This window comes from Bos grunniens, chromosome 6 (assembly GCF_055505025.1).
Source record: "Bos grunniens cultivar Pamir isolate PY7600 chromosome 6, Bosgru_T2T1.0, whole genome shotgun sequence".
Classification (NCBI taxonomy): Eukaryota; Metazoa; Chordata; class Mammalia; order Artiodactyla; family Bovidae; genus Bos; species Bos grunniens.
The window spans coordinates 38,730,267-38,802,355 of NC_141170.1; positions in this window are offsets into that span (position 1 = coordinate 38,730,267).

Genomic DNA, 72,089 nt, shown 5'->3' on the forward strand with positions numbered 1-72,089 from the left:
AGAAAGTTTTTTATATATTTTAGATAAAAGCATAATATTTGTGAGGAATTGAGGACACAGTGAGGTATGGGTTAAGAGCAGTAAATAGTGAAGAGGTAACTAGGAAGATAAGGACTAGTTTAGCAAGGGTTTATACACATTTCTTGACCTCATGTTATCCTTCTCTGCTAGTAAAAAATGTCATCTTTCCTCTTGTTATGCTAAGGAACTTTTCACATGGAAGTTTTATGACCTGTTTCAGGGAAGGATGATGTGTGTATTTGAAAGTGACCTTCCTGGTTTTGTTTTGTTTTAATTTCTACAGCTTAAGATATTTAATATGACAAGGTATTATGTCCTGGACCCCATCAATATATTGATTTTTTTTCCTGTTTTTATATTAGTTTTTATTGGTTCTTGAAAGGATTTCAGCCTTTCCATTTATGACTTTGAACTTGCTGAACATGAGAAGTCATATCTCTAAAGATAAATTTTGCTTTTACTTTTAACTAAAACCTATTTTAGCTTCTTTAGTTTGATGTCCTAACCAATCATGTTTTAACTACTGTTTCATCCCTCATAATGCTCAACTCAGCCATAGCCTAATGATTAAAAAAGAAAAAAAAAAAATACACTTAACTCCAAGCCCCATACTTAGAAAGACCCACACTAGTTAAATTCTGGAGTCATATCTGGGAACAATGACCACTGTAAACTGAATAGATTAAAAAGTCCAACTGTCCAGAACTGTCATTTTTTATTTCTAACTTTCAAAGTTTCCAAGCCATTCTTTGAAAAAAAAAAAAAAAACTGAATTCAGCAACACTTTATTATTATTATTTTTACTTTACAATATTGTATTGGTTTTGACATTCTCTCATGTGCTGAGGTTACTATATGTCTCTGAACAGTGTGTATAGATTGCATAGGGGAAAAAATGTTGCCAGTTAACCATCCGTCTCTCCTGCATGTGCTGAAATAAATTTATTCTAGGCACAAGGAGACAGATGGAAATCAAACACCATTATTTACTTGATAAAACTAGGTTGGAGATAACAAGTTGGCCCAAAACCTAAAGTGAAGATTCCTTCCCTTCCCTCTGTGAATGGAAACTAAGTACCCAACTTTAGAAGAAGCAATTTGAAAAGTAGGTTTTTTTTGTTTGTTTGTTTGTTTTTATCCACAATACAGAAAAATAAGTCCCATTTCAATGAGAATATCACATCACAGAAAAAAACAAGGAAAAATGTGCAGCCCATATGTGGCAAAAAATGTTCACACTGAAAGAAAGAGAAATCACTTTTGTCAGTATTTAGTAAAATAATTTCTTCACTATTGCATGGAATATGGAAAATCTCCACCACCTGAGAAGCAATAAGAGCAAGGTCTGATAATGAAAAAAATATGTACCACATCATATACCAATACTGAAATTAAAAGGTTATGCAGCTATTTTGCAAAGACATGAGGTTAATTTTCCCATAATAGAGTAATGCAACATGATATGATCAAAATACATGATAATCTGTTAGCTTGTATAGTTTCTGATAGATAAATTTGGATATTATATTTCAATATACTTATACTGCCTACATCCCCCAAAATACTGAAAATAAAATACTTTTAAAAAATCTATTGTTCTTTTAACTTTGGTATGCTCATATGGCTTTACCGCATAACTGCCCATTTTCTGACAGTAGTATCAATTATTTATATGATCACTTTTTATGTTTTCTTGTCTCTGTTCAACTTTGGATCATTTCTCTCTGCTATTTTTTTTTCCTTTGTATTTTCTTCGTATTTTTTGTAAGTGTTCCTTACTGTCTTAAGACACACATTATCATTTATTTCCTTATATTTAAATAGCTCCCTGAAAGTAGCCTTTTAACCTCAATAAATTTAGCTATATTTTCCTAGTAATATACTCAAAACATTATTGTCATATTGCTTCACTAAAGTTTTTGATACATTCCAGTTGCTGATGAGATAAAATTCATACTCCTCATTTTGGCATTCAAGAAACTCTATAATATGGTGTTCCTATTTTTAAAGTCTGACCGTCTAAATCCAACTTGTATTTTATTGTTTCACCAAATTACAAAAGTCATCATTCCTTAAATACAAGGTGTATTCTCCTGCCATTACATATTTGCTCTTGGTACTGTTTATATAATGTGGAATATATTGACCTTCAAAAATATGTCTTTAGAAGCGAGTCCACTCTTTTTTTTTAAAATTTAATTTTATTTTTAAACTTTACATAATTGTATTAGTTTTGCAAATATCAAAATGAATCCATCACAGGTTGCCACTGTTATTCAACATAGTTTTGGAAGTCCTAGCCATGGCAATCAGAGTAGAAAAAGAAACATAAATAAATTTAGATTAGAAAAGAAGTAAAGTTCTCATTGTTTGCAAGCAAAATACTATACACAGAAAACCCTAAAGATACTTTCAGAAAATTACTGGAGCTAATCAGTGAATTTAGTAAAGTCACAGGATACCAAATCAATACACAGAAATCCCCTGCATTCCTATACAATAACAACAACAACAAAAAAAACAGAAAGAGAAATTAAAGAATCAATCTCATTAACGACTAAAACAAAAAGAATAAAATACCTAGGAATAATTCTACCTGAGGAGACTAAAGAACTGTATACAAAAACTATAGGTCACTTATGAAAAAAATCACAAATAACATAAACAGGTAGATGTTCTCAGATTGGAAGAATTAGTACTGTGAAAATGACTATACTACTTAAAGCAACCAACAGATTAAATGCAATCTCTATCAAATTACTAATGGCATTTTTCTAGAACTAGATCAAAACAATTCACAATTCATATGGAAGCATCAGATCAGATCAGTTGCTCAGTCGTTTCCGACTCTTTGCGACCCCATGAATCACAGCACGCCAGGCCTCCCTGTCCATCATCAAATCCCGAAGTTCACTCAGACTCACGTCCATCATCGAGTGAGTGATGCCATTCAGCCATCTCATCCTCTGTCTTCCCCTTCTCCTCCTGCCCCTAATCCCTCCCAGCATCAGAGTCTTTTCCAGTGAGTCAACTCTTCGCATGAGGTGGCCAAAGTACTGGAGTTTTAGCTTTAGCATCATTCCTTCCAAAGAAATCCCAGGGCGAATATCCTTCAGAATGGACTGGTTGGATCTCCTTGCAGTCCAAGGGACTCTCAAGAGTCTTCTCCAACACCACAGTTTAAAAGCATCAATTCTTCGGCGCTCAGCCTTCTTCACAGTCCAGCTTCACATCCATACATGACCACAGGAAAAACCATAGCCTTGACGAGACGAACCTTTGTTGTCAAAGTGATGTCTCTGCTTTTGAATATGCTATCTAGGTTGGTCATAACTTTCCTTCCAAGGAGTAAGCATCTTTTAATTTCATGGCTGCAATCACCGTCTGTAGTGATTTTGGAGCCCAGGAAAATAAAGTCTGACACTGTTTACACTGTTTCCCCATCTATTTCCCTTGAAGTGGTGGGACTGGATGCCATGAAATTCGTTTTCTGAATGTTGAGCTTTAAGCCAACTTTTTCACTCTCCACTTTCACTTTCATCAAGAGGTTTTTTCATTCCTCTTCACTTTCTGCCATAAGGGTGGTGTCATCTGCATATCTGAGGTTATTGATATTTCTCCCGGCAATCTTGATTCCAGCTTTTGTTTCTTCCAGTCCAGCATTTCTCATGATGTACTCTGCATATAAGTTAAATAAGCAGGGTGACAATATACAGTCTTGACATACACCTTTTCCTATTTGGAACAAGTCTGTGTCCCATGTCCAGTTCTAACTGCATACAGATTTCTGAAGAGTCAGGTCAGGTAGTCTGGTATTCCCATCTCCTGAAGAATTTTCCACAATTTATGTGATCCACACAGTCAAAGGCTTTGGCACAGTCAAAGGCTTTGGCACACAACATAAAGCAGAAATAGATGTTTTTCTGGAAGTCTCTTGCTTTTTCCATGATCCAGCAGATGTTGGCAATTTGATCTCTTGTTCCTCTGCCTTTTCTATAACCAGCTTGAACATCAGGAAGTTCACAGTTCACATATTGCTGAAGCCTGGCTTGGAGAATTTTGAGCATTATTTTACCAGAGTGTGAGATGAGTGCATTGTGCGGTAGTTTGAGCACTCCTTGGCATTGCCTTTCTTTGGGATTGGAATGAAAACTGACCTTTTCCAGTCCTGTGGCCACTGCTGAGTTTTCCAAATTTGTTGGCATATTGAGTGCAGCACTTTCACAGCATCATCTTATAAAATTTTAAATAGCTCAGCTGGAATTCCATCACCTCCACTAGCTTTATTCTTAGTGATGCTTCCTAAAGACCACTTATCTTTACACTCCAGGATATCTGGCTCTACATGAATGACAACACCATCATGGTTATTTGAGTCATTAAGACCTTTTTTTTATACAGTTGCTACAGTCATTAAGACAGTATAGTACTAGCACAAAAACAGAAATATAGATCAATGGAATATGATATAAAGCCCAGAGATAAACCCATGCATCTATGGGCACCATATCTTTGACAAAGAAGCCAAGAATATATGCTGGATAAACGACAACTTCTTGAATAAGTAGTACTCGGAAAACTGGACAACTACACGTAAAAGAATGAAATTAGAACATTTCCTAACAACATGTGTGTGTCTGCTCAGTTGCTCAGTCATGTCCAGCTCTTTGAGACCCCATGGACTATAGCCCACCAGGTTCCTCTTTCCATGGAATTTTATAAGCAAGAATACTGGAGCAGAGTCCCATTTTCTTCTTCAGGGAATCTTCCTGACTCAGAGATTGAACCCACATATCTGTGTCTCCTGTAATTGGTCAGTGGATTCTTTACCACTGAGCCACCTTGAAAGCCTTCTAACACCATATACAAAGCTAAACTCAAAATGGATTAAAGACCTAAATGTAAGACCAGAAACTATAAAACTCTTAGAGGAAAATATAAGCAGAACACTCTTTGACATAAATCATAGCAAGATCCTTTATGACTCACCTTCTAGAAATATGACTCACCTTCTAAAAATAAGCAAATGGAACCTAACTAAACTTAAAATCTTTTGCATAGCAAAGGAAGCCATAAACAAGATGAAAAGACAACACTCAGAATGGGAGAAATAATTGCAAATTAAGCAACTGACAAACTAATCTCCAAAATATATAAGCAGGTCATGCAGTTCAATATCAGAAAAGCAAACAATCCAGTCAAAAAATAGGTAGAAGTCCTAAGCACACATTTCTCCAAAGACATATGGATGGCTAATTAACACTGAAAAAAATGTTCAACATTGCTTATTATTAGAAATGAAAATCAAAATAAAATGAGGTATCACCTCACACCCACCAGAATGGCCATGATTAAAACATCTACAAACAATAACAGCTGAAAAAGAATGTGGAGAAAAGGGAATTCTCTTGCACAGTTGATGGAAATGTACCTTGATACAGTCACTATGGAGAACAGTATGGAGATTTCTATTAAAAAAAAAAAAAAGTTGGGAATAAAACCATATGACCCAGCAATCAAACTGCTGCTGCTGCTGCTAAGTTGCTTCAGTCGTGTCCGACTCTGTGCCACCCCAGAGACGGCAGCCCACCAGGCTCCCCCATCCCTGGGATTCTCCAGGCAAGAATACTGAAGTGGGTTGCCATTTCCTTCTCCAATGCATGAAAGTGAAAAGTCAAAGTGAAGTCGCTCAATCATGTCCGACTCTTCGCAACCCCATGGACTGCAGCCTACCAGGCTGCTCTGAGCATGGGATTTTCCAGGCAAGAGTACTGGAGTGGGGTTCCATTGCTTTCTCCAAGCAATCAAACTACTGGGCATATACCCTAAGAAAACAACAATTCTAAAAGACACATGTACTCCAGAGTTCACTGCAGCACTATTTACAATAGCTAGGACATGGAAGCAATCTAGATGTCCATCAACACATGAATGGATAAAGAAGTTGTAGTACATATATAGAATAGAATATGACTCAGCCATGAAAATGAATGAATTTGAGTCAGTTCTGGTGACATGGATGAACCTAGAGCCTGTTCTACAGAGTGAAGTCAGTCAGAAAGAGAAAAACAAGTATCATTTATTAATACATATATATAGAAACGAGAAAAATGGTACTGATGAACATATTTGTAGGGCAGGAATAGAGACACAGATGTAGAGAACAGATTTGTGGACACAGGGGAGGAAAGGGAGGGTAGGACAAGTTGAGGGAGTAATATTGAAGTATATACATTATCATGTATAAAATAGATAGCTAGTGGGAAGTTGCTGTATAAAACAGAGAGCTTAGCCTGGTTCTTTATGATAACCTATAGGGGTAAGATGAGGGGGTGGGAAGCTCAAGAGGGATGAGATATATGTATACTTATAGCTAATTCACATTTTTGTACAGAAGAAACCAGCACAGCAATTATTGTAAAGCAATTATCCTTCAATTAAAATTTTTAAAAAATATCCAAAAATGTATGTCCTTATTCTTGCCTGGAAAATTCCATGGACAGAGGTGTCTGGTGAACTACAGTCCAGGGGGTCACAAAAAATTGGACACAACTGAGCAACTGAGCATACACACACACACACACACACACAATGTCTTCCTAACATTAAATAAATCTGCTTTGGTTTCTATCTCCTTCATGAACTCTTCTCTAAACTTTCTCAAACCCTAAATCTAATCCAAGTTTCTCTGTGGATTAAAAATTACTCACAAGCCATGTATCCACTGACTACTGAATTTCTTGACATAAATAATTCAATATGTTTAAAGCAGAATGTATTTTTTTCCTTCTTATGGCAGAGATTATATAATTGTTCATGAAACATTTCCATTTCTTCCTGGAAACTAAAATTAATTGTATTTTCCAGCCTTCTTTGAAAGTAGATGGGGCCAACTGACTAAGGTCTAGTCAGTGCAAAGTGCTGCTGCTAAGTCACTTCAGTTGTGTCCAACTCCGTGCGACCCCATAGATAGTAGCCCACCAGGCTCCCCGGTCCCTGGGATTCTCCAGGCAAGAACACTGGATTCGGTTGCCATTTCCTTCTCCAATGCATGAAAGTGAAAAGTGAAACTGAAGGTGCTCAGTCATGTCCGACTCTTCGAGACCCCATGGGCTGTAGCCTATCAGGTGCCTCCATCCATGGGATTTTCCAGGCAAGAGTACTGGAATGGGGTGCCATTGCCTTTTTCAAGTGCAAAGTGAGCATAGATGAAAATAAACTACTTCCCAGCAAGATCCATTAATAACAATAATAAAAAGATAGTTTCAGTGAGATTCTGCTCATATTTTCTTTCTTCAGGATCTATTTCACCAAGGACAAGATATGAAAAATCATGGTGTTCCATTTAAGACAGAAGTTAAAGAAATTCCCTGATGGTCCAGTGGTTAGGACTGCATTTTCACTGTTGAACTAAGGTCGCACAAACCAAACAGTACAACCAAAGGGAAAAGTTCAGTCTTTTAGTCACTATGTGCTAAGATTGATGTCTATTGCAGTATAATGTGAAAAATAAATATTAAGCCATTTATTTAACTTTTGTTAAGCCAGTGATATTATGGAATTGTGATTAAACTAGTGAGTTGAATTAGTCTGAAATATACATGAAATATTGCTTTCTATATTCACTTTTAACACTGGAGTCCAAGCCATATTATATCATACTTACATTACCTACTGCAAGGTTCTTAATAGTTCTCCCTGCTTCTCCACTTAACATTCAAAATTATTTTCTTCTTTATAGCCAGAAACACCTTTAAATTGTAATCTCAGTTATATAATATACTTGATTAAAACTATACAATAAGTTTAGCTAAAGAATTTTTTTTTTTAGAAAAATAAATAATCACAGTTGTTCTCAGAGGACTTTCTCTTCCCATTTTACCTTTGAGTTTGTAATTGTGGTGATTGTGTTCTCTCTTGGAACCTTCTATAGTGAATGTGTTGGGAACAGATAAACCTTCCTGTACATTTTATGGGACACTGAAGTATAAGGATTCAAACCTAGGCATAGGATGGAGAAGTCTAGGCAGAATTTTGGTATTCTGGTATGTGACTGAGTTTTAATTTATAGATGGGACTCTGAGAAAGAGGAAAGTGTGGGAAGAGTTGGCATGTTTATATTTGAGTGACCAAGTGGCAAATGGATAGATGGTACTATCTGAAACATGATCAGATCTCTTTTTTCTTACCTCCATATTAGGACACTCCAGTGTTAACTGGGCTAACTTCTTTCTAGAACAAAAATTAAATTCCTCAGGATCTTTGCAAATTTGGCAGGGTAACAAAATAGGAGGTTATATTCCTACAACTGTGCAGCCCCATACCAATTCTGAGAGCCTATTTGTATATTTACATAAAATAAACATAAAACCGCTGTATTTTTAAGCTACTGCTACTTGGGGCTTTTCTGTTGTTTTCATGCTCACCTATGAATCTAATCTAATAACGTGATAACTAATTACAAAATAATTTAAAAATTTACTAAAATGAACAATATATATTTAAAATTTAGAAGAAAAAAATTTTTTAAATCTCAGAAAAAACTAAATTCAGGGGTAATAATTAAAAATGTACTCTTGCTAGCTTTGTGACTGGAATTAGATTCTAAAACTTCTAAGAGTCTGCTTTAAAATTATGATTTCAAATTTTTATTAAAATTTGCCTTCTTCATCTGACATAGTAGAATACTTCTCATTAAGGAACACTTAAAACAAGATCATAAAATTAAAAGTGAAAAATTGACCTATAAAAGCCTTCTTAATGTCCACAATGCATAGACAGGATCATTTTTTACAAGAAAAGTAACACTGTCTTTTGTACTCATCTCACATTAGAATTTTTCCCTTGATGCATATAAAGATTATGTTACATATATAAACAATGTCTTAAAAAGTAACATCCTAATAAGTAAATCACTTTAATAGGAGATTTTCTTATAGGAGTAATTACAGATGTAGGATTTAATTTTAATTAGATATATGTAATCATATCTAATCAAAATTTAATGACAATAATTTTATGCAATATAAAATGTCTGAACCATGTTAGTGTGCATTTTCTCTTGTGTGCTGTATTTTTCTATTACAGTCTTTATTTAGTAACTTAAAATTCCTGGGAACTAAATTAAGTACTAGTGTTGTGTTCTTTCTCAAAAGTCATATGCCTATAAGGGATGAGTGAAGAAAAAAATCCCAGGAGATAGCCCAAGAGCTATGTCTTCTAACAAAGACATGACTCTAGATGATATGTGATTACAGCAATCAAAAGTCATCCTTTTTCTAAATAGTATTAGAAAAAAAAATCCATTTGTAATTTTCTTGTTTCTAGTTGTAGACTCTTCTTTTCTACTCTTCTTCTAGAGATTCCCTTTAGCATTTGTTGTAAAGCTAGTCTGGTGGTATTGAACTCTATTAGCTTTTGCTTGTTGGTAAAGCTTTTGATTCTCCAGTGAATATGAATGAGAGCCTTGCTGGATACAGTATTCTTGGTTATAGGTTCTTCCCTTTCAACACTTTAAATGTACCATGCCATTCCCTTCTGGACCACAGGGTTTGTGCTGAGAAATCAGCAAGTAACCTTACAGGAGTTTCTTTGTATGTTATTTGTTGATTTTTCCTTATTGCTTTTAATAATTTTCTTTGTATTTTACTTTTGTCAATTTTATTACTATATGTCTCAACCTGTTCCTCCAGTTTAACCTGCCTGGAACTCCTCTGTGCTTTCTGAATGTGGGAACGTGGGTGACTGTTTCTTTCCCTATGTTACTGAAGTTTTCAGCTATTATCCCTTTGAATATTTCCTTAGGTCTTTCTCCTGTCTTCTCCTTCTGGAATGTAATGTGAATACTGGTGCATCTAAAGTTGTCCCAGAGGTCATTAGACTGTCTCATTTTTTTTTTTTTTTTTTTAATTCTATTCTATGGCTGTGATTTTTACCATTCAGTCTTTCAGGTCACTTATGCATTCTTCTGCTTCAGTTATTCTGATATTGATTCCTTCTAGTGTATTTTTCATTTCAGTTATTGTACTTTTTAATTTTTTTTTTTACAGTTCTTCTAGGTCTTTGTTAAATATTTCCTGTATCTTTCTGATCTATGCCTCCATTATTTTTCTGAGCACTTGGATCATCTTTACCACTATTTCTCTGAATTTTTTTTAATATAAATTTATTTATTTTAATTGGAGGTTAATTACTTTACAATATTAGGTAATTTGCCTATCTCTACTTCAGTTAGTTGTTCTTCTGAGGTTTTATGTTGTTCCTTCATCTGAGACATATTCCTCTATTGTCTCATTTTGTCTCACTTTCTGTGATTGCATTTTCTGTTCCACAGGCTGCAAAGTATTGTAGTTCTTGCTTCTGTTCTTTTACCACTGGTAGATGAGACTGTCTAAAAGGTTTGTGAAAGCTTCCTTATGAGAAGGATTCATACCTGCCCACTGGTGGGTACAACTGAGTCTTGTCCCTCTGGTGGGCAAGACTAGGTCAGAGGATGTGCTTACTGGGCAGCTGTGTACTCAGGAAGATTTTAAGCAACCTGTCTTCTTATATATGAGGCTGTTTTCCCATCCTGTTAGTTGTTTGACTTGAGGCATCCCAGCACTAGAGCCTACATGTTGTTGGGTGGGCCAGGTCTTCAGGAGAAAATGGCAGCCTCCACGAGGTCTTATGTCAATGAGTACACCCCAGTTCCATTGCTGCCAGTGTCCTTGTCTCTGCAGTGAACCACAGTTGTCTCCCTGCTTCTTCAGGAGATCCTCCAATACTAGCAGGTAAGTCTGGCCGTCTCTTATGATGTCACTGCTTTTTTCCTTGGGTCCTAGTACACAGAAGACCTACTCTGGACCATCCAAGAGTGGAGTTTCTGTTTCTCCCAGTTCTGGGGAATTCTGGTGATCAAACCCCAAAGCTCTTCAAAGCCAGATTTTCCAGGGGCTTATCCTCCCCTTGCCAGACATCGAGATGGGGAAGCTTGAAGTAAAGCTCAGAACTTGCACTCATATGGGAGAATTTCTGTGGTATAGTTATTTTCCAGTTTGGGTCATCTACCTGTTATGTACAGTATTAGATTTTATTGTGATTGCACCCAACCTGCCATCTTATTTTAGTGCCTCTTTTGGTTTGTAGGTTGGGTATCTTTTTTGGTAGGTTCCACTGTTTCTTTTTTGTTGATGTTTGTTCTGCAGTTTTTTTTTTTGTTGTTGTTGTTGTTGTTTTGTTTGTTTGTTTGTTTTGGCCTTGGAAATGAATAGAGATCATTTTGGTGTTTTTGACTTTGCATCCAAATACTGCATTTTGGACTCTTTTGTTGACTATGATGGCTACTCCATTTTTCTAAGGGATTCTTGCCCACAGTAGTAGACATAATAGTCATCTGAGTTAAATTCACCCATTCCAGTCCATTGTAGTTCGCTGATTCCCAAAATGTTGACGTTTACTCTTGTCATGTCCTATTTGACCACTTCCAATCTGCTTTGATTCATGTACCTAACATTCTGGGTTCCTATGCAATATTGCTCTTTACAGCATTGGACTTTGCTTCTATTACCAGTCACATCCACAACTGGGTGCTGTTTTTTCTTTGGCTCCATCTCTCCATTCTTTCTGGAGTTATTTCTCCACTGATCTCCAGTAGCATATCGGGCACCTATCAACCTGGGGAGTTCATCTTTCAGTGTCCTATCTTTTTGCCTTTTCATACTGTTCATGGGGTCTCAAGGCAAAAATAGTGAAGTGGTTCAACGGAATAGATCTGATAGAATGCCTGATGAACTATGGATGGAGGTTCTTGACATTGTACAGGAGACAGGGGTCAAGACCATCCCCAAGGAAAAGAAATGCAATAAAGCAAAATGGCAGTCTAAGGAGACCTTACAAATAGCTGTGAAAAGAAGAGAAGTGAAAGGCAAATGAGAAAAGGAAATATATATCTATTTGAATGCAGAGTTCCAAAGAATAGCAAGGAGAGATAAGAAAGCCTTCCTCAGTGATCAGTGCAAAGTAATGGAGGAAAACAATAGAATGGGAAAGACTATAGATCTCTTCAAGAAAATTAGAGATACCAAGGGAACATTGCATGCAAATATGGGCTCAATAAAGGACAGAAATGGTATGGATCTAATAGAAGCAGAATATATTAAGAAGAGATGGCAAGAATACACAGAACTATACAAAAAAGATCTTCATGACCCAGATAATCAGGATGGTATGATCACTCACCTAGAGCCAGACATCCTGGAATGCAAATTCAAGTGAGCTTTAGGAAGCATCATTATGAACAAAGCTAGTGAAGGTGATGGAATTCCAGTTGAGCTATTTCAAATCCTAAAAGATGGTGCTCTGTAAGTGCTGCATTCAATATGTCAGCATATTTGGAAACTCAGCAGTGGCCACCAGAGTGGAAATGCTCAGTTTTCATTCCAATTCCAAAGAAAGGCAATGCAAAAGAATGCTCAAACTACAAAACAATTGCATTCATCTCACAGGATATTACAGTAATGATCAAAATTCTCCAAACCAGGCTTCAAGAGTACATGAACCACGAACTTCTAGATGTTCAAGCTGGTTTTAGAAAAGACAGAGGAACCAGAGATCAAATTGCCAACATCTGTTGGATTATCAAAAAAGCAAGAGAGTTCCAAAAAAAAAAAAATCTACTTATGGTTTATTGACTATGCCAGAGCCTTTGACTGTGTGCATCATAACAAACTGGGAAATTCTGAAAGAGATGGGAATACCAGACCAGCTGACCTGCCTCTTAAGAAACCTGTATGCAGGTCAGGAAGCAATACTTAGAACTGGGCATGGAACAACAGACTGGTTCCAAACAGAAAAAGGAGTATGTCAAGGCTGTATATTGTAACCCTGCTTATTTAACTTATATGCAGAGTACATCATGAGAAACGCTGGGCTGGAAGAAGCACAAGCTGGAATCAAGATTGCCGGAAGAAATATCAATAACCTCAGGTGTGCAGATGACACCACCCTTATGGCAGAAAGAGAAGAATAACTAAAGAGCTTCTTGATGAAAGTGAAAGAGGAGAGTGAAAAAGTTGGCTTAAGCTCAACATTCAGAAAATTAAGATCATGGCCTCTGGTCCCATCACTTCATGGCAAATAGATGGGAAACAGTGACAGAGTTCATTTTGGGGGCCTCCAAAATCACTGAAGATGGCGATTGCAGCCATGACATTAAAGGACACTTACTGCTTGGAAGAAAATTTGTGACCAACCTAGATAGCATACTAAAAAGCAGAGATATTACTTTGCCGACAAAGGTCCATCTAGTCAAGGCTATGGTTTTTCCAATAGTCATGCATGAATGTGAGAGTTGGACTATAAAGAAAGCTGAGCAACAAATAATTGATGCTTTTGAACTGTGGTGTTGAAGAAGACTCTTATGTGTCCCTTGACCTGCAAGGACATCCAACCAGTCCACCCTAAAGGAAATCAGTCCTGAATATTCATTGGAAGGAATGATGTTGCAGCTGAAACTCCAATATTCTGTCCACATGATATGAAGAGCTGATTCATTGGAAAAGACCCTAATGCTGGGAAAGATTGAAGGAGGTAGGAGAAGGGGACTACAGAGGATGAGATGGTTTGATGGCATCACCGACTCGATGGACATGAGCTTGAGTAAGCTCCAGGGGTTGGTGAAGGACAGGGATTCCTGGCATGCTGTAGTCCATGGGGTTGCACAGAGCCAGGCACGACTGAGCGACTGAACTGAACTGAACTGTTCTGCCATTAGATACGATTCTTGTTTTTCTGTAAGAAGAAGTGAGCTTATGTTCTTCTACTCCACCAGCTTGTCTCTTCTGCCTAGAAATCCTTGGATTTGAATGGTTTGTTTATCTCTATTTACATTTCCCATCAATAACTATTTTTTCAATATTCGAGTGATAATGAGTCATCTAAATTGCAGCAAAACTATTTTATTTAAAGTTACTGAAAGAAAAATATATAAAGCAAATTTCTCAGGATGCCTTTCTCAAACCAGTGAATAAGAAAATCTGGTTGCGTGGTTCATTAGCATAAACTCTCATGACAAAAATAATTTTGTCTTGTTCTCTGAAGTATGCCCAACAGCTGGAATAGTTAATGACATTAGTGAATGACTAGCTCCTGTCATGTCTGAGACCTATTGAACTAAGACTTCAAAAGTTTAAAGTGTAGGAAGTGCCTGCTCATAAAATTTGACTTTGTATAGTGTTGTTTTATAATGTTCTGACTCATTTACTTTGCATCTTCCTATTTATCTACTTGCAGAGAAGCTGTTTGGACATACCAAAGTTAAATAGGTCACTTCTAGTTTACTTAATCCTATTTCCGGAAGAACACTTTCCAAGATTCAGTCAGATAAGAGGAAGTAAAAACATACATGTACACACTAACATACTCAAAGATAAAAATTTGAATGAAGGAAAAAATTTATATTTTAGAGATTGATTAATGCAGTATGTAAAGACTATGAAGAAAGCATGGAGAATTATATAAAATTAAATGTTTCTTTTACAGTCTTGTTTAGATATATTTTTAGTTTTGTTAATTAAATAACTTCATAAATTCTTGTCACATGTAGTTTTATTCTTTTTTAATAGAGAAAGATAATGAGGTTAACAAGTACTGATCCAAATCTTAATAACTTTATTTAAAGAGAGAGAAGGACTAGCAGCATGACAAAATGACTACTATGCCATTACATGTCATGAAAAGCCTTGAGAAAACCACTAATAATGTGAAACTAGTCATTATAATCTTTCATTCTCTTTCTTTTTGTTGTTGCTGCTGATTATGTACCTCAGCTCTCTCAGTTGCTCGTGACTTTTGGTCAAATTTTTAAGGGAATTTCCTTGACTTGCTCCTAGGCTGAGATGTTTTCTATATGCAGAGAAGACAATACTGAGTCTAGTTTGCCTATGGAATATGCTGCAATAGATAAGGCATCAGTCTTGGAAAACAGCAGGTGGCATAAGCAGGCATTGTGCCAACTCATAATTAAATCCTGGTGGGCCTAGGGGAACAGACTGTGCACCTTACAGATGAAACTAAATGGGTTTATGTTTTTCCCTATTATTCTCTTTCTTCCCATTGATGTGGCTGCTAATATTGTTATAAGAGCATAATGGAGTTGTGTGTAAGTGTGTGTGTGTGGTTGTATGCATTTTAAGCTTTCAAGGGATCAATGAATTAAATAGCAACCAGAGTCAAAGAAATAGTTTGATAGGCAAGTTCAGTTCAGTTCAGTTACTCAGTCATGTCCGACTCTTTGCAACCCCATGAATTGCAGCATGCCAGGCCTCCCTCTCCATCACCAACTCCCGGAGTTCAGCCAAACCCACGTCCATCAAGTCGGTGATGCCATCCAGCTATCTCATCCTCTGTCATCCCCTTCTCCTCCTGCCCCCAATCCCTCCCAGCATCAGAGTCTTTTCCAATGAGTCAAATCTTCGCATGAGGTGGCCAAAGTACTGGAGTTTCAGCTTTATCATCATTCCTTCCAAAGTACACCCAGGACTGATCTCCTTTAGAATGGACTGGTTGGATCTCCTTGCAGTGCAAGGGACACTCAAGAGTCTTCTCCAACACCATAGTTCAAAATAATCAATTCTTCAGTGCTCAGCTTTCTTTACAGTCCAAACCTCACATCCATACATAACCACTGGAAAAACCATAGCCTTGACTAGACGGACCTTTGTTGGCAAAGTAATGTCTCTGTTTTTCAATATGCTATCTAGGTTAGTCATAACTTTCCTTCCAAGGAGTAAATGTATTTTAATTTCATGGCTGCATTCACCATCTGCGGTGATTTTGGAGCCCAGAAAAATAAAGTCTGACACTGTTTCCCCATCTACTTGCCATGAAGTGATGGGACCGGATGCCATGATCTTCGTTTTCTGAATGTTGAGCTTTAAGCCAATTTTTTTTACTCTTCTCTTTCACTTTCATCAAAAGGCTTTGTACTTCCTCTTCACTTTCTACCATAAGGGTGGTGTCATCTGCATATCTGAGGTTATTGATATTTCTCCCAGCAATCTTGATTTCAGCTTGTGCTTCTTCCAGCCCAGCGTTTCTCATGATGTACTCTGCATATAAGTTAAATAAGCGGGGTGACAATATACAGCCTTGACATACTCCTTTTCCTATTTGGAACCAGTCTGTTGTTCCATGTCCAGTTCTAACTGTTGCTTCCTGACCTGCATATAGGTTTCTCAAGAGGCAGGTCAGGTGGTCTAGTATTCCCATCTCTTTCAGAATTTTCCACACTTTATTATAATCCAACAGTCAAAGGCTCTGGCATAGTCAATAAAGCAGAAATAGTTGTAAAAATGGACCATTTTGTGCATACAGATTTTGTATTTGCTGTATTTGATGAGATTTCTTCTTATTCAGGCAGAGGCTGCATTTGTGTTTGTTAACCACCAGCTATGTGGTTAACGTATGAAATGGAAAGTTGTAATGTTCATTTTATTTTCATAATATTTTTTCACACATTAAAACTGATAACAAGTAGCTCTAAGGAAGCACAACTGGCCTTTGATAGGACTGTGTAAGCAACTGAATCTCCATTCAGAGAGCAGTACAGCAGTTGTTGCTGAGTATCTGTAAATAGATGTGAAGGTAATGAGAAAGACAACATGAACACTTAAACTTGTACCAGATTCTACCCTTAGGACCATATCCATGGATTCCACAGCATAAATATGAGATAAACAGTGACTTTAGGTGTTGTGAATATAATGAGGCAACTTAGCTTTCCCTTAACTTTCTAAGCAACAAAGCCTTTTTTTAGAGTTTGCAAAGAGGGGTTGGATACAAAAATATTTTTTTCTACCCATTTAACTATTTAACTGAATAATAGATTTAATTTTGTTTTTATCTCTTATGGTATTTTCCTGTTAGATTATATATGATTAGTGCCCAATTATTTCATGCCTCCCTGAATCCATACCTCACTGTTTCCCCCCAAAACTGAATTCAGCCAAAGCCTATAGAGTAATAGCTTGCATGATAAAAAATGGAGACTTGAATATATTTTGCACATTGAGAACTGCCCTCTCCTGTTACATTTGGGAACCCTGTAATTATCATCATGAGAAGAAGCCTGGATAGTATGCTGGTAGATGAGAAACTGTATGGAAAAAGGCTTAGTCATCTTGGCTATATAAATAAGACCACCACTAGTGTAATAGCTTCTGGTTCAAGATGGCAGAGTAGAAGGACTTGATTCATCTCCTCCGGGGAGAGCACCAAAATCAAAACTAGCTGTTGAACAACCATCAACACGAGGACACTGGAACCTACCAAAAAAGATACTCCACGCCCAAAGACAAAGAAGAAGCTGCAGTGAAACAGTAGGAGGGGCACAATCATGATAAAATCACATCCCAAACCCACTTGGTGGGTGACTGAAAAATTGGAGAACAATAATACCAAATAAGTACCTCAACTGTTGTGAAGATTCTGAACCCCACCGCAGGCTTCTCAGCCTTGAACCCAACAAAGGGACTGGAGTTTCCCAGGGAATCTGACCGTGAAGGCCAGTGGGATTTGATTACAAGGCTTTCACAGGACTGGGGTAAATAGAGCCTCCAGTCTTGGAGGGCACAAACATAACCTTGCATTCATGAAATCTCAGAGGAAAGGATCAGTGACACCAAAGGAGGTTGAACCAAAACTACTTGCTAGGCTTCAACAGTACATGAACTGAGAACTTCCAAATGTACAAGCTGGATTTAGAAAAGGCAAAGGAATCAGAGATCAAATTGTCAACACCCATTGCATCATAGAAAATGTGTCACTCAGTCATGCCCAACTCTGTGTGAGCCCCATGGACTGTAGCCAGGTTCCTCTGTCCATGGAATTATCCAGGTAAGAGTACTGGAGTGGGTGGCCGTTCCCTTCTCCAGGGGGTGTTCCCTTCTCCAGGGGATCTTCCAAACCCAGGGATTGAACCTGGGTCTCCTGCATTGCAGGCAGATTCTTTACCATCTGAGCCACAAAAGAAGTCCATAGAAAATACAGGGGAATCTCCCCCCAAAAATCTGCTTCATTGACTACACTAAAGCCTTTGACTGTGTGGATCACAACAAACTGTGGAAGATTCTTAAAGAGATGAGAATACCAGACCACCTAACCTTTCTCCTGAGAAACCTGTATGCAGAACAAGAAGCAAGTTAGAACCAGACTTGGAACAATTGGATTGGTTGCAAATTGGGAAAGGAGTACGTCAAGGCTGTAATTTGTCACCCTGCTTATTTAATTTATATGCATAGTATATTATGCAAAATGCTGGACTGGATGAGTCACAAGATTAAATCAAGATTGTTGGAAGAAATACCAACAAGCTAAAATAAGAAGATGATGACACTGTAATGGCTGAAAGAGAAGAGGGACTAAAGAGCCTCTAGATGAGGGTGAAAGAGGAGAGTGAAAAAGTTGGATTAAAGCTCAGCATTCAAAACACCAAGATCAATGTGATTCCTGATTTTGTGAGTGCCTTGGATTGCAAGGTGTGAATCCCTTGAACTTCAACGTGATCAAGCCAGTCAATCTTAAAAGTAATCAACCCTGAATATTCATTGGAAGGACTGACACTGAAGCTGAAGCTCTGATACTTTGGTCACCTGATGAGAAGAAGTGATTCACTGGGAAAGACCCTGATGCTAGAAAAGATTGAGAGCAGGAGGAGAAGGAGACAACAGAAGATGGGATGGTTGGATGGCATCCCCAACTCAATGTCATGAGTGTGAGCAAACTCTGGGAGATATGGAAAGATAAGGAAGCATGGCCCACTGTAGTTCATATGGTCACAAAGAATCAGAGATGACAGCAACTGAACAGCAAAGTGTGTGTGTGTGTGTGTGTGTGTGTCTGTGTGTGTGTGGTTTTTCTTGTTTTGCTTTACTATAGAAAATAGACAACGTCATAGAAAAAATAATCTAAATATCTAGTCAGGTTTAACACTTAACTTTTAAATTGTTGAAATCTGCCATAAATGGCAAACAATTGCCATTTTTTGAATAAAGAATTAGAGTGAAGTATCTATTTAACTATGTTGTTGTTAAAATTACCAGAAGCAACCATTAAGTTGTTAGTTTAGAATTAAAAGGTGCAAGTGATTTCTGAGTCTCTATGTGCAAAGTAAAGTATGAATACGTTAAATGTTTTCCCCTGGTTTTAAATCTTTATTTTTACAGCTCACAAATGATTTATTATGATGTGGTTTTTACATTCAATTATATTATAAAATAAAGACTTGAAAAATGAGATGAAATGTAATTATTAAAATAAAATCTATACAACAGAGTCTCTAATATTAGTCTGCAGAGAACTGAAGCAACATTAGTGAGAGAGAAGGCCCAGTTAAAGAATTCTAGATAACATAGAATAAGAAAAGAAATGGAAAGAAAGAGAAATAAGATATGTGGATTATGGATCCAGAATTTCTCACTTTTTTTCTAATTGGAGTACCAAGGGAAACATGGAGAAAATTAAGAAAAACATTTGATTAAAAAAAACACTGAATATTTTCAACAACCAAAGAAATAGGTTTTCCTCAGTTAAAAAAGTAAAGAAGTGCAGATCATGAATTTTAAAAGAGTGTGTGTGTGGGGGGGGGGGGGGGAGGGAGGGGCGGGGACTATAGCAATAAATTGCTTTACATTTGAATCTGTTAGTGAACCATCAGTTCATTTTAGGAGAGAAATGACTGAAATGCATCAGAATATGGAAAAAAAATCACCTACTAAAGAAGGATTAGGGAGAGGGTGGGATCATTTGGGAGAATGGCATTGAAAGATGTATAATATCATATATGAAATGAGTCAACAATCCAGGTTTGGTGCACGATACTGGATGCTTGGGGCTGTTGCACTGGGAAGACCCAGAGGGATGGTATGGGGAGGGAGCAGGGAGGAGAGTTCAGGATGGGGAACACGTGTATACCTGCGGTGCAGTCATGTTGATATATGACAAAACCAATACAATATTGTAAAGTTAAAAAATAAAATAAAGAAGGATTAGATTGTTATCCATCTACTATTCAATAATGCTATGTACAAGATACAGTGTTTTTAAAATGTTCGACTTATTATGAAAGATTACTGCCTTTACCTTTCTCAAGAGATTTCATTACATACACCTTGATCTTGTCAGGTAGCCAGATGACCATACCTCTTTTCTGGGTGCATTTTCTTCAGCTGAAAGAAATCAATCACAGTTACCGGGTTATTTCTTACATCTTAAAAAACTCTTCTTTGACCTGAATCTAGGTCTTAATAATTACATCTACGGATTCTTGACAAAGCATTTCATTTTCCAAATCCAGGAATTTCTGAGTTATTTTAATTCTCAGTTTCTTAATTCCCTTGTAATCTAATCAATTATTTTGTGAGCTCCTTCTCCCCTTCTTCTCTTTTTTTTTTTTTTTTTTAAATCTGGAGACAACAAATTTCAACAATCAATATGTGCCTTTGAAATCATTTCACCCAAAGTCATGAATCACTTGAACACATTTTCTACTCCTCATGTTAAAAGAGAAGATAATTGAGCTAATATTTGTGTCACCATCCTCTGGCTTTCTCTACCAGTTTCTTCACCATCTACCATCCAAACTCAAAATCAGTGTTACATAATAGCAGCCTTCCCCTTTTAACTTCTCTCATTAATTGGGTTTTGAATGACTATTCTTGGCTTTGGATGAATAGAAATGAAGACAACTGTAAATCTAATCTAAGTCATCATTCTTGGTCAGTAAATAAATTTGGATTATCCTTATTTAGTCTGACTGAGCTCAGTAGCTAAATAAATTTGGAATAATATGGTTAAACAATATAAAATAATTGTAATAATAAACAAAGAAGGATATTATATAATACTCCAGTTGTTTTATATTATTTGGAGCTGTTAAAATGGAAAGATCTATTAGGAGTTTGAAAATAAAGACATATTATATATAATTTTCAAATTATTTAAAAATAAAACTTCTCTCCCTCTTCACTGTCTCATTCTCTATCTCCCTTCCTCTCCCTCTTCCAGTCCCTCTCCCTCACTCACTTTTTTTAGAACATTTTTAGAGTGCAGAATTTCACAAAGTACATTTTTATCTACACAGTCTTACAGCAAAATAGAGATCTGATACAATTAGAATACTTACTTAGAAATTATTTTTTCTGTTCTACTTTTACCAAAATAGATATAATAATGTTGTTTGTTAGATATTTTTGATGTCATTTTTACCATTTCAAATTTAATAGGTTGTGTCAAGACAATGAAACACAAATTCTTAACTTCAAGAATAAATATTCTTCTTAAAGGAAAAACATAACAATTACAAAATGATAACAAAAAGTATAATATGTTCTCATTTTTTTTCATGTAGATATTTTTGAAGAAAAAATAATGTCGGCTGCTGCTGCTGCTGCTGTCACTTCGGTCGTGTCCGACTCTGTGTGACCCCACAAACGGCAGCCCACCAGGCTCCCCCGTCCCTGGGATTCTCCAGGCAAGAACAGTGGAGTGGGTTGCCACTTCCTTCTCCAATGCATGAAAGTGAAAAGTGAAAGTGAAGTCACTCAGTAGTGTTCGACTCTTCACGATCCCATGGACTGCAGCCTACCAGACTCCTCCATCCATGGGATTTTCCAAGCAAGGGTATTGGAGTGGCGTGCGATTGCCTTCTCCAATAATGTAGGCTATAGGTGTTCAGAATGTGGTCCACTTGAGAAGGGAATGGCAAACCACTTCAGTATTCTTGCCTTGAGAACCCCATGAACAATATAAAAAGGCAAAGTGATAGGATACTGAAAGAGGAACTCCCCAGGTCAGTAGGTGTCCAATATGCTACTGGAGATCAGTGGAGAAATAACTCCAGAAAGAATGAAGGGATGGAGCCAAAGCAAAAACAATACCCAGTTGTGGATGTGACTGGTGATAGAAGCAAGGTCCGATGCTGTAAATAGCAATATTGCATAGGAACCTGGAATGTTAGGTCCATGAATCAAGGCAAATTGGAAGTGGTCAAACAGGCGATGGCAAGAGTGAATGTCGACATTCTAGGAATCAGCGAACTAAAATGGACTGGAATGGGTGAATTTAACTCAAATGACCATTATATCTACTACTGTGGGCAGGGATCCCTTGGGAGAAATGGAGTAGCCATCATGGTTAACAAAAGAGTCCAACAGGCAGTACTTGGATGCAATCTCAAAAATGACAGAATGATCTCTGTTCGTTTCCAGGGCAAACCATTCAATATCACAGTAATCCAAGTCTATGCCCCAACCAATAAAGCTGAAGAAGCTGAAGTTGAAAGGTTCTATGAAGACCTAGAAGACCTTTTAGAACTAACACCCAGGAAAGATATCCTTTTCATTATCGGGGACTGGAATGCAAAAGAAGGAAGTCAAGAAACATCTGAAGTAACAGGCAAATTTGGCCTTGGAAATGAAGGCAGGAATGAAGTCAGCCAAAGGCTAATAGAGTTTTGCCAAGAGAACAAACTGGTCATAGCAGACACCCTCTTCCAACAACACAAGAGAAGACTCTACACATGGACATCACCAGGTGGTCAACACCGAAATCAGATTGATTATATTCTTTGCAGGTGAAGATGGAGAAGCTCTAGAGAGTCAACAAAAACAAGACTGGGAGCTGACTGGCTCAGATCATGAACTCCGTATTGCCAAATTCAGAAAGAACTTGAAGAAAGTAGATAAAACCACTAGACCATTCAGGTATGGCCTAAATCAAATCCCTTATGTTTATACAGTGGAAGTGAGAAAAAGATTTAAGGGACTAGATCCGATAGACAGAGTACCTGATGAACTATGGATGGAGGTTCATGACACTATGCAGGAGACAGGGATCAAGACCATCTCTATGGAAAAGAAATGCAAAAAAGCAAAACGGCTGTCTGAGAAGGCCTTACAAATAACTGTGAAAAGAAGAGAAGCAAAAAGCAAAGGAAAAAAGGAAAGATATAAGCATCTGAATGCAGAGTTCCAAAGAATAGCAAGGAGAGAAAATAAAGTCTTCCTCAGTTATCAATGCAAAGAAATAGAGGAAAACAACAGAATGGAAAGACTAGAGATCTCTTCAAGAATATTACAGATACCAAGGCAAGATTTCATGCAAAGATCGGCTCGAAAAAGGACAGAAATGGTATGGACCTAACAGAAGCATAAGATATTATGAAGACGTAGCAAGAATACACAGAGAAACTGTACAAAAAAGATCTTCATGACCCAGATAATCACGATGGTGTGATCACTGACCTAGAGCCAGACATCCTGGAATGTGAAGTCAAGTGGGCCTTAGAAAGCATCACTATGAACAAAGCTAGTGGAGATGAGGGAATTCCAGTTCAGCTACTTCAAATCGTGGAAGATGATGCCGTGAAAGTGCTGCACTCAATATGCCAGCAAATTTGGAAAACTCAGCAGTGGCCACAGGGCTGGAAAAGGTCAGTTTTCATTACAATCCCAAAGAAAGGCAATGCCAAAGAGTGCTCAAACTACCACACAATTGCGCTCATCTCACATGCTAGTAAAGTAATGCTCAAAATTCTCTGAGTAGTCTTCAGCAATACATGAACCATGAACATCCATGTGTTCATGCTGGTTTTAGAAAAGGCAGAGGAATTAGAGATCAAATTGCCAATTTCTGCTGGACCACTGAAAAAGCAAGATAGTTCCAGAAAATCATCGATTTCTGCTTTATTGATTATACCAAAGTCTTTGACTGTGGATTATAATAAACTGTGGAAAATTCTGAAAGAGATGGACATACCAGACCACTGACCTGCCTCTTGAGAAACCTATATGCAGGTCAGGAAGCAACAGTTAGAAGTGGACATGGAACAACAGACTGGTTCCAAATAGGAAAAGGAGTACGTCAAGTTGTATATTGTAACCCTGTAACTTCTATGCAGAGTACATCATGAGAAACGCTGGGCTGGAAGAAGCACAAGCTGGAATCAAGATTGCTGGGAGAAATATCAATAACCTCAGATATGAAGATGACACTACCCTTATGGCAGAAAGTGAAGAGGAAGTAAAAAGACTCTTGATGAAAGTGAAAGTGGAGAGTGAAAAAGTTGGCTTAAAGCTGAACATTCAGAAAACTAAGATCATGGCATCTGGTCCCATCATGGGAAATACATGGGGTAACAGTGGAAACTGGCAGACGTTATTTTTTTGGGCTCAAAAATCACTGCAGATGATAATTGCAGCCATGAAATTAAAAGACCTTTACTCCTTGGAAGGAAAATTATGACCAACCTAGATAGCACATTCAAAAGCAGAGACATTACTTTGCCAACAAAGGTCCGTCTAGTCAAGGCTATGGTTTTTCCTGTGGTCATGTATGGATGTGAGAATTGGACTGTGAAGAAGTCTGAGCACCAAAGAATGATGCTTTTGAACTGTGCTGTTGGAGAAGACTCTAGAGAGTTCCTTGGACTGCACGGAGATCCAACCAGTCCATTCTGAAGGAGATCAGCCCTGGGATTTCTTTGGAAGGAATGATGCTAAAGCTGAAACTCCAGTACTTTGGCCACCTCATGCGAAGAGTTGACTCATTGGAAAAGACTCTGATGCTGGGAGGTTTGGGGGCAAGAGGAGAAGGGGACGACAGAGGATGAGATGGCTGGATGGCATCACTGACTTGATGGACATGAGTCTGAGTGAACTCCAGGAGTTGGTGATGGACAGGGAGGCCTGGTGTGCTGTGATTCATGGGGTCTCAAAGAGTCGGACATGACTGAGCAACTGATCTGATCTGATCTGATTAATAAAATAGTATAAATTGCCATCAGAGCAATGGAGTCAATAAATAAATTCCAAATTATTGATACATAGTTCGTTCAATGGAAAAAATTCAAGCGTATCATAAATACATAATGACTTTTAAAACAAGTGAACAGACTCTGGTGACTTCAGAGACCTTTTACTTGGGAGACAAGTCAGAGATTTACTCCGGGAAACTACTGAGTATGAGATTTTGCTCCATGGAGTTGGTGTAACATCCCTAGAAAATGTTGTTTTCCTTCATAGTTCTAGAGTAATCTAAAATTTTAAGGTCAGTTCAGTTCAGTTGCTCAGTCGTGTCCGATTTTTTGTGACCCCATGAATCGCAGCACGCCAGGCCTCCCTGTCCATCACCAACTCCCGGAGTTCACTCAGACTCACATCCATCAAGTCAGTAATGCCATCCAGCCATCTCATCCTCCGTCGTCCCCTTCTCCTCTTGCAGCCAATCCCTCCCAGCATCAGAGTCTTTTCCAATGAGTCAGCTCTTCACATGAGGTGGCCAAAGTACTGGAGTTTCAGCTTTAGCATCATCCTTCGAAAGAAATCCCAGGACTGAGCTCCTTCAAAATGGACTGCTTGGATCTCCTTGCAGCCCAAGGGACTCTCTTGAGTCTTCTCCAACACTGCAGTTCAAAAGCATCAATTCTTCGGTGCTCAGCCTTCTTCATGGTCCAACTCTCACATCCATACATAACCACTGGAAAAACCATAGCCTTGACTAGATGAACCTTTGTTGGCAAAGTAATGTCTCTGCTTTTGAATATGCTATCTAGGTTGGTCATAACTTTCCTTCCTAGGAGTAAGCATTTTTTTTTTTTAAACTTTACATAATTGTATTAGTTTTGCCAAATATCAAAATGAATCCATCACAGGTATGCATGTGCTCCCCATCCTGAACCCTCCTCCCTCCTCCCTCCCCATACCATCCCTCTGGGTCGTCCCAGTGCACTAGCCCCAAGCATTCAGTATCCTACATTGAACCTGGACTGGCATCTCGTTTCATACATGATATTTTACATGTTTCAATGCCATTCTCCCAAATCTTCCCACCCTCTCCCTCTCCCACAGAGTCCAAAAGACTGTTCTATACATCAGTGTCTCTTTTGCTGTCTCGTATACAGGGTTATCATTACCATCTTCCTAAATTCCATATATATGCGTTAGTATATTGTATTGGTGTTTTTCTTTCTGGCTTACTTCACTCTGTATAATAGGCTCCAGTTTCATCCACCTCATTAGAACTGATTCAAATGTATCCTTTTTAATGGCTGAGTAATACTCCATTGTGTATATGTACCACTGCTTTCTTATCCATTCATCTGCTGATGGACATCTAGGTTGCTTCCATGTCCTGGCTATTATAAACAGTGCTGGGATGAACATTGGGGTAATGTGTCTCTTTCCCTTCTGGTTTCCTCAGTGTGTATGCCCAGCAGTGGGATTGCTGGATCATAAGGCAGTTCTATTTCCAGTTTTTTAAGGAATCTCCACACTGTTCTCCATAGTGGCTGTACTAGTTTGCATTCCCACCAACAGTGTAAGAGGGTTCCCTTTTCTCCACACCCTCTCCAGCATTTATTATTTGTAGACTTTTGGATCGCAGCCATTCTGACTGGTGTAAAATCGTACCTCATAGTGGATTTGATTTGCATTTCTCTGATAATGAGTGATGTTGAGCATCTTTTCATGTGTTTGTTAGCCATCTGTACGTCTTCTTTGGAGAAATGTCTATTTAGTTCTTTGGCCCATTTTTTGATTGGGTCATTTATTTTTCTGGAGTTGAGCTGTAGGAGTTGCTTGTATATTTTTGACATTAGTTGTTTGTCAGTTGCTTCATTTGCTATTATTTTCTCCCATTCTGAAGGCTGTCTTTTCACCTTGCTGATAGTTTCCTTTGATGTGCAGAAGCTTTTAAGGTTAATTAGGTCCCATTTGTTTATTTTTGCTTGTATTTCCAATATTCTGGGAGGTGGGTCATAGAGGATCTTGCTGTGATGTTTGGCGACAGCAATCAGAGCAGAAAAAGAAATAAAAGGAATCCAAATTGGAAAAGAAGAAGTAAAACTCTCACTATTTGCAGATGACATGATCCTCTACATAGAAAACCCTAAAGACTCCACCAGAAAATTACTAGAACTAATCAATGACTATAGTAAAGTTGCAGGATATAAAATCAACACACAAAAATCCCTTGCATTCCTATACACTAATAATGAGAAAACTGAAAGAGAAATTAAGGAAACAATTCCATTCACCATTGCAACGGAAAGAATAAAATACTTAGGAATATATCTACCTAAAGAAACTAAAGACCTATATATAGAAAACTATAAAACACTGGTGAAAGAAATCAAAGAGGACACTAATAGATGGAGAAATATACCATGTTCATGGATTGGAAGAATCAATATAGTGAAAATGAGTATACTACCCAAAGCAATTTATAGATTCAATGCAATCCCTATTAAGCTACCAACAGTATTCTTCACAGAGCTAGAACAAATAATTTCATAATTTGTATGGAAATACAAAAAACCTCGAATAGCCAAAGCGATCTTGAGAAAGAAGAATGGAACTGGAGGAATCAACCTACCTGACTCCAGGCTCTACTACAAAGCCACAGATATCAAGACAGTATGGTACTGGCACAAAGACAGAAATATAGATCAATGGAACAAAATAGAAAGCCCAGAGATAAATCCACCCACATATGGACACCTTATCTTTGACAAAGGAGGCAAGAATATACAATGGATTAAAGACAATCTCTTTAACAAGTGGTGCTGGGAAAACTGGTCAACCATTGTAAAAGGATGAAACTAGAACACTTGCTAACACCATACACAAAAATAAACTCAAAATGGATTAAAGATCTAAACATAAGACCAGAAGCTATAAAACTCCTAGAGGAGAACATAGGCAAAACACTCTCTGACATACATCACAGGAGTAAGCATCTTTTAATTTCATGGCTGCAATCACCATCTGCACTGATTTTGGAGCACCAAAAAAATAAAGTCTGACACTGTTTCCACTGTTTCCCCATCTATTTCCCATGAAGTGATGGGACTGGATGACATGATCTTCGTTTTCTGAATGTTGAGCTTTAAGCCAAATTTTTCACTCTCCACTTTCACTTTCGTCAAGAGGCTTTTGAGTTCCTCTTCACTTTCTGCCATAAGGGTGGTGTCATCTGCATATCTGAGGTTATTGACATTTCTCCTGCCAATCTTGATTCCAGCTTGTTTTTTTTTCCAGTCCAGCGTTTCTCATGATGTACTCTGCATAGAAGTTAAATAAGCAGGGTGACAATATACAGCCTTGACGTACTCCTTTTCCTATTTGGAACCAGTCTGTTGTTCCATGTCCAGTTCTAACTGTTGCTTCCTGACCTGCATACAGATTTCTCAAGAGGCAGGTCAGGTGGTCTGGTATTCCCATCTCTTTCTGAATTTTCCACAGTTTATTGTAATCCACACATTCAAAGGCTTTGGCATAATCAATAAAGCAGAAATCGATGATTTTCTGGAACTATCTTGCTTTTTTGATGATCCAGCAGATGTTGGCAATTTGATCTCTGGCTCCTCTGCCTTTTCTAAAACCAGCTTAAACATCAGGAATTTCACGGTTCACGTATTGCTGAAGCCTGGTTGGAGAATTTTAGCATTACTTTATTAGCATGTGAGATGAGTGCAATTGTGTGGTAGTTTGAGCGTTCTTTGGCTTTGCCTTTTTTGGGTTTGGAATGACAACTGACCTTTTCCAGTCCTGTAGCCACTGCTGAGTTTTCCAAATTTGCTGGAATATTGAGTGCATCACTTTCACAGCATCATTTTTCAGGATTTGAAATAGCTCAACTGAAATTCCATTACCTCCACTAGCTTAGTTTGTAGTGATGCTTTCTAAGGCCCACTTGACTTCACATCCCAGGATGTCTGGCCCTAGATGAGTGATCACACCATCGTGATTATCTGGGCGTGAAGATCTTTTTTGTACAGTTTCTCTGTGTATTCTTGCCACCTCTTCTTAATATCTTCTGCTTCTGTTAGGTCCATACCATTTCTGTCCTTTATCAAGCCCATCTTTGCATGAAATGTTCCGTTCGTAACCTCAGATAATTCCAATGTGTGGGAAAAATTTATGAGTCATAGGTCGGACATATGATACTTAACAGGGAACAGTTTTTCCATCATTAACTCCTCTTTGAAAGTGAAAGTGTTAATCACTCATTCCTGTCCAACTGCTTGGGACCCCATGGATTGTAGCCCACCAGGCTCCTCTGTCCATGGAATTCTCTAGGCAAGAATACTGAAGTGGGTTTTCATTCCCTTCTCCAGTGGATCTTTCTGACCCTGGGATTGAACCTAGGTCTCCTGCATTGCAGGCAGATTTTTTACTGTTGAGTAACCAGTGAAACCCTAACTCCTCTTTAAGTAGTTTTAAATGAACTCTCCTGAAACATCTACATAACTTGGTAAGTGTTCCTTGAGGAACAAACTCATATATAATCTTTTGCTCCTTTCAATGGATCCAGTGTCTTACACAGGAAATGTTGGAAGAGCTATGGCAAGTTTTAAATCTATACCACACTGGACCTTGTACCTCAAGGAAGGAGAGTACAGCATAGTGAAAAGTAAAACAAAGATGCAGTGTTCTAAAATCAAATAGTTTCATTCTTTAGCTTTTCAGTTTTGGACAGCACACAAGGTAGTTTTTTCTTTAAATCCCAGTTTCTTCATTTTTAATATAGAGGTAGCAACTATAATTTCACAAAATTATTTTTGGAATTAAATGAGATAATCACTCAGTAACAAATATTTTCTGACTATCTGGAACTACATTATACATTGAAGCTACACATAATATAATACTGTTAGTAAACAAATGCTATGACTTTGAGAGACACAGTGTGGATTTAATGCTATACCTCAGGGTTGGCCTACAGAACACAGCAGTTGTACTGAGTTACTTTTGCTGTTACTTAGTTATGCTATGGGCTAAAAAAAGATTAGTTATATTTGCCTCCTTATATTTGTTTTCTCTTTTTCAGGTCACTGCCAAATAGTCCTCTAACCAAATTAAAATTTCTTCTTCTTCTTCTTTTTTTTTTTTTTTAATCTCCTAGTTAGTTTTTTTCCCCCACATTTCTTCCAGTTAAGTTCAGTTCCTCAGTCATTTCTCACTCTTTGCAACCCCATATATTGCAACACTCCAGGCTTCCCTGTCCTTCACCAACTCCTGGAGCTTGTTCAAACTCATGTCCATTGATTGGTGATGCCATCCACCCATCTCGTCCTCTGTCATCCCCTTCTCCTCCTGCCTTCAATCTTTCCCAACATCAGAGTCTTTTCTAATGACTTGGTTCTTCTCATAAGGTGACCAAAGTATTTGAGCTTCAGCTTTAGCATTAGTCCTTCCAATAAATATTCAGGACTGACTGCCCTTAGGATTGACTGGTTTGATCTCCTTGCAGTCCAAGGGACTCTCAAGAGTCTTCCCAACACCACAATACAAAAACATCAATTCTTTGGCACTCAGCTTTCTTTGTGGTCCGAATCTCACAGCCATACATGACTACTGAAAAAACCATAATTTGACTAGATGGAACTGGTCGGCAAAGTAATGTCTTTGCTTTTTAATATAGTTAAAAAGCTAGGTTGGTCATAGCTTGTCTTCCAAAGAGCAAGTATTTTTTAATTTCATGGCTGCAGTGACCATCTGCAGTGATACAGGAGCCCAAGAAAATAAACTCTGTCACTGTTTCCATTGGTTCCCATTTTTGCCATGAAGTGATGGAACCCGATGACATGATCTTCATTTTTGAATGTTGAGTTTTAAGCCAGCTTTTTCACTCTGCTCTTTCACTTTCATCAAGAGTGATGAGGCTCTTTAGTTCCTCTTTGCTTTCTGCCATAAGGGTGATGCCATCTGCATATCTGACTTTATTGATAGTTTTCCTGGAAATCTTGATTCCAGCTTGTGCTTCATCCAGACCAGCATTTTGTATGATATATTCTGCATATAAGTTAAATAAGCAGGTTGACAGTGAACAGCCTTGATGTACTCCTTTCCCAATTCGGAACCAGTCCATTGTTCCATGTCCAGTTCCAGCTCTTGCTTCTTGACCTCCATACAGGTTTCTCTGGAGACAGATAAGGAGGTCTGGTAGCCCATTTCTTTTCCCTTTTCTTCTATCTGTTTCCTAATTCAGTGGGAAAATGTGAATGACCTTGAAAACAAAGAATAACACTGTTCATTAGGATGAGAAATAACCAAGAAGCAATACTCAGTCTAAATAGCTAAGCAGAATATACATGCAAAAATAATTCATTTTGAACTCAATTGACTAACCCTAAATCACTTATTTTCTATTAGATGTGAACTTTGTTGAATTACTTTCATGAACCTATTGACTGTAAAATCTGGTTCAGTAGATTCTATGTATTTTGCTGAATTGTAAATCCGTTAATTTTACTTTAGCTCTGCAAGAATTAGGGAAAAGAAAAAATCTGACAGCTGAAAGAGCTTAAATCTCTAACAGCTTGATTTACAAATGTTAGATGTTACTTTTCTGGAAGGTTTTAAGATATTCACACCACAAATGAAAACATGATGTGCTAAAAAATATTTGTGAGTGATTGAATTTTAATACATCCAAAATAAGAAGCAGTTATCCTTGAACACAAAATAATAAGGTTCTTCATACAAATTGATCTTGCTTTTACAGAGAAAGGGAAAAAGAATGAAAGGTATTAGAAACACCTACAAATAAAGTAAACAGGAATACTTGAAAAATCCTAAATCATTGATTTACAAAGAACAAGGAGAATCTTTAAACAAAAAAGCCCATATTGTTTCAGTTTAGTTCAGTTGCTCAGTCGTGCCCCACTATTTGTGACCCCATGAACCGCAGCACACCAGGCCTCCCTGTCCATCACCAGCTCCCAGAGTCCACCCAAACCCATGTCCATTGAGTCTGTGATGCCATCCAACCATCTCATCCTCTGCTGTCCCCTTCTCCTCCTGCCCTCAATCTTTCCCAGCATCAGGGTCTTTTAAAACAAGTCAGCTCTTCGCATCAGTTGGCCAAAGTATTGGAGTTTCAGCTTCAACATCAGTCCTACCAAGGAACACCCAGGACTGATCTCCATATTTTGTTTACTTTGTCAAATTCTTGTTTAACTGTGACTATGTCTACTAGGATAATAGGAAATTGTTGCATTCTTGTTCAATAGTATTTGTTCTTATAAGTACCAGGGGATTAAAAAAAAAAATGAATGAAACAGATTGCCTTAAATTCCAGAAACTTATAACCTGACTAAGAATACAAAAATATACATTGTTCACAAAGCATACTATCATATATTTCTTAAAGAAATATCCAGTGGAACATATAATAACAATTAATAGGAATTGTTTAGTCTTTGTTTAAAGTTGCAATAAATAAGACATAGAAAAATGATTCAAGTAACAGATTATACAGTAACTAAAGAAAATGAACTACATATTCTGTAACTACCTGTATGCATGCACCACTTTTTCTATTTAGAAAGTGTTAGATGCTCAGTTATGTCCAGCTCTTTGTGACCCCATGGACTATTGCCTGCCAGGCTCCTTTGTCCATGGGTTTTCCAGGCAAGAATACTGCAGTGAGTAGCCATTCCCTTCTCCAGGGAATCTTCCTGACCAAGGGATTGAATCTGAGTCTCTTGCATTGCAGGCAGATTCTTTACCATCTGAATCACCAGTGAACTCTTTTCTTATTAAGAGGTACTTTAAAGTGACTAAAAATATATGATGGGGACAATCTGTTCACTGGCTCAATAAGGCTCCTAAATTCAACTGCAAATTTCTTCAAAGAAATTTGTAGATTCTGTATACTTTTATCCTATAAATCCTATAAATGAAGAAAGCTTCATTTTTAAATGAACTCCTGAACCACATGATTCCCAGTTACTTTCTTATTAATAAGTACTTCAAAGAAACTGGGAGTCACATGGTTCAGGAATCAATTTACAAGTGAACAAACAATAAAATTATACTGAATCTTCAAATTTCTTTTAAGAAATTTGCAGTAAAATTTAGGTGCCTTATTGAGGCAATGGACAGAGTCTCAAAATCATGTATGTTTTTTAATCTAATTCAGTTACTGTCTAGCATCACTCTGATTATTCCATAATAATGAAGATCTTCTCAGTATTTTAGCTTACAATTTAGTGATGCAATATAATTTTTAACAGCAATTCTTGTAAAGCATTTAGTTTTATTACTGATTTATTCCATTTTATGTTAATGTCCTCATATATATATTCTTTGTCTCTCCCTTTCTCTTAGAACTATAGCATCTCAGGAAAAAATGTGTTATATTCAAGAGAAGGTGATAGTATATTTTAAAAACAAGTTGAAGCTGAAAGACTAGGAAATGAAAAGCAGAGCACTACTAAAAGCTAATCTCAGACAACAGGCATTGGCCAGGACTCCCTAGGGAAACTGGCACACAGTTAACTTCAGTTAAAGACACCCAGGTCTTTGAGACTTAACTATCAGCAAAGAGTTTTACATGGACATGACCACAAGATGTGACTCCGGAAAAGAAACATAAAACTGCCAATGAGAGCCAATGAGAGAAATTTAGTCAAAGATTTAATCAATTATGATGATAATAACATCCATTCAAATGGCCAAATTGTAACAAGAGCATAGTCTGTCTTAATCTTTAGGTCTTTAATATTCTTAAATGTAATTTCTATCACTGTCTTATTATTAAGTAGTTATATTTTAGATATTGTTGTAGAAAAAAAATTGTAGACGGTAACATAATTATTTCACACTCTAAAACAGGAGTTAAGGAGTATGAATGTAAATCTCATTCTTGATAAAAGCAAAACATTCAGTTGTCTCTAACTACTTTAAGTTTCTACAAATGTTACCTTTACTGAATCAGCAATAATATGTAAGCAATGAATAAACAAATAGGAACCACCTTTTGAAAACCTAGTAACACTGTTCATGTTATGGAAGGACTTAAAACGAAAATGGACAAAAACACTTTGCAAAAATAAGTAAGATACAAATGCATAAAATGTTTCCTTAGGATGTTTTCTGTTAACTGCAGTATATAGGAAATTGTGAGTTATAGAGGAATATTCATAACCAAAATCAACATTCTCTGTTGAGTATTCTAAACATAATTCAGGTTAATTTACTTAAGCTGATTATGGCTTTCCAGGCTTTATTTTTAGGCACTCAATCTACTTATACAAATGATAATTATTGTATTTACAAATGTAAAGATTTTTTTGTAATCATATCAGCATTCTCCTTTATTTAGCATAATTCTACCTTGTGACCTGTAAAATGCATTCAGAGTTTGCATACTCTCATCCAACTTCATTTCATTCTCATTTTTTAATTTATAAATTGGAACTAAACCTTGAATGTTGTAGTATTATGCAACTTTGAACATAAATATTTTCATTACCTAGTTCAAAATTTTACCTAGCTCCTATGTGTCACGTGCTATGATTCTAGATTTTGCACATCAGAAATAAAGAAATAATGGTAAAGAGCAATTATACATTAAGTTTTTGATTAATTTATTTGAGCAAACATCAATTTGAATTGGGCAGTGCCAAACTGAGAAAGGTTAGCAGTGTTCAGCTGACAGAAGCTAGGGAAGAATCTTTTAGAGAGCAGATGCAAAAGCAAAGCAAGGGAATTCTTTTGACTGGCTGTAGCTTATGTGGTTTGCCTAATCTATAATAGCCTATTCAGCCATTTGTGACTGTGTTTAGGTTTCAATTTCTTATCCTTCATGCATTTACAGGAATTTGCTCTGGTTAGCTATCAGTTTGCTTACAAACGCTGCCAGAGTATTAGAGCCACCTCAGTCTTATGGAATACTCATTTAATTACTTTAACAATAGAAAATGAAATATCAGTTTCATAGAACTTATATTGTACCCGACCAATTAAGTGGGTTTTATTCCCAGGGTTCTATAGTTAGAAGTACTAAATCTGTATTTAATAAATCCTATATTTTTACCATTTTCATCAAATAAACTCAAATATGTTCATTAAAATCCAAAGTGCCTTTGCACTTTCTATCAACACTTAAGTAATAATACCCACCAATCATAATATTCCATGAATTCCTAATGCCCTCAGAGGAAAAGAGTATACTGTTACAAAATTATCAAAGAATTTCATAACATTACTTCTTATCTCTGCTGCTTCATTTTTTTCCCACCTACTCCCTAAGCTTCCCTCGGTAGCTCACTCTGTAAAGAATCTGCCTGCAATGCAGGAGACCTGACTTTGATTCCTGGGTCTGGAAGATCCCTTGGAGAAGGAAATAGCAACCCACTCCAGTATTCTTGCCTGGAAAATCCCATGGACAGAGGAGTCCATGGGGTCACAACACCACCACTCCATCAGTATGTCACATTCCATACTCCAATCACACTGGACCCCTTTGAATGCCTCTCATACAGTCAAAGATACTAAAATTAATTAAATGCTCACCATCAAATCCATTTGAGAGTGTCTGTATAGTGTCTCATGTGTAAGAGTAACCTAAAAACTTGGATTATTTATTTTTCTTTTTTTTCTTTTTCATCATCCTAGGATTAATGAACCTTGAAGAAGCCTAGTGAAATTGGCATATTAAAACAGGAAAATTCTGTCTGTACACCTAAAACTCATCAAACGTATTATGAGTACTTCGGTACAGTTCTTTAAATAATTATATATTAATTTAATCCCTACTATGAAGTAGATGAAGGGAAGGCAATGGCACCCCACTCCAGTACTCTTGCCTGGAAAATCCCATGGATGGAGTAGCCTCTTGGGCTGCAGTCCATGGGGTCGCTAAGAGTCAGACACGACTGAGCGACTTCACTTTCACTTGTCACTTTCATGCATTGGAGAAGGAACTGGCAACCCACTCCATTGTTCTTGCCTGGAGAATCCCAGCGACGGGACAGCCAGTGGGCTGCTGTCTATGTGGTTGCACAGAGTTGGACAAGACTCAAGCAACTTAACAGCAGCAGCAGCATGAAGTAGATGGCATTTACATTACAAATAAATTATCATGCTTTAGAGCCATTGAAAGTAGCATGCATTAGCTACAAGGAAAGCATATATAATTTTATTGTGGGCAAAGCCTAAAAAATATGAAAATATACTGAAAATAATTGATTTTTTTTACTACTAACTCATGGCATTTCATCATTATTAATACTTGAACATGTTAAATTGAAGACTTTTTTTCAAAGGAATGAATTTCATCAAGCTAAAAATGGGAAATTTAAGAAAATAATCATTATATACATAAATATGAAATTCTTTTGAGTCATTATCTAATGTATGCAAAATACCAGTGTTTCTGTTATTTTTATAAAGGATGTGTACATGCATGTTAAGTTGCCTCAGTCTTGTCCAACTCTTTACAACCCTATGGACTATAGCCCACCAGGCTCCTCTGTTCATGGGATTCTCCAGGCAAGAATACTGGAGTGGGTTGCTATGCCTTCCTCTAGGGGATCTTCCCAACCCAGGGATCGAACCCTCATCATCTGCAGCTCTTACATTGCAGGGGATTCTTTACTGCTGAGCCACCAGGGAAGCCCTTTATAAGGGATACAGACATGTAAATGATAAGAAATACATGATTAAAATGTTATACATCTTTAATATTACTATTATGAACTAGACTTAATAAAAATTATAAATGTATCACTATATGTGCACAAGAATTATTCTTTTATCATTTTATTACACATATATCTTATTCTGTTCTTAATTATAATATGACAGTAAATTCAGTACACTGTAATTAAATTTCAGGGAACATAATTTTGTTTTTTGCTATTGCTTTTTATAATGAAAACAATGTGATGATAAAATCTTTCTCATAATGCATTAAGTATACACTTTACATTTTCAATATTGTTTAGAAGAATGTAGAAGCAGCTCCTATATATAAATTCCAAAAAAAGTGTGTATGTGTCAAATATTAAAGAAGTCATCAAATTATTTATAGAATAGTCTCTCCTGTTACTGAATATGTTATTTATGAATAGGCTTTTTATTGTATCATAATGCAGTAATGGTTGACATTTGCAGTAAATTGACTATAAAAGTTGACTTAATACCCCCTCAAAAATTAAATCTCATTGGATGTAATTTATTTTTATTTAAAAATACTTAACCACTGAACTACATGGACTTTCTGCAGTAAAGGGCTAACTCAACAGTTGTGAATTGTCCAAACCCTGCACATTCCAAAATTTATCAGTAGTGGTCTCTGATAAGCTTTTGAGCAATGATCTCTGAACCCATGGGATGCCCTTGCTGAGAAGAATGTCCTTGTACACCTGAGACCTTGAGCTACATTAGATAATTTATGTTAGCAATGTGATTTATGGCAAATATCATGTATGGCAATTATATTTTACACTACAAGCAGCTAGGATTGATCCCCAGATGGTCAGTTGATGTAACATCTGAAAATAATTAATATAATGTACCATGTTGACAAAATAAAGGACAAAACTCATGTGATGATGTAAAGAGATGTAGAACTATAGAACAATCATTTGAACAATGACACATTTATTTACCATAAAAATACTCAATAGACTAAGAATAAGATGGACTTTTCTCCATTTTGATAAAGTGCAACTATGTAAAACCCATACTTTATACTGCTGTTGCTGACATCATACTCCATAAGTGAAAAGCTAAAATTTTCCCCCAGATATGAGGAACAAGGCAAAGATGATTTATTTTGCCATTTTTCTTCAACATTGTACTGTATATCATAACTATTACAATAAGACAACAATGAGAAGGTTAACAAGTAAATAGTTTAAGTGCATATCCAGTTTGGAAGGAAAGGAGTAAAATTATATTTACTCACAATATGAGTATGTGATACTAGATTTCTCACAGAAATCAGGAAATCACAAAGAATATACAAAAACTACTATAAAAAATTATCAAGGTCACAGTGAACAAACTGGATATACAAAATAAGAATTATATTTTTATATACTAAAAACTACTAGAACTTGAAATTAAAGAAATAATTGCATTTGTGATAACAGTACAAAATAAAAATTTATAGTATGTTATTAAAATAATAAAATGTCAAGCTACAGGCTGAGAAAAAAGTATTTTAAAATAATACTTCTGTTTAAGGGCTGATCTCAGACCATATAAAGAATACTTATTATTCATTAATAGGGACAGAAATGATATAACTTATAATGGGTTAATCTGAATGATTCATCAGTTCAGTTCAGTTCAGTCACTCAATCGTGTCCCACTATTTGTGAACCCATGAATTGCAGCACACCAGGCCTCCCTGTCCATCACCAACTTCTGGAGTTCACCCAAAATCATGTCCATTGAGTCGGTGATGCCATTCAACCATCCCATCTTTTGTCGTCCCCTTATCCTCCTGTCCTCAATCTTTCCCACTAAGGTCTTTTCAAATGAGTTAACTCTTCACATGAGGTGGCCAAAGTATTGAGTTTCAGCCTCAGCATCAATCCTTCCAAAGAACACCCAGCACCCAGGACTGATCTCCTTTAGGATGGACTGGTTGGATCTCTTTGCAGTCCAAGGGATTCTCAAGAGTCTTCTCCAACACCACAATTCTTCATTGCTCAGCTTTCTTTATAGTTCAACTCTCACAACCATACATGACTAATAAGCACCTGAAAAGATGATTCACAAATTTTCAAAGCACTGAGAATAATTAAAAATAGATTCAGAAGACCACATTCTATATGATGCCACTGATAGGGCATTTTATAAAAGCAAAAATCTCAATTAGATAAATGGTCACCAGGAGTTCAGAGTGACTGAAAACATTTGTTACAAATGGATATGAGGCAATTTTGAAAGTAAAACAATTTATTTTAGGCACTAAATTTTTCTACATTCATGTTAGTGATTGTGAAAATTTATGTATTTTTAAAACTTACAGAACTTCCAAAACTTTGAATTTGTTGATATATATTATACTGCAAAAATTTTTTATTTTCATTTAGTAAAACTAAGCAACACATTACAAAAAATAGTTTTAAAATATTCATAATATCAGAATCTCAACCTCAAATGTAATGTACAAAGGTACTAGGGAATGTTGTCTTGACCCTAGCAATGAAAAAAAAGGTCACACACTACGAAATCATAAGTGACCTTGAGTAAAGCAGTAGTGAGTTTGCAAATTAAAACAATCAACTGAATTTCAAAGGGTGATAATTCCCTCTGAGTGAGAAAGAACACAAACTGTTTCTTTCACCTTTGGCAAATCTTTGATTAAAAACATAGTCACCATAAAAGCAAGTAGGAAGAGCTAAAATTTTAATTTTAGATGCTGAATGTGCACTACCAAATTTATTTTGTATACACAAAAGTCTCAAAAAGAAGAAAACAATGAAGTCACTGGCCAGCTCTCTTACATGGGTCACCATGGGTGCTCTTTTCTTTAAAATTATTTATTTTTTAATTGAAGGAGAATTACTTTACAGAATTGTGTTGGTTTCTGCCAAATATCAACATGAATTAGCCTAAAAATTTTGGGCAGGTCTGGTGATTGGTCGTACATGTTCAGTTCAGTCCAGTCGCTCAGTTGTGTCCAACTCTTTGCGACCCCATGAATCACAGCATGCCAGGCCTCCCTGTCCATCACCAACTCCCGGAGTTCACCCAAACTCACATCCATCAATTTGGTGAGGCCATCCAACCATCTCATCCTCCGTTGTCCCCTTCTCCTCCAGCCCCAGTTCCTCCAGGCATCAGTCTTTTCCAATGAGTCAACACTTTGCATGAGGTGGCCAAAGTATTGGAGTTTCAGCTTTAGCATCAGTCCTTCCAATGAACACCCAGGATGATATCATTTAGGATGCACTGGTTGGATCTCCTTGCAGTCCCAGGGACTCTCAAGAGTCTTCTCCAACATCACAGTTCAAAAGCATCAATTCTTCAGCACTCAGCTTTCTTCACAGTCCAACTCTCACATCCATACATGACCACAGGAAAAACCATAGCCTTGACTAGACGGACCTTTGTTGGCAAAGTAATGTCTCTGCTTTTGAATATGCTATCTAGGTTGGTCATAACTTTCCTTTCAAGGAGTAAGGGTCTTTTAATTTCATGGCTGCAATCACCATCTGCAGTGACTTTGGAGCCAAAAAAATAAAGTGTGACAATGTTTCCATGGTTTCACCTTCTATTTCCCATGAAGTGATGGGACCAGATGTCATGATCTTCATTTTCTGAATGTCGAGCTTTAAGCCAACTTTTTCACTCTCCTCTTTCACTTTCATCAAGAGGCTTTGTAGTTCCTCTTCACTTTCTGCCATAAGGGTGGTGTCATCTGCATATCTGAGGTTATTGATATTTCTCCCGGCAATCTTGATTCCAGCTTGCGCTTCATCCAGACCAGCATTTCTCATGATGTACACTGCATATAAGTTAAATAAGCAGGGTGACAATATACAACCTTGACATACTCCTTTTCCTATTTGGAACCAGTCTGTTGTTCCATGTCCAGTTCTAACTATCACTTCCTGACCTGCTTATAGGTTTCCCAAGAGGCAGGTCAGGTGGTCTGATATTCCCATGTCTTTCAGAATTTTCCACAGTTTTTTTGTGATCCACACAGGCAAAGGTTTTGGCATAGTCAATAAAGCAGAAATAGATGTTTTTCTGGAACTCTCGCTTTTTTGATGATCCAGCAGATGTTGGCAATTTGATCTCTGGTTCCTCTACCTTTTCTAAAACCAGATTGAACATCTGGAAATTCACAGTTCACGTATTGCTGAAGCCTGGCTTGGAGAATTTTGAGCATTGCTTTACTAGCGTGTGAGATGAGTGCAATTGTGCATTAGTTTGAGCATTCTTTGGCAATGCCTTTCTTTGGTATTGGAATGAAAACTGACCTTTTCGAGTTCCATGGCCACTGCTGAGTTTTCCAAATTGGTTGACATATTGAGTGCAGCACTTTCATAGCATCATCTTTCAGGATTTGAAATAGCTCAACTGGAATCCCATCACCTCCACTAGCTTTGTTAGTAGTGATGCTTTTTAAGGTCCACTTGACTTCACATTCCAGGATGTCTGGCTCTAGATGAGTGATCACACCACCATGATTATCTATGTCACATAGATATTTTTGTTCAGTTCTTCTGTATATTCTTGCCACCTCTTCTTAATATTTTCTGCTTCTGTTAGGTCCAAACCATTTTTGTCCTTTATTGAGCCCATCTTTGCATGATAAGCTGTCATCCACAGAGAAAAATGTTACAGGGAATGACTCCTGTCCCAAGAAAAGGCAAGAGGAAGCTGAGGGAATAAAAGAAAAAGAAAAAATTTCTGGTTCAGAGAGGGCAAGTAAGCCACCTCTACCTTCACTGTTATAGGGCAGAAAATCTCTGACCTTTCTGTGATCACAGGGCAAAAGGTCACTGACATGGTGACATGATTTCTGTAGCATTTCTAGAAAACTTTGTCTATTGCCAAGTCAAGAATGTTCTTAGATAGTCTCCTAAATGGTTAATAGTTTTAGCTTTATCTTCATGTTTCAGATCCATCTCAAATTAATTTCTATGTGTAATATGAGGAAGGGGCTTCCCTGATGACTCAGATGGTAAAGAATCCACCTTAAAAACAAGTACTATGGGTTCAATCCCTGGGTTGGGAAGATCCCCTGGAGGAGTGGATGGCAACCCACTCTAGTATTTTTGCCTGGCAAAGCCCATGGACAGAGGAGCCTGGCGGGCCACAGTCCATGGGGTCACAAAGAGTTGTACAGGACTGAGCAGCATTTGGGAATGTGAGGAAAATTCAAGGAAAATTTTATTTATGAATATCCATTGGTCCCAAGATAGTTTGTTTAAAATCCTTCCTCTTGGCACATTTGTAAAAAATCCAGTGGGTATAGAAGAAATGGGGGATTTCTATTTGTGGTATACAGTTTTAGTTATACAACATGAACAGTTCTAGAGATCTACTGTTCAACATAATTCCTACAGTTAGCAATACTTTACCATACACTTCAAATTTTATTGAGAATAGATCTTACATTAAATAGTGCCTTCAAAATAAAAAATCAAATGAGTGAAAGTATGAGTCTATGCTAGAGTTCTGTAACTGTTCCATTAATCTCTGTGTGATGTTCCATTGACCAGTGCCATAGTTAGTTACAGTAGCTTTATAATAGGTCTGGAAATAACGTGATTTTGTTTTAAAAATATCTATTTTCAAAAAGATTCTGGGTATTCTTGATCCCCATAAAAATAGAGGTCTCAGATATATATAGTCTTCCTAGGTGGCTCAGTGGTAAAGAATCTACCTGTCAATGCCAGAGACACAGAAGACACTGATTTGATCCCTGGGTCAGGAAGATACCCTGCAGGAGGAAATGGTAACCCACTCCAGTATTCTTGTCTGGGAAATCCCATGGACAGAGGAGCCTATTGGGCTACAGTTCACTGGATCATAAAAAGTCAGACACGACTGAGCACATGTGCTACTCTCTATATATACATATATATATTTCATATATATGTGAAATATTCATTTATATATAAACGAATAACATGTTATGAAGCCAGACCAAGTGGTCCTGACCTGAGTTCAGGCATTCAGGGAAGGGAAAGCTGTCTGGGTGGGGATGGCCAGATACTGGTTTCTGGATACAGGGTCCTACAACAGGGCCTGACTGTGGGGTGAGCTAAATGCAGTGGGCAGGGATGGAGGCAGTGGAGCTGGGGACTCAGGAGAAAGAGGAGATCTAGGTTGGAATGGTATGTTCAGGCAGGCTGCCATAGCCCTAAAACTTGAGGGAAGTAACTCAGACTTTATTAGAAGATACTGGAGAGGTACTGGATGTTTTTTGATAAAAGGTTGATGTGATGGAGACTGTTCAGAGAAGGTATGTGGGTGGATTGGAAAGGTAGCCTAATAGTCACTTAATGTGGTAGGTGACAGTTGTAGGGATTCAAATGTGAGGCCTGTAGGTCTTAAGCAGAGGAGAGCCATGTGGGCAGGAAAGGAAGAGATTCAGCAGGTCAGGATGGCATCACTACCCTGAAGGTGTCCTTCCTGCCCTTCCTATCACTGGAGGCCTCCAGGTTTTGGCACCACAGGATTAGAAGCTGGTCTGGAATGTGCTGAGCTATTAGAATCTATTTTGCTCCCTACAAACAAATGCATTTCTTCTTGCCTGAAATGTCTCTTGTTTATTAAGCTGAAGACAAAATCTGCCTATGGGAAGTTCCAATCATTTCAGTTCTTTGTCCAGAGTTGAAGATTTGGGCTTAAAAAAAAAAAAAAAAAAAAAAAGGCAGCATTTTCATTTGGCAGTTCATTATGTTTTGCTTCTTCAGAATTTGATGATAACATGCTTCAACTCATCTCTGTGGCTAGGGATTGGTTTTTTTTTTTTTTTTTTTTTTTTTTATTCTATTTTATTTTATTATTTTTTTTTTCTAATTTTATTTTATTTTTAAACTTTACATAATTGTGTTAGTTTTTAGGGGATTGGTTTTATTTGAGAGTTGTCACTGGAAATCTTCTGTATTTTCTTTCCTAACTTGTTTCTCTCTTCAGTCACTGTGCCTGATACCAGGGCCTCATTGAGTGTATTTGCCCTGGTCTACCATTCTCTTAAAAGGAAAGACTAATTTTGGGGAAACTCAGTCTTAACTGTTTAAAGAACAGCGACTCATCCTGAATTACCCCAAATCAAAGCCAAAGGTGGTTGGAATCTGAATGCCATATCTCTCCTTTCTTTACAATTACTAGACACTAAAGCTTTCATAAACATCTGTGATTTTAGGAAGATTTTCTTCAAATCTGTTCTTTTTTTTTTTTTCTGAGGGTACAAAGTATGAAGGCTGGAAGCAGATGAAGCTATACTGAGCAACCCCTGCATTCCGGGTGTGATCGTCTTGTGATCCAGGTGGTGATAATCCTCTCTCTAACCCTGAGAGCTGGACTGTGGCCCTTGCATCTGTGTTCTGTGCCCCCAGCTCTATGGTTCCACCTCAGGTACACGAGCTCCCGGCTGCCTTTAGTTGTCTGCACTGATGGATTTTCTCACTAAAGCATCCCATCCCGGCAGTAAGGCCAGGGTCATCTTTGTCTTCTAATTCGATCTCCTGGCTCCCAACCTGGATTTGGCTCCTCCCTCCACATCTTGCTTTTTCTTCTTCCTCTCGGCAGCTCTTGGTCAGAGGTTCCATTTGCTGCTTCCTCCTTTCCCTCTTGACCATTACAGAGAGGAATCATTAAGGACCCCATTCAAGATCCTCTTCCTTGCTTCCACGTTTTCTCTCCTGGCAAGACTTTCACATCTGCTCAGAATAGATTCAGTGACCATTTCCCCCACCTCTCTTGCCTGCCAGACCTGTTCTCTGTACTCCTAGTCTGTGGATTGTATGCTCCAAAGGCTCTCGGTTCCGGGGAAGATGGGACAAGCGAAACTGGGGCGAGGTGTGCTTGGTGGCTGCTGTTCCACTCCCCCAGCTGTGGGGGTTTCCATCCCTGATCTCCCCATGCAGTCTCTGCTCTTCCCTTTCAAAGGAAATCTTTGATACCATAGGGAGCAGGGAGGGGCTGGAGTGGGGCAATGGATATGGGTCCCACCCAACCAGCCCCAAGAGGAATCCTCAGGATCCTTTTCCTGTTAGAAAATCCTCATTGCTTAGACCATTGCCTCAGGACCCTTCCCCTGTGTTTTCTAATCAACTAGAAGACTGAGAAGTTAAGTTTGTGATGGAAAGCAGACAAGTAGTCAAGTTATGTGAAGTCACTGGATTTTATCATAAGGTATTACTGAGGCAGGACATTCATACATAGACACTGAAGTTAAAAAAAAAAAAAAAAAAAAAAAACTCTGACACAGAACAATGTCAACTATTCCCTAAGCAACCAGCCTAGATAAGCAGAATTGACTCTTTCTTAGATTCAAATTCATGTGTGTTAGTTTTATTGTTATTAAGTATAATTAAAAAAATAAATTTGATTATTTTTTAATGTAAAAATTAGCATGCACTAAGTTGGCTTAAAGCTAAACATTCAGAAAACTAAGATCATAGCATCTGGTCTCATCACTTCATGGGAAATAGATGGCGAAACAGTGGAAACAGTGTCAGACTTTATTTTTTTGGGCTCCAAAATCACTGAAGATGGTGATTGCAGCCATGAAATTAACAGATGCTTACTCCTTGGAAGGAAAGTTATGGCCAACCTAGATAGCATATTAAAAATCAGAGACATTACTTTGCCAACAAAGGTCCGTCTAGTCAGGGCTATGGTTTTTCCAGTGGTCATGTATGGATGTGAAAGTTGGACTGTGAAGAAGGCTGAGCGCCAAAGAATTGATGTTTTTAAACTGTGATGTTGGAGAAGACTCTTGAGAGCCCCTTGGACTGCGAGGAGATCCAACCAATCCATTCTAAAGGAAATCGGTCCTGGGTGTTCTTTGGAAGGAATGATGCTAAAGCTGAAACTCCAATACTTTGGGCACCTCATGTGAAGAGTTGACTCATTGGAAAAGACTCTGATGCTGGGAGGGATTGGGGGCAGGAGGAGAAGGGGACAACAGAGGATGAGATGGCTGGATGGCATCACCAACTCGATGGACATGAGTTTGAGTGAACTCTGGGAGTTGGTGATGGACAGGGAGGCCTGGCGTGCTGTAGTTCATAGGGTCGCAAAGAGTCGGACACGACTGAGCGACTGCACTGAACTGAACTGAAGTCACATCAGTCATCAGTCGTGTATTACTCTTTGCAACCCCATGGACTATTGCTTGCCAGGCTACTCTCTCCATGGGACTCTGCTGGCAAGAATATTAGAGTGGGTTGCCATTTCCTTCTCCAGGGGATCTTCCCAACCCAGGGATTGAACCCATGTCTTATGTCTCTGCATTAGCAGACAGATTCTTTACCACTAGCACCACCTGAATGTCTAACTGAAAATACTTAGAAAAATACTTTTATCCCTGTTTTCATAATTTTAATTTTTTAACTGTAGAGAACAGAGAAAGCAAAAGTGACCACAATCACTTTAGTTTATGCACATTATAATTGGGACAGTTTCATTTTTTTCTTTATTCTATCTGGCCATTGAAAATTAGTTTGGGATTAACATACACACACTGCTATATTTGAAAATATTAATAGATTACCAGCAAGGACCTTCTGCATAGCACAAAGAACTCCACTCAATATTCTGTAGTAACATAAATGGGAAAATTGTGTTCTACAATTTTGACCCAGAAATACAGGAATCATATTGATTTTGTAAACTGAGATTGCATGGTCTACATATGAAGAATGGGAACTACAGTGAAAACATACTTACAAGACTAACACACACATGAGATACCCAAGGCTTAACATATAAATACTAAATATGAATTGGTTCGCTTGTAGACTTATCACTTATATTCCTTACCATGAAGTTACACTTTCTGTACAAACTATCCAAATAAAGTAAAACCAGATAGGCTTTTCAGAAAGGGCCAGCAAATAGTCTTGTTTTTCTGGAAAAGTACCTCAGCACCCCCACATTTTTATCTTCAGCAGTTCTCACATTTTGGAGATAAATGAATCATAAAATGACAGGGAAAGATTTTATGGAAGTATTTATTGGGTTTATTTTCAGATGTGTCTAGATAATGTATTGTCTGAACAGATCTGAAAATTTGGTGACATTGACCTGGAAGGGCTTCCCAGGTGGCTCAGCAGTTAAAAAATCTGCCTGCAATGCAGAAGACGCTTCAAGACTCTCAGGTTCGATCCCTACATGGGGAAGATCCCCTAGAGAAAGGAATGGCAAGCTGCTCCAGTATTCTTGCCTTCAAAATCCCATGGACAGAAGAGCCTGGTGGGCTACAGTCCATGGGATCTTAAAAGAGTCAGACACAACTTAGTGACTAAACAAAAACCACAAAAACTTAGCAGGAAGCTCATACTAGCTAGTTTTTAGGGTACCTATTTAGCTTGGTAGTAAACACTCTTATTATCACTGCTACACTTGAGACAACCAAGTCTTTTTAGAGCTTAATTAAAAATTTCAAAAACTTAAAATGTGCAACAACCCTGAACTCTGAAATTACTGTACTGTCCTTATTTATGTAAAATAATTAATATTAAAGGGTAATAGACTAATGCCCATTTCTTCAGGAACTGGTGCATTCTTAAGTGGTTTACTAGATATAATAGACTAAAGAAAAATGGATATTTTAAGTAGAGACTCACATAAAGAAGTTTTTGGATTAATGATCATGACTGAGGAAAATGGGGCTTCCACTAGAACAATAATAAAATAGTCAATATATTTGTATCAAATAAAGAGAAGAGAGAGTCTTAACTAATTATTGGCCAGAAATGGCCATTTGTAGAATTGAATTACGTATATATGGCAACCTTATTAGAAGATGAAACTTTCAAGAAAATAAATATATTTTATTTGTATAACATTTCTTTCTAGAACATCAAGATCACTAAAATTATTTTATAAGTTCTCTAAAATATTTTTATTTATTGGGGAAATAATTATTGTACACTGGATAAAAAATAAATTACAAGTACATGAAGATAAAGATAAGCAGAGGAGATCTACAAAGAACATGTCATTATTTACTAAATACAATCCAAAAGATTTTTGTAGTTGTAATCTACAACTCAAATATTAGTTAGGTTTAATATAACACTTAAGTCAAAAATACTAGGATAGCTTTTACAGAAGTACACACTGTAATCTGTGGTAAAAGACACTTAAGATATTGAAAATTTATTGGGAAAAATGGATGATGTATCTGAAAGAATTTTGCACTCTTCATTTTTGCATTATAAACACATTTTTAAAGATATATAAAATAAAATAACAGAAGAAAACATAAAGAAAGAGATATAATTACCTTTCCATAACAGGATTCAGTTAGAATTCTCCAAAGAAAACTCAGATTTTGCTCTTATAGTCTTTCAATTAATTGGACAAGTTCCATTCACATTACCAAAGGTAATTCTTACTCAATTCTACTAATTGTAGACACACACCTACAAAATATGTTCCCAGCAATATCTAGATTAGTATTTGACTGAATAAATGTACTACAGCCTAGCCAAGCTGACATATAAATCTAATTGTAACATTTTGGAAAAGATCTTAAAAAAACTCTGTTACAATACAGAAGGACAGTATGTATAAGTTAACTGTGTTCTATAATCAATGATTTTATAATGTTGTGTATAGACAAATTCTTTTTTTTAAATGAAGTATAGTTGATTCAAAGTATTTGAAACATGTAAAATATCATGTATGAAACGAGATGCCAGTCCAGGTTCGATGCACAATACTGGATGCTTGGGGCTAGTGCACTGGGACGACCCAGAGGGATGGTATGGGAGGGAGGAGGGAGGAGGGTTCAGGATGGAGAACACATGTATACCTGTGGCGGATTCATTTTGATATTTGGCAAAACTAATACAATTATGTAACGTTTAAAAATAAAATAAAATTTTTAAAAAAGTTAGTTAAATAAATATATAATAATAATGATAAAGTAATTAATAATTATAAATTAATAATATAGATATATATCAGCTCAGCCGCTTCAGATGTGTACAACTCTATTCCTTGTGACCTTATGCACTGGGGCCTACCATAATCCTCTATCCACAGAATTTTCCTGGCAAGAATACTGGAATGGGTTTTCCATTCCCTCCTCCAGGATATTTTCCCTGCCCAGGGATCGAACTTGCATCCCTTGCGTTACAGCAGACTTTTTACTGCTGACTCCCTGTGCTATACAGTAGAAATTTGCTTAAATAAATTCTTACAGGGGAAACAGTTCCATTCAGTTCAGTTGCTCAGTCATGTCCGACTCTTTGCAACTCCATAAACTGCAGCACACCAGGCTTCCCTGGCTTCCCTCTCTATCACCAACTCCTGAAGACTGCTCAAACTTATGTCCATTGAGTCAGTGATGCCATCCAACCATCTCATCCTCTATCGTCTCCTTCTTCTCCTGCCTTCAATCTTTCCCTGCATCAGGGTCTTTTTCAATGAGTCAGTTCTTCACATCAGGTGGCCAAAATATTGGAACTTCAGTTTCAGCATCATTCCTTCCAATGAATATTCAGGACTGATTTCCTTTAGGATTGACTGGTTGGATCTCCTTGAAGTCCAAGGGATTCTCAAGAGTCTTCTCCAACACCACAGTTGAAAACCATCAATTCTTCATCATTCAGCTTTCTTTATGATCCAACTCTCACATCCATATGTGACCACTGGAAAAACTATAGCCTTGACTAGACGGACCTTTGTTGCAAAGTAATATCTCTGCTTCTGTCTAGGTTGATCATAGCTTTTATTCCAAGGAGCAAGCATCTTTTAATTTCATGGCTGCAATCACCATCTACAGTGATTTTGGAGCCCAAGGAAATAAAGTCTCTCACTGTTTCTCCTTCTATTTGCTATTGAGTGATGGAACTGGATGCCATGGTTTTAGTTTTTTGAATGTTGAATTTTAAACTAGCTTTTTCACTCTCCCTTTCACTTTCATCAAGAGGCTCTTTAGTTCCTCTTTGCTTTCTGCCATATGGGGGGTGTCATCTGCGTATCTGAGGTTATTGATATTTCTCCCAGCAATATTGATTCCAACTTGTGCTTCATCCAGCCTGGCATTACACATGATGTACTCTACTTATAAGTTAAATAAGCAGGGTGACAGCATACATCTTTGAGGTACTCCTTTCCCAATTTGGAACCAGTCAGTTGTTCCATGTCCCATTTCTAACTGTTGCTTCTTGACCTGCATGCATATTTCTCAGTAGGCAGGTAAGGTGGTCTGGTATCCCCAACTCTTTAAGAATTTTCCACAGTTTCTTGTGATCCACACAGTCAAAGGCTATGGTATAGTCAATAAAGCAGAAGTTGATGTTTTTCTGTAATTGTCTTGCTTTTTCTGTGATCCGGTGGATGTTGGCAATTTGTTCTCTGGTTTCTCTATAAAGTGTCCTAAATAAAAGGAAATAAAATAGTTAATTTAATATAATCTCTTTTCCATATATCCTTCTATTGGTGGCTCAGCAGTAAAGAACCCTCCTGCCAATGCCAGAGACATACATGTAATCCCTAGTTGGGAAGATCCCCTGAAGGTGGAAATGGTAACCCACTCCAGTATTCTCGCGTGGGAAATCCCATGGACAGAGGAGCCTGGCAGGTTACAGACCTTGAGGTTGCAGAGTCAGACATGACTTAATAACTGAGCACAGAATGCACTTTTCCATATGCCCTGGTTCAATATTTTATTTAATTATATAATATCGTTAGTATTGAATTAAATACTAGATTCCCAATTAAAAGTGAAAGGAAGTCCTCCACATTTTTATATATCAAGACTTTAACTTTCCTTTAACAAACCTCTTTGGATTCTAGAAGTACTATGTGCAGCAAAGAGATATTTTGCTTTTATACATTTTCTGAGTGATTTTAAATCCTGCTAGCCAGGAAAATCCTGGATTTTCAAATCCAGGTAAAGGATTATCTTCATGGCCTTCTTTGTTTAGTGATTTTTTTTTTTAAATAATTGTAGCATTAAGTATTGACAAAATGGCTTGGTCACAGTATAACATGTGTGAGCATTCTGAAGTGACAGGGTGTGAAAGTGAGTATCTAAAACCCAGTGCCAGTGAAAGGGTCATGTTCAGCAGTTCACATCAACAACTGCCATATTATAACCAGACTATCTTAATCAAAAATATGTAAGCAGACTTTTTTCTATGCTTGTCTAGTGGGACTCCCCTGGAGAAGGTGATGGCACCCCACTCCAGTACTCTTGCCTGGAAAATCCCATGGATGGAGGAGCCTGGTGGGCTGCAGTCCATGGGGTCGCAAAGAGTCTGACATGACTGAGTGACTTCACTTTCACTTTTCACTTTCATGCATTGGAGAAGGAAATGGCAACCCACTCCAGTGTTCTTGCCTGGAGAATCTCAGAGATGCGGGAACCTGGTGGGCTGCCGTCTATGGGGTCGCACAGAGTCGGACATAACTGAAGCAACTTAGCAGCAGCAGCAGCGGTGGGCTACTGACCACAGGGTCACAAAGAGTCGGATATGACTGAAGTGATTTAGCATGCACATGCTAGTACTAGAGCCTTTTTTAGAAATGTAAATGTCAATCCCCTCTGCTTTCAGGTTAAGACTATCATACTTGAAAATGGAATATATAGCACTATGTAAGTGAGAAAAAGTGAAAAAGTCCTCACCTGCCTATAAAATGACAAACTGAAAAAATCTCAAAGACAGAGTGTATAAAGAAATTTTATAAAGTTCTATGTGTAATGCAATGTTTCCCAATGAGTCCATATTCTTTAAAAATCTTCCAGTCAGTAAGAGAGTAGAAAAAATTTTATATACTTAATAGCTAAGGCAGCCAATATTATTTTGGAACTACCATTAGGAAAAAAAAAAAAGAAAAGATTGCAATTTGACAGAAAATAAAGCTGATGAATAAGCCAACTTCAAAGCCTCTAAGGCTATTAGTAAATCTCCAGATCTAAATTAAATAGTATATAAGCTCCACACTACCAAATGGGACAATACTATAGCTCATTTTTTTATAGTGCATTTCACTTAGATTTTTATAAGAAGATGATATAAAAAATTAAATATGTAAATTGTTTTACTGACAAAAAGAGATCACATGTTTTCATAAAATACCAGATTCTCACTCTAAATTACATTCCTTATGATATTAGTTTCTGTAAACACAGAGATTGATGTCCATATTTTTGAAGAACAAATATGAAGAAACTGATATATCTTGACTGAATCCCTTTACATCACAAAATATTCCTTAGTTTCTTGGCTATATAATAATTAAATTAAAATATTAAAAGAAATAGATGGACTGCACTAGAAGGAATTTAAAATATGTTACTAACTCCTTTTGAAGCACTTAGGATATCTCATGACAAAAAGGAAAATGAATGAAAAGATGTGATTTATAAGATAATATATTAACTCTGTTTTTGCCTTTGATATGAACATATTATATAAGTGTTTAAGATTTTGAAAAAGTTATATTTTATTTTGACAGCAGTTGTATTAGAATTCTCCTGAGAAACAGAAATAACAGATTCATTTTAAAGAATTTAGAAAGCTGATGGCATAGTTCTAATCTTAAATTCAGGGGTCTGAAAATTAAGAGAACTGATGATATAAGTAAAGTTCACAGACAAGAGAAAACCAGTATATAACTCAGCAAGACAGTGAGAGTAAATTCTCTATTTCTATGCCTTTTTTCTTCTAATCAGGCCATGGCACACTGGGTGATGCCTATCCACAGTTTTGAGAGTCACCTGCTTAATCAGTTTACCAATTCAAATGTTAATCTCATCTAGAAACACCTTCACAGACACACCCGAAATATTGTTTAACAAAATACCTAGCATCTCATGACCCTATCAAATTGTCACATAAAATTAACCAGGACAATTTCATCCCTTATCAGTTTTGCACCCATATTCACCTCCTTAAATTATACTTAATTTCCAATTAAAGACAATGTCTAGGTCATAATTCGGCCTATAATGATACAGCTATCCTGTGTATAACCGAAAATGTACTAACCTTTTTCCCAGATATTCAAGCTGGTTTTAGAAAAGGCAGAGGAACAAGAGATCAAATTACCAACATCTGCTGGATCATCGAAAAAAGCAAGAGAGTTTCAGAAAAACATCTATCTCTGCTTTATTGACTATGCCAAAGCCTTTGACTGTGTGGATCACAATAAACTGTGGAAAATTCTGAAAGAGATGGGCATACCAGACCACTTGACCTGCCTCTTGAGAAACCTATATGCAGGTCAGGAAGCAACAGTTAGAACTGGACATGAAACAACAGATTACAGACTGGTTCCAAATAGGAAAAGGAGTATGTCAAGGCTGTATATTGTCACCCTGCTTATTTAACTTCTATGCAGAGTACATCATGAGAAATGCTGGGCTGGAAGAAGCACAAGCTGGAATCAAGATTGCTGGGAGAAATATCAATAACCTCAGATATGCAGATGATACCACCCTTATGGCAGAAAGTGAAGAGGAACTAAAAAGCCTCTTGATGAAAGTGAAAGAGAAGAGTGAAAAAGCTGGCTTAAAGCTCAACATTCAGAAAACTAAGATCATGGTATCCAGTCCCATCACTTCATGGGAAATAGATGGGGAAACAGTGGAAACAGTGTCAGACTTTATTTATTTATTTTTTGTGGGGGGGGGGGCTCCAAAATCAGTGCAGTTGGTGACCGCAGCCATGAAATTAAAAGACGCTTACTCCTTGGAAGGACAGTTATGACCAAACTAGATAGCATATTAAAAAGCAGAGATATTACTTTGACAACAAAGGTCCATCTAGTCAAGGCTATGGTTTTTCCAGTAGTCATGCATGGATGTGAGAGTTGAACTGTGAAGAAAGCTGAACACTGAAGAATTGATCCTTTTGAACTGTGATGTTGGAGAAGACTCTTGAGAATCCCTTGGACTGCAAGGAGATCTAACCAGTCCATCCTAAAAAAGATCAGTTCTGGGTGCTGGGTGTTCATTGGAAGGATTGATGCTGAGGCTGAAACTCCAATACTTTGGCCACCTCATGTGAAGAGTTAACTCATTGGAAAAGACTCTGATGCTGGGAGGAATTGGGGGCAGTTGGAGAAGGGGACGACAGAAGATGAGATGCCTGGATGGCATCACAGACTCGATGGACATGGGTTTGGGTGGACTCCGGGATTTGGTGATTGACAGGGAGGCCTGGCGTGCTTCGATTCATGGGGCCGCAAAGAGTCGCACATGACTGAGTGACTGAACTGAACTAAATTTTTCCCAGAAGAGGAAGTAAAGTCCTTGAGTAATGTTATTCTTTCTCCTTGATATTCTGTAACTTAAATACTGTGAGATAAAGTCTATATATCATACGTTACAAGCAAGGAAGACAAAGACACCTTTTTTATCTATCTTCCTATCTATCTACCTATCTAACTAAGGAGGAAATACTTATGACAATTATAGTACTCAGTTCTGCAAGTGACCATATGGTTGTATCTGGTATTGATAATACCTTCATCTGCTATCTATTCTGGATAACTTTTTCCTTCCACAAGCACCTCAACTGATTGAGGTTCTTTACCTAGCAGAGTGACTCAAGCTTTCATTCTTGAAGAGTTTGGGACATTAGTAGTTTTGCCTGTATTAGGTTATTTTAATTTTTCGTTGACCTAATTGTAGGATATGGCAGCACTAAGAGACACCCTGAGGGATCGCCTGTATTCCAGATACATTCATATCATCATTGCCACATTGCTTTTTTGCTGTAAAGTTGGTTCTTTTTTCAGAAACAACACTGTGTATAAAACCATGACAGAGGATAAGGCATTCTGTAAATCCACTGATAGTAGTTTTGGCAGAAGCACTATGTGAAGGGAAGACAAATCCATATCCTGACTATGTGTCTATTCCAATAAGAACAAAATGCTCTTCCTTCTGTAATGGAAGCTGTCCAGTGTAATCAGACTGTTAGCCGGCTGATCATCCTGGGGAACAGTGCCACATCAGGGACTCAGCATTCTCTGCTCCTGGCAGATTGAGCACTCAGCCATGGCCATAGCCAGATCATCCTTGGTGAGTAGAAGTCCATGTTGTCAAGCTCATGCATAAACTTCATTCCTGCCACAAAGGCCCCTTTGTTCATGAGCCTATTGAGTAAAGACAGGAGTGTTTGAGGACAGAAGCTGGGCTGGTATCCAGAAGATGAGTCATTTTATCTATATGATTTTGAAAATTTAAGTTGCTTATCACAGTGTATTCAAAACTAAACAGTTCATGTTCCTATAATATTTAACAGCTCGTTGATTGTAAGTAGAATTGAATAGGACAATAAGGTATTTATTCTATCATATTCCATAGATATTGCATACGTGTTGCAGGGGCCATAGCAGATAAGTTAAACCAAGTATATGCAGATTGTGACCTGCTGAATGAGGAGGCACACAACCCACCTACATAGGGGTGGCAGATAGCTCTCTTAGCATTTGAGTTCCCACTTTGGTAAAGAGAAAACCCAGAACTCTGGGGTTTTCATTGAAGCCACAAGCTTCAATACACCCACATGAAGAAAGTAAAGTCACAACATCTATTATGCACAGATCCTAGAAATGAGGGCACAGAGTGAACCAGGAGAGTCCTCTGTCCCAGGTCACAAGACAGCAGAAGAGTAGAGGGCAGCAAGCACCTAGTTTATAAGGCGGTTGGGCAGAAGTCACTAATCTTGTGTGGGCTCAGTTCCAAGAGGCTACTTGAAAAAGTGTCCTGGGAAAAGCAAAGCAGGAATTTGTGGTGGGAATCCTAAACTCAAGTCTTTATCTACATGTCCAGAATCTGGGTGTGAGCAAGGTTGTACACCATAAAATGCTGAAACTGCAACTCAGAATGGCACTTTTCTCATGTACAACATACCATGTACGAAGTTATTTACCTGTCATAATAATTTCTGTCACTGTTTCTATTGTTTTCCCATCTACTTGCCATGAAGTGATAGGACCAGATTCCATGATCTTAGTTTTTTGAATGTTGAGATTTAAGCCAGTTTTTTCACTCTTCTCTTTCACTTTCATCAAGGGGCTCTTTAGTTCCTCTGCACTTTATGCCATACGGATGGTGTCATTTGCACATCTAAGGTTGTTGATATTTCTCCCAGCAATCTTGATTACAGCTTGTGCTTCATCCAGCCCTCCATTTTGCTTGATGTACTCTGCATACAAGTTAAATAATCAAGGTGAAATTATACATCCTTGACATATTCCTTTCCCAATTTGGAACCGGTCCACTGTTCCATGTCCGGTTCTAACTGTTGCTTCTTGACCAGCATACATATTTCTCAGGAGGCAGGTAAGGTTTTCTGGTATTCCCATCTCTTGAAGAATTTTCCACAGTTTGTTTTATGCACAGTTAAAGGTTTTGGCATAGTCAATGAAGCAGAAGTAGATGTTTTTCTGGAACTCTCTGGCTTCTTCAATGATCCAAAAGATGTTGGCAATTTGATCTCTAGTCTCTCTGCCTTTTCTAAATCCAGCTTGAACATCTGGAAGTTCTTGGTTCACATATTCTTGAAGCCTGGCTTGGAGAATTTTGAGCATTACTTTACTAGCATGTGAGATAAGTGCAACTGTGTGGTAGTTTGAATATTTGAACATTTGTGGTAGTTTGGCATTGCCTTTTTTTGGAATTGGAATGAAGACTGAACTTTTCCAGTCCTGTGGCCACTGCGGAGTTTTCCAAATTTGCTGACATATTGAGTTCATCACTTTCACAGCATCATCTTTTAGGACTTGAAATAGCTCAGCTGGAATTCCATCACCTCCACTAGCTTTGTTCTTAGTGATGCTTCCTAAGGTCCATTTGACTTCTCACTCTAGGATGTCTGGCTCTGGGTGAGTGATCACACCATCATGGTTATCTTTGTCATAAAGATCTTTTTGTGTGTAGTCCTTCTGTGGATTCTTGCTGCCTTGTATTAATATCTTCTGCTTTAGATCCATGTCACTTCTGTTCTTTATTGTGCCCATCTTTGCATGAAATCTTCCCTTGGTGTATCTAATTTTCTTGAAGAGATTCCTAGTCTTCCCATTCTATTGTTTTCCTCTATTTCTTTGCATTGATCATGTAGGAAGGCTTTCTTTTCTCTCATTGCTATTCTATGAAACTCTGCATTCAGTTGGATATAGCTTTCCTTTTTTCCTTTGCCTTTAATTCTCTTCTTTTCTCAGCTATTTGTAAGGCTCATCAGACAACCGTTTTGCCTTCTTGTATTTCTTTTTCTTAGGGATGATCTCGATCCCTGTTTCCAGTACAATGTCATGAACCTCCGTCTATAGTTCTTCAAGCACTCTATCAATCAGATCTGACCTCTTGAATCTGTTTGTCATTTCCACTGTAAAATTGTAAGGAATTTGATTTGGGTCATATCTGAATGGCCTAGTGGTTTTCCCTTCTTTCTTCAATATAAGTCTGAATTTTGCAATAAGATCTTCATGATCTGAGCTAGAGTCAGCTCCTGGTCTTGTTTTTGCTGACTGTATAGAGCTTCTTCATCTTTGGCTGCTAATGATATAATCAATCTGATTTTGGTATTGACCATTTTGTGATGTCTGTATGTAGCACATGTTGGAAGAGGGTTTTTGCTATGACCAATGTGTTCTTTTGGAAAAACTCTGTTAGCCTTTGCTCTGCTTCATTTTATACTTCAAAGCCAAACTGGCCTGTTACTCCAGGTTTCTCTTGACTTCCTACTTTTGCATTCCAGTCCCCTATGATGAAAAGGACATCGTTTTTTGGTATTTGTTCTAGAAGGTCTTGTAGGTCATCACAGAACTGTTCCATTTCAGCTTCTTTGGCATTAATGTTTGGGACATAGACTTGGATTACTGTGATATTGAATGGTTTGCCTTGGAAACAAAGAGAGGTCATTGTGTCTTTTTTTTTTTTTTTTTTTATCTTCAGGGCTTATAATTCACTGCCAAAAACAAAGAACTAAATTTCAGTTAGTCAATAAAAACACTTCACAGTAAATCATTGATTTGGAATTTAAAATGTGCAAGGAAGTGAATATACAGAGATATTTTATATTTATGGAGTTCAGATCACTCTTTTGGTTCTCCTTTTCCTCACTCTATATTTTCCTTCTGTCACCAGCTCTACCTTCGTCCAGCTCCCGGTCTGAATCTGTTGTGGCAGACCACACACTGGCCTGCAGGAAATGTTACAAGCTCATGTGTTCTTAATTCAAAAATGTAGAAATTTAAGAGAAAAAAAAACAGCATGTTAGTGTTGGAGCCCCTCCACTCACATAGCCTTGGGCTTTATGAAATCACAGTGACAAACTAGTAAAGACTAACTAGTCTGATTTACATTGTGTCATTTTTGAGATTGTGTCCAAGTACTGCATTTTGGACTCTTTAGTTGACTATGATGGCCATTCCACTTCTTCTAAGGGATTCTTGCCCACAGTAGTAGATATAATGGCCATCTGAATTAAATTCACCCATTCCAGTCCGTTTTAGGTCACTGATTCCTAAAATGTCAGTGTTCATTCTTTCCATTTCCTGTTTGACCACTTCCAATTTACCTGATTCATGGACATAACACTCAAAAATTACTACAGATGGTGACTGCAGCCATGAAATTCAAAGACACTTGCTCCTTGGAAGAAACACTATGACCAACCTAGACAATATATTATAAAGCAGAGACATTACATTGCTGACAAAGCCCCGTCTACTGAAAGCTATGGTTTTTCCAGTGGTCATGTAAGGATGTGAAAGTTTGACTATACAGAATGCTGAGCACAGAAGAATTGATGCTTTTTTCACTGTGGTGTTGGAGAAGACTCTTAAGAGTCCCTTGGACTTCAAGGAGATAAAACCAGAAAATCCTAAGAAATCAGTCCTTAATATTCATTGGAAAGACTGATGCTGAATCTGAAATTCCAATACTTTGGCCACCTGATGAGAAGAGCTGACTCACTGGAAAAACCCTGATGCTGGGAAAGATAGAAGGCAGGAGGAGAAGGGGATGATAAAGCATGAGATGTTTGGATGCCATCACCGACTTGATGGACATGAGTTTGAGTAAGCCCTGGGAGTTGGTGATAGGAAAGTCTGGTGTGCTGCAGTTCATGGGGTTGCAAAGAGTCAGACATGACTGAGTGATTGAACTGAACTGATAGTAATCTGGTTTTTCTACATTTGTTAACATAGGATTTAGGATATTCAATAGTTATTTATACATATATATATATAATATTTATATATTATAATATATAAATATATAAAGTATATCTTATGTATATTGTATATATTATTATTCACTGAGCCAAATTTTTGAAACCTGTCCAAAAATTTTCCCTTTCAATAAATAGGAATTTTAAGTAAAATTACTTTATCCAGCAGAACCATCTTCAAAATGTTTTTTTTAAGAGTTAACTAACAAATAAAAGTCATTGTAGATATCATTTTATCAGTCATTTTACTCTATATAATATGTGCTGTGTTGTGCTTTGTCACTCAGTCATGTCCAATTCTTTGTGAACCCATGGACTGTAACCTGCCATCCTCCTTTGTCCATGGGATTTTCCAGACAAGAATACTGGAATGGGTTGCCAACATCCTCCAAGGGATCTTCCCAACTCACCAGTCAAAGCCAGGTCTCCTGAATTGCAGGTGGATTCTTTCCCGTCTGAGCCACCAGGGAAGCCTGTATAATGTGATTAAATACTAAGGAGTAGTTTTAAGACTTTTCATGTGGTACACTGAAATTCAGTGTGCTTGTTTTGTTTTTGTTTTACCCTCTGCCAACTTTAATTGAAATAGTTTTCCTGGAAATATGCTGATTACCATGATCCAAGAATTGACTTAGAGTTTTATAAATCAAAGATATTTCTCCTTAGTATAGTCATTTGGTTTGGGTTAATGTTGCTATAAAATATCCATCTCCTCTGTGTTGGTTGAACCATATCAAATTGTTTTGGCCATCTGAGAATGTTTGTATCTTCCTTTGATTGATTGTAAGTGGTCATGTTTGATACATATTAAAATTTTATGTATCTTAAAACATACATGGAGAATGTGTACAAGGCCAGATGATATTTCTGGTCTTGAACTAAGGAAGGGTGAATATGTTGGCTTGGACACAACATAAGACTGGTCTTTCTTTTTCTTTCATTCCCATTTTTTTCTCTTACCTCTCCTCCCCTACTCCTTCTCCCCATCCTCCTTCCTCTTTCCTTTCTTTATTTTGTTCATTTTGTTACTTCTTTCCTGCCAAAGCAAAAAAAAAAAAAAAATCATACCAAACATTTGAATGTCAAAGATATTGATGGGTGGGTATGTGTTAATTTTCTTGTGATTAATGGAAATGTATACTAGTTATTATTGTCTTCTAATTCACAGAGTAAGTTTAGGTAGACTTGTAGATAACCAAATTATAAGCTCACTTCTTGTGACACTTAATTTCAGCAACCTAAAGAAGTTTATGTAACAAAAAAATTACTTATTCTTCTACTCAGTGAGATAATTGTTTCAAGCTAAAAGTCAGCAAGCTGGATTTAGAAAAGGTAGAGGAACCAGAGATCAAATTGCCATTATCCTTTGGATTATAGAAAAAGCAAGGGAATTAAACAATTCCCCCAACAAACAAACAATCTACTTCTGCTTCATTGACTATATGAAAGCATTTGATTGTGTGGGTCAACAAACTGTGGAAAATTCTACAAGAGATGGGAATACCAGACCACCTTACCTGTCTCCTGAGAAACCTGAAGGTCAAGAAGCAACAGTTAGAACCAGATATGGAACAATTGACTGATACAAAATTGGGAAAGGAGCACGTCAAGGCTGTAGATTGCTGCTCTGCTTATTTAACTTTTATTCAGAGTACATCATGGGAAATGCCAGTCTAGAAGAATCACAAGCTGGAATCAAGATTGCTAGGAGAAATATCAACAACTGATATGCAGATGACACCACTCTAATGGGAAAAAGTGAAGTGGAACTAAAGACCCTCTTGTTGAGGGTGAAAGAGGAGAATGAAAAAGCTGGCTTAAAATTCAACATTCAGAAAACTAAGATTTAGCATATGGCCCCATCTCTTCATGGCAAATGTACTGTGTGCTGTGCATAGTCACTTAGTCGAGTCTGATTCTTTGCGACCCTGTGGTCTGAAGCTTGCCAGGTTCCTCTGTCCATGGGGATTCTCCAGGCAAGAATACTGGAGTGGGTTGCCACGCCCTCTTCCAGGGGATCTTCTCAACACATTGAGAAGGTCTCCCACAGTACAGGTGGATTCTTTAACAGCTGAGCTACCGGAGAAGCAAATAGATGGGAGAAAAGTGGAAACATTGACAGATTTTATTTTCTTGGGCTCCAAAATCACCATGGATAGTGACTGCAGCCATGAAATTAAAAGACACTTGCTTCTTGAAAGAAAAGCTATGGAAAACCTAGACAACATGTTAGAACACAGAGACATTACTCCACTGACAAAGATCCAAATAGTCAAAGTTATGGGTTTTCCAGTAGTCATGTATGGATGTGAGAGTTGGACCATAAAGAAGTCTGAGCACCAAAGAACTGATGCTTTCAAACTGTGATCCTGGAGTAGACTCCTGAGAGTCTCTTGGAATGCAAGGAAATCAAACCAGTCAATCCGTGTCAATCCTAAAGGACATCAACCTTGAATATTCATTGGAAGGACTAATGCTGAAGCTGAAGGTCCAATACTTTGTCCACTTGACATGAAGAGTGAACTCATTGGAAAAGACCCTGATGCTTGGAAAGATTGAGATCAGGAGGGGAAGGGGGCACCAGAGGATAAGATGGTCAGATGCCATCTCTGACTCAATGGACATGAATTTGAACAAACTCAGAGAGATAGTAAAGGATAGGGAAGCCTGGCATGCTACAGTCTATGGGGTTGCAAAGCGCTGGATACAGCTTAGTGACTGAACAGCAACAACAAAAGACAACATTACTAATCTCACAATTATATGTAACAATGTGGAGATAATTTCTTCTTAACTGTGCTCTAAATATAGTGCCAAAACTTTTTCATTCATATCTACAGAAGTCTGTTGTGGGCAGGTCTGGAATGTATAAAGGAACTTATTCACTAATAAGTACATAACTTGAAAGAATACATCCACAGAGACTTTTTCTCAAAAGTTAATTTACTGGACATTATTGAATCTTAATATACATAAATTAAGCATATAGAATTTGACCATGTAGAAATTTCATTGACTTTCTGCAATAATGTTATAATACAAATTTTTTTTCTTATAGTAGTATGTTTTCCTTTGAATAATTGCTTTTTATATACTTTTTATTTTTTAGAACTGCTTTAGATTTATTAAAAAATAAAGAGGACAGTAGAAAGTGTTCTCATATAGCTCAGCTCAGTTTCCCTGTTCTCAATATCTTCTATTAGAATGATATATTCATTTCAATTAGTGAACAAATATTAATACACTTTTATTAAGTAAAGTCTGTAGTTTATTAGATTTCCTAAGTTTTGATTTCTTGTCCTTCTCCTATTCCAGGTTTGTGCATAAAATAAATTACATTTAGTCATGTCTCTTTAATCTTCTCATCTGTGGCAGTTTCTCAAATTTTCTTTGTTTCTGATAAACAGTTTGAGGAGTGATAGTTATGTATTAAAATTTATCTAGTATTTTTTTTCTACGATAAGAATGGGATTATGGATTTTGTGGGAGAAAGAGCACAGAATTAGTGAGCTATTTTCATCATGCCATATAAAAGATACTTTTATCAACGTGATTTATAAGTGATGATTCTGTCTTTGATCTCCTGTCTGAGGTAATGTTTGTCAGGTTACTACTACTACTACTAAGTCGCTTCAGTCGTGTCCGACTCTGTGCGACCCCACAGACGGCAGCCCACCAGGCTCCCCCGTCCCTGGGATTCTCCAGGCAAGAACACTGGAGTGGGTTGCCATTTCCTTCTCCAATTTTGTCAGGTTAACTCACAGTAAACTTCCTCAATTTTTCCCCTCTCCAAACAGCGCACCTTGAAAGGGAGTCAGTATGTACAGCTCACACTTTTATACTCACACTGTGCACAGTTCACAAATTATGTTCCCCCTTCTTGAGGGTAGAATACCTATTGTATGTAAGCTATCTGAAATTCTGCATGGAATTGGTATCTTCACTCTTGTTTATTACTTTGTTCAACCATTTATTTATATCCATATAGACTCATGAATGTTTATTTTGTAATTCACGTTAGAACTCACTACTACTTTTTTTTTTTTTTTCTTATTCCAGTGTCTCCAGATTGGGCCACTGGGAACTTTCTCAGTTAGCTCCTGTGCTCTTTTAAAGTAGTACCATCATTTTTTTTTTTTTTTTTTGCACTGCAGAGTGCTCCAGGCTCTCATTTTATGTATTTATTGCTCTAATCGTCAAAGTGTCTATAAGGCTTCCCTCATAGCTCAGTTGGTAAAGAATCTGCATGCAATGCAGGAGATCCCTGTTTGATTCCTGGGTTGGGAAGATCCCCTGGAGAAGGGATAGACTACCCACTTCACTCATCCCCCAAATTTTTTGGTCATCACCCCTTTCTATTTAGTGAGATTTTTTTCATATATTTGTAATACAGCTGGGCTTTCTTGTCTTAGCCTGAAGGAATTCTGGGATCCTTGACCCTGCACAACTTTTTTGTGTATTTTTACACATTAAAATTAATTATTCTTGGTGAGAATTTCCATAGGTTTTGAGAAGTGCATAATGTCTTTTATCTACTATTAGAGTATCCTGCAGAATAAGTGGGCTACCCTAAGAAACCCCTGTGTTTCACTTATGCATTCCTCACCCCAAACCAATTAACCACTAATAATTTTATCATGCAAAAATTTGCCTTTTCCAAAATATTATAAAGTTGGAATCATGAAGTATGTAGACTTTAAAAATGGCTATTTTCACTTAACACTTCATGTCTTTATATTGCTTTATTTTTGTTGCTGAAAAGTATTTCATTGTATAGATATACCATTATGTGTTTATCCATTTACCTTTTGAGTGATGTCTTTGTGGTTTCTAGTTTTAGAGATTTTTAAATAAAACTGTTCTAAATAGTACCATGTGATTTCCTGTGTGAGTACAGGTTTTCAATCAGGTGGGTAAATATCTAGGAACAAAACTGATGGGTCAATTTGACAGTTGACTGTCAACTGTCAACTGTCTTCCAGAGTACAAATATCATTTTGCATTCCCACAAGAAATGGATAAGAGTTCCTGTTGCTCTATATCCTTACCAGCATTTGGCATTTTAGCCATTCTAATTAGTGTACAAAGATGTCTCATTGTTTCTTAACTTTGCAGTTCATGATGACAAATGATGATGAGCATCATCCATGTTTATTCACCATCTGCCTATTTATCTTTTCAGGTATTTTGTTGATTTTTAAATTGTTATGCATTGAATTTCTGTAGTTTTAGTTCTCCAACTTTGTTCTATTTTAGTGTTGTCTTGGATACGTTGAATATAAACTTGAAATCTGTTTTTAAACATGCACAAAATATTTTTTCCTGGGATTTTCCTTGGGGTTGTGTTTAATCTACAGTTAAGTGAGAAGCATTTATGTTTTCATTAATATTGAGTCTTCCATATCATAATCATGAATAACTACCTATATTTTAAATTTTCTTTGATTTTTATATCAAAGTTTTATAATTTTTGCATATAGATCTTATGTATACTTTGTTAGATTTATACCTAAAAATTTCATTTTATGATGCTGTTGTAAATGTGCTGTGCTATACTTAGTCATTCAGTCATGTCTGACTCTTTGTGACTCTGTGTCCTGTAGCCCACCAGGCTTCTCTGTCCATGGTATTTTCCAGGCAAGAATGCTGAAGTGGGTTGCCATGTCCTCCTCCAGGGAATCTTCCCAATCCAGGGATCAAACCCAGGTCTCCTGCATTGCAGACAGATTCTTTACTATCTGTGCCACCAAGGAAGCCCAAGAATACTAGAGGAATAGCGTATCCCTTCTCCAGTGAATCTTCCTGATATAGGAGTCAAACCAAGTCTCTGGCAATGCAGGCAGATTCTTTACCAGCTAAGCTACCAGAGAAACCTGCTGTTGTAAATAGTACTATGCCTTTAATTTAAAGTTCCAATTGCTAATTTCTGTTATGTAGAAATGAAGCTAACCAATAATTTAAAGAAAAATCCAGAATTGCTGTTGATTGGAATTGGAGGAGAACTTTTTGGGAGCTTAGACATGGGTGACCTACTGATGGGTTATAGAATTTACATTTTGTGATATTTAAAAGTGGGAGAGACTATGTGCTTTATTCCTCTCATAGCATCCTCAAGAAGTATCAGGTTTCCCCAAAAGAAATAAGTATGTGGCATCTCTATAGAAAGTATAAGATGGATACAGATTTTCACTCACTATTACACAGTGCTGGAACAGCAGAATGAATTCTCATGGGAATGAGAGCACCATGGAAATCAGGAAGAAAAAGCTTTTCGTAAAAGTGGCCTTGCAGTAATGAGTAACCAATGAGCTGTTTCCAAAAGAAATAATAGGTAGATAATATATTGTTAAAAAATGACCTAGAATCTGTCAGTGCATCATCTTCTAGGAACTTTATGCACCTCCAGAAAAAATGGAAGACAACAGTTGATTGCAAATTTTCATAACTTCACAATATGTATCAAATATATTTCCTATTGCATTTTACAATTGTGTTTAGAAAAGAACCTGTTCTCACAAAATTCTCTAATATGAAACATTTTGATTTGTGCTTCACTGTCTAGAAACCAAATACAAAGAAATTATTAAAAATAGCAATGTACCTCAAAGAAAATTGATCCTGTGGCATATTTCAAAACACTTTATAAGGAGTTTATTTTTTAACTAGTCAATAAAGATAACATTAACAATGTTTGCAACTATACAATAGATCTACAATAGAAATATTATTCATGCCAAAGTGTTCTTTTAGGATGTTTATAAAAACTAGAATCCTTTTCACATTTCACACAGTCTAAGTTTGAAATGGTTGTTATGTTCATGCCACCAAGATACCTAGCTTTTACTCTTTTCAAATATATATATATAGTATTCAGAATAACATATACATTTTAATTTGCAAATGACTTTAAATACACCCTTCAGTATATAAGTGATACTATATTGCCTCATTTGTCAAGGTTCACAGAACACAAATTATTTAAATAGCCATCAGGTTCTAAATATGCAGCAAAACTAAATAATTAATCTTACCAAAGGCAACATTTTCATAGTTCTTCTACTGTCTGACAGCTGGGCTTTTTAATATCCCAAACAGTAACTGATTGGCTAATGCCACTCCTTCAGCACAAAATCTATTCATTTGTGTAAGATAAACAAGCACATAAAATAAACAACCTGCAGAAAATTTTTTAAAAATCTAATGAAATGTGGTATCAGAAAATGAAAGAATCTATGGGGGGAGACTATGTAATTTTGTAAAACATCAAAAGTATATTCAGTGTAACATTAAGCCATTATGATGACTTTCTTTGCTGAATACACTAGACTTTAAAAAGAGTTAAGATTTGCTAGAGCTGTTACTTGCCATGTGTTCTATATTTGAAAAGATATTATTTGTTCAATATCCACTTCTGCATCAGTAAAAAGTAATTCATGTTTCTGGCAAATATCAAGTAAGGAAATTAATGAAAAGTGACTAAGTACTGGGGTAATAATACTTTCATAAATGTTAGCAATTAAATAAATAAGTCTTATAAAATAAATTACACTGAAAACTTTGATACATAAAAATTTCTTGCCACACTATCCATTTATATTTTCATCATATGCATATTTCTTATTTCCTTGAATTAAAGAACTTAATGCATCTCACTAATAAGTAGTATCATTATAAATATTATTAGCATTAAAATGTTGTCCCAAATGTCTGTGACTAAGTACTGTACCATCCCAACTTAGTGGTACTAAGCAGTAACCATTCTCTTATGCTCTTAGACTCTGTAGCTCAGGCTTTGGCTGGAGCATGACTAGGCAGCTCTTGGAAGTCTCATATCATTTCAGTTAGGTGTCAGCTGGGACTACAATAATCTGAGCACTGAGCATTCGTAACGACTTGCTTATATGACTGGCTGACAATACTTTTTGTTGGCTGGAAATTCAGCTAAAGCTGTTGCCTGGAGCACTAACACAAGGCCTTTCCAATTTGGCAGTCTCAGGGTATGTGGACTTTTCCCAGAGAAAATGTCCAAAATAACCATGTAGCAGAGCTGTGTGTCCTTTTACCTTCTAGTCTCAAAATCCATAAAGTCTTATTTTGACCATACTGTAGTCACAGGTACCCATATTCAGGGAGAGGTGACAGAGACGGCTACCTCTAGATGAAATAAACTTACAGACTTAAATTTACATTGTAAAACAACATGTGGATTGGGAAATAGAAATGGGCAAATTTTGACTTTGGGATCATCATCCTGGGGAAACTTTTCTGTTCAGTTCTGTTCTCTGGCATGTTCAGAGAAGATGTAAGATTCCTGATGAGACCGACCTCAGTTTATTTGATCACCTGCATCTGTGACTGAATAAGTAGCTACATGTAGCTCAAGAAAATGTTAGGAATTTTATGTGACCATATATTTTATAAGAGAACAGATATATAAGAACATTTTCCAAATAATTTCATCAGTGTTATTAGTAAATAAAAAAGGATGCTATTGAGGAACCAATATCAACAGCCATGAAATTAAAAGACATTTGCTCCTTGGAAGAAAAGCTATGACCAATCTAGACAGCATATTAAAAAGTAGAGACATCACTTTGCAAACAAAGGTCCTTCTAGTCAAAGCTATGGTTGTTCCAGTAGTTATGTATGGATGTGAGTTGGACTATAAAGAAATCTGAGTGCAAAAGAATTGATGCTTTTGAACTGTGGTGTTGGAGAAGACTCTTGAGAGTCCCGTGGACTTCAAGAAAATCAAACCAGTCTATCTTAAAGGAAATCAATGCTGAATATTCATTGGAAGAACTGATGCTGAAGCTGAAATTCCATTACCTTGGTCACCTGATGGGAAGCACTGACACATTGGAAAAGACCCTGATCCTAGGAAAGATTGAAGGCAGAAGGAGAAGCGGACGACAGAGGATGAGATGATTTGATGGCATCACTGACTCGATGGACATGAGTTTGAGTAAGCTCTGGGAGTTGGTGAAAGACAGGGAAGCCTGGCATGCTGTAGTCCATAGGGTCGCAAAGAATCGGACATGACTGAGTGACTGAACTGAACTGAATGATATATGTGGGTTTCCAAAGCCTGTTCCTAAAAACGGATGTAGACTTATTGTGTAGTTTAGAATGTTTTTGGGCTTTAGAAATGAAAACAATAAGTACCTGTATCTTACATTGTATGAGACTACTTTCAGAGTCTAGGATGGCATCCTTCCATCAAACATGTTGCTGCAAGGAAGTGTATGACTATTCACAGTATGTGGAATAAAAATATATTAAGTTCCAGTCAAAGCAGACTTTGTAACAAATGTTACCATTGGACATATTTTGTTTCCCATTATTTAGTTGAGAAATTTGGGGTCCAAATATAAGATGTAGTCTGTTCCTCTTTGTCTCTCTTGGTATAAATTGATAATAGACATAAGATAAACCAATAGATATATGTATACATTTACATATAGACATGCATAGTATGATATATTCCCTGGTGGCTCAGATGGTAAATTGTCCATTTACAATGTGGGAAACCTGGGTTCGATCCCTGGGTTGGGAAGATCTCCTGGAGAAGGAAATGGCAACCCACTCCGGTATTCTTGCCTGGATAATCCCATGGACGGAGAAACCTGGTAGGCCACAGTCCGTTGGGTAGCAAAGAGTCAGACATGACTGAGCAATTGCACTGTACTGTCTATGCATAGTATGCATATATGTATTATATGTGTATATATGTATATACACAAATATATATACACATATAATATATATATGCACATAATATACATATGTACATTTGCTTCTTTTACAATCAACACAATTTATTCTTGATTTTAAAATATGTATGTGTAAAATAAAATGATAAGTATATATAATTCAGGATAACTTTAAGACAAAGAACAATCTTATTCAAATTTGAGTTTTAACTTATGTTCATAATAGATACATTGAACATAACCTTACTGATAAGGTTATGCTCAAAATCCTTCAAGCTAGGCTTCAGCAGTACCTGAACTGAGAACCTCCAGATGTACAAGCTGGTTTTAAAAAAGGCAGAGAAACCAGAGATCAAATTGTCAGGATTCACTGGATCATAGAGAAAACAAGGGGACTACAAAAAGCATCTACTTCTGATTCAGTGACTATTTTAAAGCCTTTGACTTGTGGATCACTAAATACTGTGGAAATTTCTTAAAAAGATGGGAATAAAAGGCCACCTTACCTGTCTCCTGAGAAACCTGTATGTGGGTTAAGAAGCAAAGTTAAGAACAGGACATGGAACAACTTACTGGTTCAAAACTGGGAAAGAAGTATGATAAGGCTATACAATGTTACCCTGTTTATTTAACCTCTATGCAGAGTGCATCATGCAAAAATTTGGCAGGATGAATCACAAACCAGAATCAAGATTGCCAGGAGGAACATTAACAACTTCCCATATGCAGATGATACCACTCTAATCACGGAAAGTGAAGAGGAACTAAAGAGCCTCCTGATGAGGGTGAAAAGAGGAGAGTGAAAAAGCTGGCTTAAAATCCAACATTAAACAACTAATATTTTGCCTCTGGTGCCATCACTTCATGGCAAATAGATGAGGAAAAGTGGAAGCAGTGACAGATGTTATTTTCTTGTCCTCCAAAATTACTGTGGACAGTGACTGCAGCCACAAAATTAAAAGACATTTGCTCCTTGGAAGAAAAGCTTTGACCAAACTAGACAACGCATTAGAAAGCAGAGACATTACTTTGCCAACAAAGGTCCATATAGTCAAAGCTATGGTTTTTCTAGTAGTCATGTATAGATGTGAGAGTTGAACCACAAAGAAGGCTTAGCTCTGAAGAATTGATGATTTCAAATTGTGGTGCTGAAGAATATCCTTGAGAGTCCCTTGGACTGCAAGGAGAGCCAACCTGTCAATCCTAAAGGAAATCAACCCTGAAAATTTATTGGAAGGACTGACACTGAAGCTGAAGCTCCAATACTTTGGTCCAATACTATGAGAAGAGGTGACTCACTGTGAAAGACCCTGATGCCAGGAAAGATTGAGAGCAGGAGGAGAAGGAGACAACAGAGGATTAGATGGTTGGATGGCATCACCGACTCAATGGACACAAATTTGAATAAAATCCAGGAGATAGTGAAGTACAGGGAAGCCTGAAATGTTGCAGTCCATGAAGTTGCAAAGAATTGGATACAATTTAGTGACTGAACAACAGCATAAGATGAGTTTTAGGAGAATTGTATTGAATTGTGGTACCATTAAATTTGATCAGTTTAGGAGATCAACAGAAACTTGGTTTCTGTAAAGTAAGATTCTTAGACTCTAAAATAAACATGTTGAGTATATGCTTTCTAGTTTACTTTTGTTCTAAAATTGTTTAATAGGGTCATCATCATTATTTTTCCAGAACAAGTAAACCTGATTATGTTTAATAAGTTATCCACTGCCAAACAAAAACTGAATTGATTTAGATGTGGAAATGTTAACTGAGGCTTCACAGGTGGTGCTAGTGGTAAAGAACTCACTAGCCAATGCAGGAGACATGAGACATGAGTTTGATTCCTAGATCATGAATATCCCCTGGAGAAGGAAATGGCAATCCACTTCAGTATTCTTGCCTGGAGAATCCTGTGGACAGAGGAACCTGGAGGGCTACATATGGTTTCAAAGAGTTGGACATAACTGAAGTGACTTAGCATGCATGGGTGCATGTGGTGCTACAGGTAAATAATCTACTTGCCAATGCAGGAGATGAGTGTTTGTATCCTGGTTTGGGTAGATTCTCTAGAGTTTGAGCCATCTTCCCTGGTGGCTTAGATGGTAAAGCATATGCCTACAATGTGGGAGACCCAGGTTCGATCCCTGGGTTGGGAAGATCTCCTGGAGAAGGAAATGGCAACCCACTGAAGTATTCTTGCCTGGAAAGTCCCATGGACAGAGGAGTGTTGTAGGCTACAGTCCATGGGGTCGCAAAAAGTCAGACACAACTGAGCGACTCTACTTTCCTGGAGTTTGAAATGGCAACCCGCTCCAGTATTCTTGCCTGGAAAATTCCATGGACCAAGGAGCCTGGTGGGTTGTGGTCCATGGGGTCACAAAAAGTCAGATATAACTAAACGATTGAGCACATACACATATACCTGTTAATGAGAAAGACTATTATAATAAGGAGAATAACCCAAAGTTAAGAACAGAAAGTGACTTAAATTCAAATGGACAGAGGCAATTATTTATAGGGAGAGATAGGTAGTAAGGGGAAGCTGAGTAAATGAGCAAAAATGATCAGCAGGATCTGGCAAGAAAAGTGTTTTGCCATGGTCAAGGTATTCTCAGGATAAGCTAGTAAGGGAGTCCATATCACTTTTTAATGCTTGCTCACCTCAGAGGAAAAGAGAGTTCACAGACCAGTGGGAAGGAGAGAAGTATGATTAAAGTTTGGTCAAGACAAAAGCACAGAGTGACAAATAGGCAATTATAGACACTCGATATCCAACCACCTCCCCTGGAAGTACTCAAAAAATACCTTATTTCAGATCTAAATTTGATTTAATTTTGAAAAAATCTTTGGATTTCTTCCCTTAGAGGGATTCTTAAAAATATAAATATTGTCATATACACAATATGCATGCTGTTTTACTGTGTTGAAATTATTTCACACTGAGTAGCCCATGCTGTTGTCTAATATTTTGTTACAAATCCATTCTTAATCACTTCACTACTAGTTCTAATTATATCAAAATATGTAATCCAGAGGTATGTAGTTTCATTCTGGTTTACATCCTTTAGGCAAAAGTGCTCAATCCTTAATTGGGAATAAAAGGGATAATCATAAAATATGTAAATCCATATGAAGATATTAATATTTACTAATGAAACATAAAATTATATATAGCTAATTCAGTATGTTCTGCCTTCATTTATTGACTAGAAACATGCAAAAATGCATATTTTACCCTTAATTGGTATAGCCATGTAAAGTCCCAGCCCACTCTTAAACATTTGAGGCAAGTATGATCAATTTTACAATTGAGAAAAGTTTATTTATTTACAGAGGACTTATCTATGGTTTTCAATTTTTAAAAAATGGATTATGTATTAAAATTATGATATGCTGTGACAACTTCATTTATCAATTTGGATTCTCAGATGATATAATTGATTCAAGGTCTTTATATAATATTATCAGCTCTTGTTGTCTTTAGATCATCTATGCACTTAATCTGTTTTAACACTATCCATTCAAGTATTAATTATTTTCTTATTGATCATAAGCACAGATTTTTGCCTGCAAACATATTCCATGTGCTTTAAAGTGCATTATTAATTCACTTCAGGTCAATTCAGCTGCTCAGTAGTGTCTGACTCTGTAACCCCGTGGACTGCAGTACACCA